The 61,980-nt window shown below is 49.7% G+C and overlaps 3 protein-coding genes and 1 non-coding gene across 5 annotated transcripts in view; 2 read left to right on the forward strand and 2 right to left on the reverse strand.

Moving 5' to 3' along the window:
- Copz1 (COPI coat complex subunit zeta 1) overlaps nucleotides 1–16,463 on the forward strand; it is a 24,522-nt gene extending 8,059 nt beyond the window's left edge. Inside the window, exons 2-10 of one of the 2 annotated variants that reach the window (XR_003481461.2) lie at nucleotides 6,309–6,377; nucleotides 8,054–8,135; nucleotides 8,725–8,816; nucleotides 11,358–11,413; nucleotides 13,064–13,141; nucleotides 13,297–13,348; nucleotides 14,504–14,542; nucleotides 15,096–15,242; nucleotides 15,325–16,463. Coding sequence is in view for 1 of the 2 variants with exons in the window: in XM_027396777.2 (XP_027252578.1) it covers nucleotides 6,309–6,377; nucleotides 8,054–8,135; nucleotides 8,725–8,816; nucleotides 11,358–11,413; nucleotides 13,064–13,141; nucleotides 13,297–13,348; nucleotides 14,504–14,542; nucleotides 15,325–15,372 (516 nt within the window). In the remaining variant the exon portion in view is untranslated. The remainder of the gene's footprint in view (nucleotides 1–6,308; nucleotides 6,378–8,053; nucleotides 8,136–8,724; nucleotides 8,817–11,357; nucleotides 11,414–13,063; nucleotides 13,142–13,296; nucleotides 13,349–14,503; nucleotides 14,543–15,095; nucleotides 15,243–15,324) is intronic. The other variant, XM_027396777.2, reaches the window with a different exon arrangement.
- On the forward strand, nucleotides 2,267–2,344 carry Mir148b (microRNA mir-148b). Its single transcript, NR_105127.1, has one exon. It is a non-coding gene; the product is annotated as a microRNA mir-148b (primary transcript).
- Nucleotides 16,464–24,396: 7,933 nt separating the features above from the next.
- On the reverse strand, nucleotides 24,397–27,114 carry Gpr84 (G protein-coupled receptor 84). Its single transcript, XM_027396778.2, has 2 exons — nucleotides 26,542–27,114; nucleotides 24,397–25,748 (listed from the first exon to the last, which is right to left on the reverse strand). Exon 2 carries the CDS (start codon nucleotides 25,738–25,740, stop codon nucleotides 24,550–24,552), a length of 1,191 nt encoding a protein of 396 aa, XP_027252579.1. The 5' UTR covers nucleotides 25,741–25,748; nucleotides 26,542–27,114; the 3' UTR covers nucleotides 24,397–24,549.
- A 3,255-nt stretch (nucleotides 27,115–30,369) lies between these two features.
- On the reverse strand, nucleotides 30,370–52,079 carry Znf385a (zinc finger protein 385A). The gene is made up of 8 exons (XM_027396780.2): nucleotides 51,998–52,079; nucleotides 50,861–50,997; nucleotides 37,278–37,388; nucleotides 34,711–34,873; nucleotides 32,640–32,882; nucleotides 32,139–32,308; nucleotides 31,867–31,962; nucleotides 30,370–31,729 (listed from the first exon to the last, which is right to left on the reverse strand). Exons 2-8 carry the CDS (start codon nucleotides 50,945–50,947, stop codon nucleotides 31,499–31,501), a joined length of 1,101 nt encoding a protein of 366 aa, XP_027252581.1. The 5' UTR covers nucleotides 50,948–50,997; nucleotides 51,998–52,079; the 3' UTR covers nucleotides 30,370–31,498.
- Between the last annotated feature and the right edge of the window lie 9,901 nt (nucleotides 52,080–61,980).

A 61,980-nucleotide genomic window follows, 5' to 3' on the forward strand; every position in this document is an offset into this window, starting at 1 on the left:
CTTACCTGGTTATTGTTGTTTACCTTTTTGATTTGGATAGGCTGGCTGGCTAGTGAACCCAAGGGATCTTGTCATCTTTGTCACCCCAGTGCTGGGATTGACAATGCATATGATTAAATATACTTGAGTTTTTTATGCAGTTCCTAGAGCTCAAACTCATGTCCTCATGCTTGCATGACAAATGTTTGAAGATGGAGGTTTCTGTTCCCCCAGGTCCCGCTGCCCTTCAGCCCAAAATAAACACATGGACGCTATATTAATTATAAAGCTGTTGGCCAGTGGCTAGGCTTCCTACTGACGAGCTCTGTCTTAATTATTAACCCATAACTACTACTAATCTATGTATTTCTGTATGGCTTTATCTTACCAGAGAATGCCTGGTATGTCCTATCTTCCAGTCTCTACATGGTGTATCTCTGTAGCCTCTCTCTGCCTTCTTACTCCTTCCTCTCATAGCCCTACCTATTCTTCCTGTCTGGCTATTGGCCAAACAGTGTTTATTCATCAACCAATAAGAGGCCATATATACAGAAGGACATCCCCCCATCAAGTATTTTCACCAACTGAGCTATCACCCCAGATCTGTATTTCAATATTTTATTTTATTATTATTATTTTTTTTTTAGGCAGAGGCTTGTGAACTTGTTATATAGCTGATGATCTTGAACTTGTAATGTGATCTTCCTAACTCTACCTCTTGATTGGCACTAGGATTTCAGATATGATACCATGTCTGGTTTTATTTAATACTGGGGATTGAACCCAAGCTTCATACATGCTAGGCAAGCACTACAACTGAGCTACAGTCTCAGTTCCTAAGAATCATCATCATCATCATCTTCCTCCTCCTCCTCTTCTTGTTTCTGTTTTTGTTTTTTGAGACAGGATTTCTCTGTGAAGCCTTGGATATCCTGGAACTAAGTAGACCAGGCTGGCTTTGAACTCAACAGAGATCTGCTTGCCTCTACCTCCTGAGTGCTGGGACTGAAGGTGTGCTCCACCACTGCCCAGCTTTGTTACAGTTTTTAATTGGTCAGATCCATTACTAAGCCAAGGCACCCCCCCCCTTACTATGGCCCCAAGAATATCTTTGTAACTAGAGAATGAAGAACTTTCCAGGAATCTCACCAGATTTTTTTTTTTCCAAATTTTATTTTATATGTATAAGTGTTGTCTTCACACATATATGGAAACCATGTGCATGCAGTACCTTCAGAGGCCAGAAACACACACACACACACCACACACACACACACACCACGGAGCTGAGACACAGAAGATGGTGTCACACACACACACACACACAACACACACACGGGAGCTGAGACACAGAAGATGGTGTCACACACACACACACACACACACACACACACACACACACACACACACACACACACACACGGGAGCTGAGACCTGAACCTGGGTTCCCTGCAGGAGCAGCAAATGCTCGTAGCCTCTGAGCCATCCCTTCTGATTCTTGGGCCTTTGGTTTTGTCACCTAAATGAATCAAATAGTCATAGTCTAAAATATTCTCTGCTCTACACATTGTTCCTCTAAGCTTTTTGGTGTCATACAAAGATCTTACCCAAGTATTCCCTTACTATTACTGTATATATTGTCAATAGACTCAATCCTATAGTTTGTTGTTGTTTGTACTTGTTTTGAGACAAGATCATTTGCCTTGAACTTCTGATCCCCCTGTTTCTGCCACCTGCCTTTTAGGCTATAGGCATTGCCACTGCTATCAGCTTTCTATGTTTTCTTTTCTGAACCTATTTCTTTTACTTAAAATACAAAGTGCACACGAATAGAGTTTAATAGGGGTTCTTTGGTTGTTGATTTTTTTTTCTTTATTTTGATTTGTGTGTATGGTTGAACACAAAGTCTCACACCTTAGGCAAGCAATCTGCCCAAATAGCCTGGGCCCTAAAACACTGGCTTTCCAGCACCAATTGCTTAGGCTTACAAGTCAGCAAGAAGGCCCACAGAGGGCAGCACTGGAAAGGACTCCTCCTTCTAGCCCTCCCAGTATGTGTTGTGGGCCTCCCAGACATGATTTTTCAGCCAGGCTTCAGGAGTCCCTGATTGAGATCAGAGAGCTATTTGCAGCAGCCTCGTTGCTTGTTGGATGGCATTTCAGCTGTCCTGAGGATGAGGACAGCTTTCTAGTTTTCTTGATAATAAAAGCAGACATGAAAATCTATCCTTGCTACTCTTCCTCCCACAAGCCAGTCTGCCTATCCATCATTTCCAGGTACTGTTAGCATTTGAGGTGAAGTTCTGTTATACACTCAGGCTGTGGCTCTGAAAGTCAGTGCATCACAGAACTTTGTCTCGAAAGCTTTCTAGCAGCTGCCCATTTGGGAAGTTAGAGGGAAGAATAGATCTTTTCAGTCTTTTGAGTATGGTCCTAAGATTGTAGGGTCTTTTTCAAGAGTCAGCATTTAATGTATTATAAGGTCAAAGCCAAATACATTGTCCAGGAAGCTCATTCTCAGTATCTGGGAGTTATTTATAAATGTGCCCTTTGCAAAACTTGGAGTGAAATTACATTATCAGTAATGGCTTCTGGAGCCTTTAAACTGGCTGGTTTTATGATATGAAGGGAACTCTCAGGCTTCCCCACTCCTGAGAGATGAAAGCCATAGGGTGAAGAGGGCCCAGCCAGAGTTAGGAGGTAGCAGGAGAAGGAGAGCTGACTCTACTAGAGCAGAGTGATGCCTTCAAGTGGCAGTCCTTCCCCGGCATAATTAAGCCCCCAGCTTTCCTTGTGGGAGCTTTTCCTTTGCAAATCTGAAATGATCAGATCTTTGTCCTGCCTTCCCTCCATTCCCAGAACCTTAGTGCCTGAAAGCTGGTCTCTCCTCCTGTCTTTTTTCCTGCCTAAGAAGACTCTGTTGTTTCTGTTTTGAGGTTTCTTTGATCTTATCTTTTAGGAAGCCAGTGAATAGAGCCAAGAGCAGAACTCTGAGCTGTTTCTCGGTTGTCAGCATGGCTGTTTAGGTGCTTAGACAGTGTTGCCCACAAGAATGTTGGCTCTCCTACTTGGCAGGTGGCCATTAGGGATTTTGGCCTGTGCTGGGGTGGGGGTGTGTGCTCCCATTTCTTCCTGGAATGCCAGAATCTGGCTGTAAGAACAGTCACAAATGCCAGATTAAGGTCCAGTTTCAATTTGTGGGCAGCAAGCCCTCTAAGGTTGCCGTGAGTGTGGATGGAGGGGCATAACCATTTCCTTCTCTTGGCATGTTTTGTCCATTAAGGAAACTCATTCCCATTGAGGGCTGGATTTTGGTACTTGAGCAGCCAAGTTACTATAGAACAGAGCCTGCTGTGTGTGGTGATCTTTCTGTGTGGAGCTAGGACTTAGAAGAACAACTTCTGTTTGTGGCTTTTTAGACTAGACTCAGAAGACTTCCCTCTGCCAGACAGCACAGTTCCCCGGCTGCAGAGGAGGTGCTCCTGTCCATTGTTCTGGAGAGCAGTGTGTCTGGGGTGTTTTTTTGTTTTTGTTTTTTTTTTAAATATTTATTTATTTATTATGTATACAGTATTCTGTCTGCATGTATCCCTGCAGACCAGATCTCATTACAGATGGTTATGAGCCACCATGTGGTTGCTGGGAATTGTACTCAGGACCTCTGGAAGAGCAGCCAGTGCTCTTAACCTCTGAGCCATCTCTTCAGCTCCCTGGGGTGGGCAGTTTTAAGTGTGTCAGAGGAGAGGGTGGGTTGGTGATAATATCACTCCAAAATGGTCTCACTACAAAATCCACTTAGCTGTAAAAATCCAGTTCTAGTACACTGTCACAAGAGATTTCTTTTTAAACTTTATTCTCAATTTTGAACAAATATTGAGAGTTCAGAATGAATGTTCAGATTTCTTAGGTCATTTTCTTTTTTAAGACAGGGTTTTTCTGTGTAACAGCCCTGGCTGTCCTGAAACTCTGTAGAGCAGGCTGGCCTCAGACTCAGAGATCTGCCTCCCAAGTTCTGGGACTAAAGGTGTGCGCCACCGTTGCCTGGCTTTTATTGAATTTTCTTTTTCTTCTTTTATTTTTCAGTGCATTGGTGTTTTGCTTGCATGTGTCTGTGTGAGTATGTCAGATCCGGTGGAACTGGATTACAGGCAGTTGTTAGCTGCCGAGTGGATGCTGGGAATTGAACCCAGGTCTTCTGGAAGAGCAGTCAATGTTCTTAACTGCTTGAGCCATCGCTCCAGCCCTCTTATCCCATTTTCAAAAGACTGGGTTAGTGATCTGGAGAGAGAGGTCAGCAGTTAAGAGTACTGGCTTCTGCTGGGCAGAGGTAGCACCTATCTTTAATCACAGCAATTCAGAGGCAGAGACAGGTGGATCTCTGAGTTTGAGATCAGTCTGATCTACATAGAGAGTACCAGAACAGCTGGGACTACACAGAGAAACAGCACACTGGCTTTTAAACTGGGTGGTATAGTGGTGTGCACCTTTAATTCCAACACTAGGGAGGCAAAAGCAGGTGGATCTCTGTGAGTTTAAGGACAGCCTGGTCTAGAGTTTCAGGACAGCCAGAGCTACATAGTGAGACACTGTCTCAAAAAAAAATAATAAAATAAAAAAATTGTTGGCTTCTCTAATATGGAACTGGGTTTCAATTCATAGCACCCACATGGCATCTGTAATCCTACTTTTAGGGATGTCCTCTTCTGACCTCCAAGGGCACCAACCGTATAAATAGTGCACAAGCATACATGTAGACAAAACAGCCATGCACATCAAATAATAATATAAGTGATGGCATTTAGGAGGCAGAGGCAGATGGATCTTGTGAGTTTTCGGCCAGCCTGAACTACATATTGAGAGACCCTATCTCAAATAATAAATGAATAAATAAATAAATGAAGGTTAGAGAAACCTGGGTTAGGATCTCTGTGAGTTCGAGACCAGCCTGGTTTATATGAGCTAGTAGCTCCAGGACAGCCTCCAAAGCCACAGAGAAACCCTGTCTTGAAAACTAAAAAAAAAAAAAAAAGAAAAAAAGAAGAAGAGGAGGAGAAAAACCTTGGTTAATCCCCATTTCTCTTGAGCTAGGGTTGCTTTTCTACATGGAGCCCCACCCCTCCCCTCCTGGAGCCTCACTTTACCTCTATAGGGTTGCAATTTCTGGATCCTTGCAGTGATTCTTTCTTTTGCCTTGTGTCTTTGTTAAACACATGTTTAGAAGATGGGTGAGTTTCCTAAGACCAGAAAAGCAAAGCAGACAGTCTTGCCTTGGCACAAGAAGTAGCAGAAAGTATTTATTGGTGAGGTCATCAAATAATGTGAGCGACAGAGGCCTTCTGTACACAATGCCAGCTCTTCTCACTTTTCGCTTCTGAAAGTTATGAGGATAGAGGAGAGAACACCAGACTTAGTAAAACAGCTTTTCCTAAGTCATCTGTTTTCAGTTGAGGAAAGGTGTTAAGTATAACTGTCAGAGCTGAGGCTGTAGTGCCTCTGCTCCAATGTCAGCAATTCTGTTTCATTCTGGGATTTTGTTCTGCTTATAGGGGAATGGCTGGGGATTAAACTAAGTGCCCCATGCACGCTAAACGTGCACTGTAACACCCCTAAGCCTTAGTTCCATTCTTTATAGTGAAAGAAAACTCCCCTCCTGTTATCTACCTCCTGGACCCTAGGCTTCTCAAATATTTTCTTTTTACCACACTTAAGATTCAGGTTGATTTTTATTCTAGCAGACTAAGTGATAATGGTTCCTATATAGCAGAGGAAGAGTTTCATTCGTGAATTTTTGGTTGGTGTCTATTTCGGGGAACTGGTGTGTGTATGTGTGCACATGCGTTCACATGTGTGTACACAGTGCTTTTCTTCTGCTGTGTTTGGATGGTTTAGAGTGGCTTGCTTTAAGCCTCTGTTTTGGGACGGCAGTGACTTCTAAGTGCACAACCTTCTTTCATATGAGTAGCGCTCATTCATTAACATGGTCACATTCCATGCTCACCTGTGTCCAGGAGGCCAGGGAGGATGGGTGATTTGGAAAATGACTGGCCGTAGGACCTGGAAATAACAGTGTGACCTACCTTGATGGAGGCCTGTGAGTCAGACTGTTTTCTCTGAGTCTGCTTTGGAGCCCTCCCTCAGTTCAGTTCATCCTCCACTTGGTCATCCTCAGGGGGAGGTATTAGGCCTGACCATGCTGCAGTAGGGGACACACACAGACCCCTGTGTGACCCTTTGTAGCCCAGTGGGACCATGGAAGGAAGGAAGGAAGGTATTAGGCTTGCTAGTAGTGGTGGAGCCCTCAAAACTGAAGGTGTGTTCATGTTTCTTCAGGAGCCCTCCCTGTACACTGTCAAGGCCATCCTGATTCTGGACAATGATGGAGATCGACTCTTTGCTAAGGTGAGATTTCCTTTCTTATTAATTTAGGAGCAGGACAGAGACATTGGAGATTTAAGTGTTGGGATTGGCCCTACTAACTCAAATTCTTCAGGAGTATGATGATTTTGAGAGTTCTTCCACTTACCTTGCCCACTCCAGATAAATCCAATCTTCTGTCCCTTAGAGTGCTTTCTTCCTGCTGTGCTCAGACCTTTAGCTTCCTCTGTCACCCTATTCAGAGCAGGGAAGAACTTTAGAACCTTAGCTCCAAAACAAAACACTGTCTCAATGTTAGAAATGCCTGTCTATGTCTGTCCCATCTGTCCTGACTGTCCCATCTGCCCCTTCTCCTTTTGCCCCCTCCTCTTACCTTGTCACTCAGCCTGAGTTTGTCCAGGGAGTCTTCCAGTTTCTTACTTGTAGCCCTAGGTTTGTAGTCCTCACCATGCTGCATGCCCCATGAGGTGTTGTAACTTTGGATGCATTGAGCAGAGAAAGGACACCCCTCTCTTCTGTTCTCCCCCCCTGTAGAAATGTCTTCTGTCCCTGGTGTATTAACTCTGGGCGAGCAGAGCATAAATCAATCAGCAGGTGGAGATTAGTTAGAATTCACCAGCTGTTCCTCCCTGTAATTGGATGTAACTATGCAGGACACCTTTGGAAACAGTTATCCAGTTACTAAATGCCAGACCTGTCATAGGTCTTCAGCTGACTGCAACGGATTAGCCCCTAAAGAGCAGGCGCTTTAGCAGCCTGCATCTCCAGCCCCTTGCTAGGAGTGCTTGGGAGTGGGCTCAGTGCTCGACTGCCCCCTTCTCTCAGCAGGCAGAAAGAGCCAAGATGTGCAGGAGAACAGGGCATGGACTTACCTTGCTGTGAAAGAGATTTGTATGGCCTTTCTCCACTGCTCAGTAAAAGATTGGTCTTCCAGCCAGTGGGTGGTGGCCCACACCTTTAATCCTAGCATTTGGACACTCAAGAGGCAGAGGCTGGCAGATCTCTGAGTTCAAGGCCCTTAGGGCCTACAAAGCAAGTTCCAGGACAGCTAGAGCTACACAGGGAAATCCTGTCTTGAAAAACAACGCCCCCCCCCCCCAGGACTGGTCTTCCTCTAGTGAGGGAGAGTCTGAGGAAACATCCCTGCATTTAGTTTGGTTATTTCTCCAGCGCTGACCCTGACAAGGGCAGCTCCCAGGAAGCATGTGGTGGAGTCTCCTTAGGAGAGCTGGCAGGTGTCTGCCCTGAGTCTTAGAAATGACACGTGGGACTGTAGGATTGATGATAGCACAGTCCTTTCCTTTCCTTTCCTTTTTTTTTTTTTTTCTTTTTTCTCAGATTTATTGTGTGTGCTTCTTATAGAAGGCCAGAGAACAACTTTTGGAAGTTGGCTCTCTCCTTCTACCTTGTGGGTTCTGGAGATCAAACTCTGGTTGTGAGGCTTGGCAGCAAGCACTTTTTTCTTTCCCTTCTTTTCTTCCTTTTTCCTTTTTTTCCCCTCCCTCTCTCCCTCCCTCCCTCCTTCCCTCCCTCCCTTCCTGCCATTCCCTGCCTCTGTAGTCCTTTCTTGCCTATCTTAGTATTCCTCTCCCACCCCATGCCTTGAAGGAGAGACATACAAGATGCCAGAGTAGAACAGTCACTAATCATCTGGTCTCACAGCTATGATGACCCAACCCTGTCTCCTTTTCCTCCACTAGTACTATGACGACACCTACCCTAGTGTCAAGGAGCAAAAGGCCTTTGAGAAGAACATTTTCAACAAGACCCATCGGACAGATAGTAGGTCATTCTCCTTCACTATTCCCTGTGTTGGGGGGAACTATGGGAAGAGAGTGTCAGCAGGACTGCAGAAAAAGATAAAATGACTCGGCCTCCTCTTTCTTTTTTCCTCCTCCCCTCATATAATAAACTCTTCAGAAATGTAATGGGGAGGTGAGTGTACCTCACGCGGGAATACTGTGCTAGAAGCTTGGCTGTTAGCTACCTGTCTAGTCCCAGGATTTATGAGCCTCACTTGACAAATTTAACTGCAGCCCTGCTTATTGTACCGCATCCATTAGGGCAGGTAAATGGAAGCCTGTAAAGGTGACCGCTCTGCATTTTTACGTCCGAAGGATCGCTGGTATCCTGCCTCATACATAGGGAGGGAAGTAGGTGCAATGGGGGAGGGAGGGCTAGAGAACATCCATTTAAACTCCCTGAGTTTCTGTGTCCCTTCCGCTAACCCTAAACAATAAGATAGCTTCAGGGCTTGCAGGTTATTGCAGTTGGCCTTTCTTTAGCCCACGCAGCTGTCCCCAGGAATTCTCAGGGACTCCTGTTTTGTCTCCTCTTCTCCCACCATTCAGTATCTGCTTTCTTCCCCAAGGTGAAATTGCCCTGTTGGAAGGGCTGACAGTGGTCTATAAAAGTAGCATCGATCTCTATTTCTATGTGATTGGCAGCTCCTATGAAAACGAGGTGAGAATCTCTGCCCATTTGCTACCTCTGATGTCACTTCTGAAGCCATGGATGGGACACAGCCAGCCATTGGTTTTGAGCTTTGGAGAGCCACATTCCTCTGATATCTGGCAAGGTCATAAAGAAGTCGGTTAGAGATCCCTGTCAGTCTTACAGAATGGCCTAGCCAAAGAATCAGTCAAAGAGGAAGTTTTCCCAGGTCTTTTTTTTTTTAAGGGGCAGGATCTTACTGTTAACATAGGCTGTTTTCAGATCACATCTATTTTCCAGGTGCTGGAATTACAGGCCTGAGTCACCAAATCCAATTAGAATGTTTTTAGTGTCCTTTACTACACAGTGTTGTTGTAAATTTTGTTTGTTTGGTTTTGAGACAAGTGTCACACTGAAGCTCAGACTGGCTTCAAACTCACAGCAGTCCTCTTGTCTTAGCCTCTCCGAGGCTGAGATTACAGGTGTGAGCCAGTACACCAAGTTCCCACAGTGTTGTTAAGAGGGACTTGTGAGTGTAGTCCTGTTTGTTTCAGGTGGCAGCAACTTCTGGGAGAGTAGACAGGTAAATAAGCCACCAGATTATTTCCCATCACAGTTAAGAGTTTGAGAGACCAGATCCCACTGAGCTCTCACTGCTACGCATGTCTGTGAAGTACATTGTTTAAGCTTGGCAGCACTTCTGTGGGTTGGAGGTATTACTGTTTTTGTTTTGCCAACAAGGAAACGAAACTATAAAGAACCATATAAAATTACTTGTATTTGGCTTTTGTCAAATTACAAAAGTAGCTGTTTCATGAGATTCGGCCCATTTTCTCTCTCAGGATAACACATGTAGAATCAGCAGAGATTTAAACCTAGTTCTGACTCAAGAGCCCAAGCTGGGGCTGGAAATTAAGCTTAATAGTGAAGTGTATGCTTAGCAAATTTGAAGCCTTGGCTTTGATCCCTAATACCATTTTTAAAAAGGGCCTCGGTGGGGGGTGGGGGGGCTGGAGAAATGGCTCAACAGTGAAGAGCGCTGGCTGCTCTTCCAGAGGTTCTGAGTTCAATTCCCAGCAACCACATGGTGGTTCGTAACCATCTATACTAGGATCTAATGCCCTCTTCTGGCATGCAGGTATACATATAGAGCAGCACTCATACATAAAATATGAATAAATAAACAAATTTTTAAAAAGGACCTTCTGCCACTTTCCTCTAGCCTCAGCTTTTGCTTGGTTAATGATGTCTGTCTTTACTAATCCATCAGGTAGCTTGGTAAAGACAGAAATAGGGGCTGAAGATGGCTCAGCTGTTAAGAGCACTGGCTGTTCTTCCAGAGGACTTGGTTTGATTCCCATGTGGCTCACAACTGTCTATGACTCCAATCCCAGGAGATCCAGTGCTTTCGTCTGGCCTCTTTGGGAACTACACATATGTGATACACAGCTATACATGCAGACAAACATACCCATAACATTAAATAAACTAACTTTTAAAGAAACATAAAAGCAGAGAGGCATGACAGTGTACACCTATGATCCTAGCACTTGGGAAGTATAGTAAGGAAGTCAGGATCATCTTCAGTTATATAGCTAGTTGAAGACCAACCTAAGCAATGTGAGACACTACGACAAAAAAACAAACACAGTTGGAGAGATTGCTTAGTGTTAGATTGCTTACTGTTCTTTCAGAGGACTTGAGTTTGGTTCCTAGCATCCATGTTGGGCAGCTCACAACCATCTGTAATGCCTGCTCCAGGGGGATCCAATGCCCTCTTCTGGCCTCTGTGGGCACCTGTACACATGTGGCTCTCACACACACACACACACACACACACACACACACACACACACACACACACACACACACACACACACACACACACACGTAGATAAGTAAATAAGTAAATAAATCTTTAATTAGTAAAAAGCAGATAGAAGCTGGGTGGTGGTGGTGCATGCCTGTAATCCCAGCACTCGGGAGGCAGAGGCAGGCGGATCTCTGTGAGTTCAGGACCAGCCTGGTCTACCTACAAGAGCTAGTTTCAGGTCAGCCTCCAAAGCCACAGAGAAACCCTGCCTCAAAAAAACAAAAATAAGTAATAAACAAAAAGCAAACAGAGAAGACTAAGATACATTAGGACTATGTCAGCAAAGTTCTGTTTGAACTTCTGCCTTAAAGAAATCTCCACTTAGCTGGGTGGCGCATTTATTCCCAGCAGGCAGGCAGATCTCTGACTTTGAGGCCAGCTTAGTCTACAAAGCAAGTTCCAGGACAGCCAGGGCTATACAAAAAAACAGTGTCAAAAAGAGATAGAGAGAGAGGGAGAGAGGGGGAGAGAGAGAGAAAGAGAGAGAGAGGAAGAGAGGGAGAAGAACCCTTCGCTTGTGGAACTGTTCAGCAAAATTAACTTCTATGAGAAACCAGAGTCCTCTTGCTGTTGTTTTGCACTGCACATTATCTGGTCATTTGTGAAAGCCTGTTCATTTTGCTGAGGAATAAAGTGGAGAGTTTTGCTTTGGGGTAGCAGTTTTAGGGCCTTGAACCTTCTGTCTCCTTTCTCAACAGTTGATGCTTATGGCTGTTCTGAATTGCCTCTTTGACTCCTTGAGCCAGATGCTGAGGTGAGCAGCCATTCTCCGTTTAAATTTGGAAGAGAAAGTACCTATCCCTCAGGCCCAAGAAATTGTGAGAAATCAGAGCCACATGGGAGAATTAGTTCAGTGTAAGATATTGGGCTTGTGGGCTAGAGAGATGGCTCAGCCATTAAAGGCTAGGCTCACAACCAAAGATATAAGAAATTGGGCTTGCTATTTGTGGGTAACTCACTGAGTGGGTAGTGGAGAGGATTGTCCTCGTATGGAATAATTTTACTAAAAAACTGAGAGTTCTTTACTAAGAGAGAATCCTCTGTCCCTTTCCTGCCTCTCCGTTGGCAGTACTAATGACTGAAGCCAAGGGTAGGCAACTGTTCTACCACCAAGCTACTCACCTAAACCTTTTATTGTGTTTTTCTTTTAATTTAAAACAAGGTCTTACTGTGCTGTCTTAGAACTCTGTAATCCAGGCAGCCCTTGAGCATGTAATTCCCTGCTTCAGCCTCTGGAGTAGCTAGGAGTACAGGCATGCACCACAGTGGCCTGTGTCTACTCTTGTCATGTCCAGTGATTCTGACAGTGTTCTGAGCCCCTGGGTGTTTTCCTAGGTTTTGTCCTCTGCTGTTGAAGGTGGAGAAGGACAAGGGGAATGTCCCAGGTGAAGCATCCCTACCTTGGGAACTGAGGAAACATTACCAGTTTTCCATTACCAGCCTTTATAGTCTTCCCCTGTACATAGAATGAGCCCACTGTGTTCTTTGCCCTTTATACCTCCTCAGTAGCCCTCTGTTCCCATGCACACAAGCAAGAGAAAATATAAGATACTTTCTCTGAAAACATTCTAGGCTCTGAACTTAACCCACAGCAGCTCCTAAGTGAACGCATTTTAGAAATCCATCAGGAGTAGAACAGCAGGCGCTCTCAGCCCACAAACCAGCAGGCCAAAGGCTCAGGTTTCCTCAGGAAGGGGGATGATTTATTTCCCAGCCAGGTGAATGAATAGACTTCATTTCGGGTAACCTAGAGAAAAGAGTCGTACTGACGGATGTGACAGGCCACATGCACAAACCACCGGATCTGTGGCTGGTGGGTGCAGTCCCTGACTGTTTCTAGTCCCTCCTTGGCCTTTGTTTTAGGGCTTGAACAGACATGGGGGGGAGGAGAGAGGCAGAGAGACTTGGGAAGTTTGTCAGAGCCTGAGTGCAGATCAGATGTGCATTCCACCCCCTCCCACCTTCCACCAGCACCAATTCCAGATTGTGAGCTGTGGAGTTTTTTGTTTGTTTGTTTGTTTGTTTGTTTTACATGCAGCTTCACTAGCGGCAGCGACTGGATAACCAGCTAGGAGTTAGAAATTGGCTGTTTGGAATCCTTTTCTTGGCTTTTTTTTTTTTCTTTTGGTTTTTTGAGACAATTTTTTGGAGCCTATCCTGGCACTCACTCTGGAGACCAGGCTGGCCTCGAACTCACAGAGATTAAAGGCATGTGCCACCAACGCCTGGTGTTTCTTGACATTCTTATTACTATAGCTCAAGAGCTCTTTACCTTACTCACTTCTTGGTGTGGGTAATGGAGACAGTTACTGGTCTAGTTTAGGATCCCCTATAAAATAGGCAGAGAGAGGCCCAGTGTTCCTTTCACACACAACCTGACTTTTCTCTTCTTTTGGGGATTCAGGAAAAATGTAGAAAAGCGAGCTCTGTTGGAGAATATGGAGGGGCTCTTCTTGGCTGTGGATGAAATTGTAGATGGAGGGTGAGTTCTCTGTCCTGCCTGGATTTGGAGTGGGGAAGGGAGGTGGCTGCCCCTGTTCTAAGTCAAGTGGGCTGACCGGCCAGTGATCCTGACCTCACAGTAAGTTGGACCTTTGGGGCAGGACAAGTGATCAATGTTCTTCTTTGTGTTTGTAGGGTGATCCTAGAGAGTGACCCCCAGCAAGTGGTGCACCGGGTGGCTTTGAGGGTAAGCAGGAATGTGCAACCCCCATGTCTCCACACTTCCTCCCAAGCCAGGCCTGCTGAGTATAGCTGAGGGTCTGACTCATAAATACATCCTGTCCTCTCAGGTGTATGGATCCTTCTCTTGGCCTTTCCATGTCAGTGTACCAGAGAAGCAGAGGAACTTGTTTATGTTTCTAATGTGGCACCTATCATTTTATATGGTCTTTGCAAAAAAAATGGGCACTTTAAACATATTGAATGAACAAAGAAATAAAAGAAACCTTAATATTCATGGTTCTGAAACTACAATGGAAACCTTGAGGTTGGCTTCTTGTTTCTTTGAGAATGGATCCAGTCATCAGAGGCATTGGAGTATCTTTCCTGTCTTAGTCCAGTGGAACCCTCCATAAGTGCTTATTTGCCAGCACCTCAGTCCTCCCTGGTGCTAGTGACACCAGAAAGGGGGTCTTTGAGTTAATGGTAGGAAGCTTCGTGTCTGCTCAGTGGGCTGATAGTGAGTAGAGAATCCACCTGTAAATTGCATGGTGCAGAGATGTCTGAGCAGAGCAGGGCTTCCAGTTCCCAGAATGTCCCAGCTCTGACCTCCACAGAGTGAAGGCTGCCAGTGCTGGGTAATGGGAAGTCTTCTCCCTTAACTGCTGTGGGCTCTATTTGCATAGTTTAATCTTCTCCTCTAACATATGTCTCTATGTGGCAAGAGAGAGAGTCCCCCCACTGGCTCCCCCCTTCCCCTTCTCAGGCTGCTGTTGCAGCAGTTTATTTCTTCAAATTAACATGCCGTCGTTACCCATCAGGCCTTGCAGGATCCATTAAGCTACCCCTGGCTCCCTCTACCACCCCCTCCATATTGATATTCAGGGAAGGTTTTCTCTGACTAGGGAATCAGGTCCCCCACCCCAGAGTTGAGAGAGGTAAGGATCAGATATCCTGCTGATTACTTGGAATGAAATAAATCTTTTAAGAAGTCATCCTGCCTTTAGGTGGAGGATGGATAAAATGACCCTTTTGTGTTCACAGTCCCTCTGGCCAAATAAAATTGTTGCTCAGTCTTTGGAAGAAGGGTCTGAGAAGTTTAGGGCATTTGCCTTTGCTTTAGTTTAAAGGAACACTTTTTCCTCTACCAGGCTCCAGTCTAAGTGCTTATCTCTGTATACAGGGTGAAGATGTCCCCCTTACAGAGCAGACCGTGTCTCAGGTATGACTCTCTTCATTCCTCTTCTCCACATGGACAGGATTATTTTACTACAGAGACTAACAGGAACCCCCAACTGCCTAGTCTGAATTGAGACCTGATACTCAGTGAAGTTCCCTGGCTCCCTCTTATTCTAGAGCACTGGGACTCATTGAACAGTGTCCTCAACCCCCACTCGTCTCCTTTCACTGTGATCATGATTGTCAACCTTGCTCTCTGTACCCTTCAAACCTTCCCTGCCAGATACCTCAGTCCGTGATTTATTCCCCAGCAGAGGCTTGCCTTAAACAGATGGTCTGTGTGCATGTGAGCACACACTCCTCTTTCTCTTATTATTCAAATGAGGGCTGAGCTGGAAATGCATATTCTGGAATGTGCAGGCTTTGCAGATCCACCCTTCTACCTTGACTGCCGATGGACTGTCTGCCTAATTTGGGGGCCTGCAAGGGAGTGGTTCTTGGTTTGCTCAGTAGGAATCCTCACCATCTGGATGTGTGATCCTCTCTTTATAACTGTGTCCAATAACCCCCAGCTTTTTTTTTTTCTTTCCTCCCAGGTATACCTCTTCTCTCTTCATCCCCCCAGTGGATTTGAATTCGGGGGGAATTTCCCAAACTGACAATCCTCTAGGGCCTTAGAGAGCTTCCTCCTATTCTTCCACCCTTGGGATTTTCTATCCCCAGTTCTTCTAAGGAGAGGGAAGGCAAGTGTGGGGAAGGAGAGCCTCAGCCTGCTCACACCCTGTGGCGTGCAAACCCCCCTCAGTGCTGCCTTTGTCTCTGCAGGTGCTACAGTCAGCAAAAGAACAGATCAAGTGGTCCCTCCTTCGGTGAAGATGCTCTGTGCCCAGTTCCTTGCCCCTCAAAACCCCACATCTGCTGTGACTTCCTATCCAGGCCCCCAACAGATGCTCTTAGGGTCATCTTGGAATCACAGTGGACCCTTGCACCTCCATCCTTCCTAGGGTCCCCTCCCCTTCCTTCCCTCTCAAGGGCAGATTGGAAAGAGGCAGGGGAAACACCCTCTTCCTACTACACTGGTCCTCCTACCCCCACATTGTCTCCTGGTTCCTTGGCCCTTTTCTATGGCTTACTTAAGATCAAAGCAGGAGAAAGAATGTGCTGAGTGTTTTCCTCCCTGTGCCTTAAGGGCTCTCATCCCAGCAGCCCATATGTCCAGCAAAGGGGAGGACTCCTTCCTTCAGCACAAGTGGGTGTGGAGTGGCAGGGGCTGTGCATCTTTGCCTCGCAGCAGCGTCTCTCCTTCCTGCTGCCCTGTCCTCTGCCTTTGGAAGAGGAACAGCTCATAGGAGGGGGACAGATCTGCAGAGGAACAGTGACTTAAATGCTGTCAGAGCTTATGCAGTGCAGTCTCTACCATGATCTGGCCCTTCAGCTTCAAAGCTGCTGTGCCTGCACATGAGAACATCCTACTCTAGGTCTGTACCACACCTCTGCCTGCATCACCTGTGAGGTCTTTGGTACTCTGGAGCAAAGCCAGACCTTGGAACTAAAACTACAGTAGTCTCCAGAAGAGTTTTCTAGAAACTCAGAACCTGGGAAGGGGCCTTAATGACTTGGGCCTCGCCGTGTTCCTTCTCAGCTCTTCCACTCACATTCCACTGCCTTGGTTCTGCAATCTGCTGTTGAGGTCCCCCGTCGTCCCCACCCCCACCTCCCCTTCCCTGGAAGCGGGGGTCTGGTGCAGCCCCTTTCCTCCAGGGCTTGGATTCCCGTTCTTGGGTGTAATGTTGCCCCTTGACCCTACATCTCTGTGAAAATATCTTAGAAAAAACGCTCCAGAGCAAGAATTCTGCCTTCTGCGTTGGCTGAAGTGGGCAGCCTCTGCAAGAAATGGAGTCAGACGAAGTCCACCTTGTACGTTGCTGTGCGTCAGACGAATAAAGTGCATCTCTTCCAAACTGCCTTTGTGTGATGGTTCTGTTCCTCCCTGTTTTGGCAGCTATTCCTGTTCCTCCAGCCCCCACCCCATCTCTTATAATATTTCTTCCTTCCTACCTCAGAGACTCCCCAGCACTCCCCCCTACCCCTAATTTACGGGGCTGTTTGCCTCCTTGGCATCTCTCGGTCCCCTCGCCTGGAAATTGGCGCCAGGGGTGGGGTGGGGATGGTATTTTCTCAGTGGGAGACTCAGGGAACTGAGTTCTCCCCCACACACACCCAAAGCCAGCTGCCTGCTCCCGCCTCAGCCATTAGTAACCCGGAGACGCGCACCTGCGTGGGGGCTTTCCTCCAGCCCCTACTCCCTTCCCGCACCTCCCATTCCTCTGAAACGGCGCTGAGCGGGTTATTTATCGGAGCCAGCGCTGCTCCAGAAGGTCAGGACGGTGGTGTAAATAACCTCTTCTCGCCATTTCCCCGTCCCTCCAGAGCCCGCTCCCCTCCCCCTCCTCCACCTTTATTCGCACAAATGAATGTGGCTGGGCTGGCGTAGAGCCTGGCCCTGCATCTTAATGGGGCGGTGAGCTCACAAGATGGATTTAGCTGGGGGTTTTATGGTTGCTGCGGCGACAGGAGAATGCTTTGGTTTTCTTTTCCCCCTTCCTCTGCAGGATTTTAAGGAGGGGGCAGTGTGGGGACTCCTCCTCTCCACTGAGATTTGAAGGGTCTCCTCAGTCACCTCTACTGGTCTGACGTGGGCCTGCAAATCCTGGGCCGACAAGGGTATGGGAAGGAGGAAGGAGGCAGAATGGGAAGAGCCTCTGCAGGGCATGAAGCCTATGGTTCTAACAGTCTTTCCTCCTCTGTGAAAACCTGGAACTTGGCTCAGCAGCTGTGAAGCACCTGGGCCCAAGATCTCCTTAAGCAAATAGAAAGCTATGTATTGGACCATCCCTGCTTGGTCCCTGCGCTGGAAGCTGGAGGATCCGTGGGAGAAGAACTATGATGCCCTCTATCTTTGTCTGATCTGTGAGAAGCAATGTCCAGCTTTAGCCCCTAACCTGCTTCTCATGGCCCTGTGCAGCCTTTGGCTAAGGAGAGCAGGATAATTAAGGAGGTGAGGGCTGGTGAGCGGATAGGCATGAGAACGTAGTTCTTCCCGTTCAGTTCTCAAATCCTGAACTCTGAGCTTGTTTCTCCAGCCTTCTGTTTCCCAGAAAAACTGAAATGTTGGTGCCCCTGCCTACCCAGTCCTCTGGCCAGCAACTTTCTTTTGGACTCTGCAAACTCATCCTTAGCACTGACTAAAACAGACACAGTAGGGGCTTAGACTGTCTGGTTTGCCTCCCCTCCTGTTTGTGAACCTTTCCCCCTTCCCCAGGGGATTCTAGGAGGCCCTCCTCCCTTTTTCCCCTTTGGCTGGGAAAGAGACTGCCGTCTGAACAGTGCCAGACACCTGCCTGCCAGATGTGGCGATTCCCCATGCTGCCCCTACCCCACTGTCTCTCTTTTCCCCACCCCACTGAGCACAGGCAGAGGGAGCCCCCACAGAGTGATTTACTGCTGCAGTCTCCTCCTCAAGTGCCCCCTTCAGGCTGCTCTCTCTCTCTCTCTCTCTCTCTCTCTCTCTCTCTCTCCTCCCCCCATGCTCCCCTCTTTTCCCACCAAGGCCAGGAAAGCCTCCTCCCACTTGGACGGCAGGGCCCTGGGCTGGGGGAGCTCTGGCTCCCTTTCTGACTGAAGAAGAAATGGGTGGGTGAAGGGCGACACCCTTGCTGTGCCTCTGGGAGAGAAATCAACAGCAGGACTGAGGACAGTGGCAGCCAGAGCTGATGTCATTCTCAACAGGGGAGGATGGGAGTGGAGTAAGCTAGCAGAATGGGACCAGCATTCCAGAATTAGATGCAGAGGGCTGGGGCCTCTGAGAAGTTCCTAGGTAGAGAAGAAGCTGTGACTAGGGCTGTGGACATCTCTGGCTGGGTCCCTGAGCCTTGTGTCTCCATCTGTGTTTCATATAACCCCACAGGTGCCCCTTCAGCCTGACCCCAAACACTCAGGAACTCCAAGTCCTTGCCCTTCTTTCTTTGGTGTTTGCCCTTTGGTGTCCTCTCCCTGTCTTCCTGGGTCTCCCGAGATCCTTTTCAACTCTCCTCCTTTAGTGGCTCTTCTCTCTCTGCTCACCTTCCACACACCCTGTCCTCTACTTCCCGGCCATAGCAGAAACCACTAAAGAAGGGACCTATTTAGAACCTGTTTTCCTCCCATCCATCCTTGTAACCTGCCACCCAAAGATCTGCTGGGTTGCAACAGGGTTCATGGTGGAACTGAGGCAGGAGGATGACAGTGTCAGAGGGTGGACACATGGAGAGTCAAGGAAGTAAGGGAAGGGGAGGAGGGGCATAAGAAAGAGAAGCAGTGAACCACAGAGGCAGAGGCAAGTGAAATTGACAACCTGGGAGAGAAACCTATACAAAGAAAGCAAGCAGGGCTAGAGCAGAGAAGCAGAATGGAGATGGAGGCAGGAAAAGACCAGCAAGAAAAGGCTGCTGGGGAGGGGCCAGAAGAGGGCAGGCCGGCTCTCCTGGGCTGCTTTATGCTGACAGGTCATAAATCACGTGTGTGCACATGTGCATATGACACATGTATGTAGAGGCCTGAGGTGCTGAAAAGGATGATGTCCACAATATTATCCTTTTAGCGGCCTCTTTGAGGCACCTCACACCATGTCCCAGGATTCTTGATGCTCCAGAGGCCATTCTGAAGGTACCTCCACATCTTCTCAGGAACTCTGGCTTTCTCACTTGGAATCCAAGCCTGCTGAAATGTTCAGGATCCACCGAATAATCAAAAGGCCCCATCCCCTCACTGCACACCTCATGGCTGTCCACCAGCTGCTCCTGTCCATCTCCTCCTCCACTCTTCTTGTCTGTCCCCCTCCTCTGCAGCAACCCCTCCCCCAGACTCTGACCCTCAGCCTGCCTGGGGCCTGGGTCAGAGGGGAGACAAAGACAGAATTTATTACCAGTGTAGAGAAGCAGCCAGAGAGCAGGGCTGAAGGCAAGGGCTGACCTCCCTGAGATGAGAGGGGACACTGGAAGGCTGGGCTTTCCTGGCTCCTGACCATAACCCCCAGAGTTCCTACTCAGCCTTGCTCTCTTCCTCTCCTCTGAAAACAGAGAAGATGCCCCTGAGGCAATTTTTGTTTCTAAAGGAAAATCTGAGAGGAAAACAGATGAGACTCATGTCACACGGTCATTCTCATGGATTTTGAGAAGGACTGGAAACCAGAGGCAACCAGGCCTCCAGTTGTTTCTTGGGTTAGGACAGAGGACTGCTTTCTAATATAGAGAGGGGCCTCAGGTGGCAGGCCCAGCAGCTCACCAGCAGGAAGGGAAATAGGGGGCTTGAAAGACAGGAGACACAGTCCTACCTGAAGATAAAGCAGCAGGGGTTTACCAGCTCTGACTCCTGGGTTTCCCCCCTGAGATGGCACTCAAGGGGCAGGGAAAGCTGCCTTTGAAGCAAACCCAGTTGGCCTGAGATTGCCTTCTCAGCAGACAGGATGTGCTGGAGGACAGTCTGGTATGAACCGGGGTGGTGGTGGGGGGGGGGGTTCCGAGAAACCAGACTGTGTCTTCTGTGGGTGGATCCGAACTTCCCCTACTAGCTACACTAGCTACCCTTGAAGGCCCCTCCAAAATCTTGGTGCCCCTGGAATCCAACACCCTGCTTCCTGCCTTAACCTGCTGTTTGCAGAGAAGGACAGGCACTAGAGTAAACACTATGCAAGAGCAAGGTAGAAGAACCACTGAGCCTTCATCTCAGACCCAGCAACCCATTCCTACCCAGGGCTGATGAGGGAAAAGTTTGGGTTTACTCTCAGACTCCTCTACAAGGAGCAATCATTGTCTCGGTTTCTGATGAAATGCTAGAAGGTGGAAATTTTACTGGGAAGGGTAATGGATTGGGAGAAAACAAAAGAATTGGGAGGGGGGCAGGAAAAGAGAGGAGATCCTGTCTTTTTTCCTTACTCCCCCTTCCCTCGATTGAGGAGGCAGATTTACAGCCTTGGTGTTGGGGGGAGGTGAGCATAAGGAAGACAGATCTGCAGTTTTGCCCTCTGAGTGTCTGGGTACTTAGCTTTAACTCCCCCATTAGCATCAATCCCCATCTTGCTGCCCATCCGTCTTCTGACATCAGCTCCTTCCTCTCTCTGCAGGCCAGGCTTTCTGACCCTAAGTGGCTCTTAAAGGGCCAGTCTAGACCCTTCTCTTTCCCTCCTCTCATTGGGGGAGGTGAGGGCAGCAAGTTGGTGCCTGTGTATATGTATGCTGTGGCCATCCTTGCTGAGGCCAGTGTCACCCAGGGCATGGGTGGGGCCAGGGTGACTTCCCCAGTTCTCTGTAGACCTCCCTTATGTCCTGGCCTTTGTCTGCTACCTCTTCAAGCCTATAGCAAAGACACTGCTGCCCAGGAGTTGAGGGCTGGAGAAAACACGTGGATCCTTAAACACCCCCTCCCCCTTTTCCTGGAGGCCCAGGACAAGGAGTGTTTTTAATTCTCAGCTAGCAGTGGGGGTGGAAAGGTCGGTATCAGGGGCTCCTAGGAGATACGTTGGGTGCTACATTCCTAGCCTCCTTTCCCAAGGATCCAGGCTGTGGTGTGGGCTCGGTGGGAGATTTCAAATCCCTTCTCTGTGAGGGAGATGTCAACCCCGAAAAACCTGCTTGCTAGCTCCTCTCCCCCATTCTTTCTTCAGCAACTGAGTTTAGAGACATAGAAGCAGACTTCTCCCAGACCTCTGCAGAGAGGCTGTAACTGCCCTCCAGGGTCTCCAGGAACGACAGAATGCTCACAAAGTTCCTCCCTGATCTGCCTTCCATCCTATCTGCTGCAAAACTCCGCAGGCGTCGGAGGGGGCTCGTAAGGGCCGAACCATTCTAACTCTCTTACTGCTATGGGAGGCCCACCACCCACAGCCCCGGAGCTCCCTCTGGCTTGAGATTAGAGGGAGCCGCTGGTGGGGTCCTTGGGAAAGTGGCCGTGTCCGAAATAGGAGCCCCCACCGCACCCCAGCGGCCCCTTATTTATCACCCTCCAAACCTCACTCTCAAAGAAGCATAAATATTCCTAATTCCTGAAGGCCGAGCCTGAGCTCGTAAATCTAAGCGGGGCTGGGGGGTGGGAGGGGTCCCGCGCAACAAACACGACAGAGCTCCCACGGGCCGCGCGCCGCCGGCCTCGGGCCCGCCAGTCTCCTGCGGGTCTCAGCCCATGGCTCGCGGAGCCGCTCCCGACGTGGCGCGGCGGGTGCGCGCGGCGAGCACGCGAGGACGCGGGGAGGGGCTCCCGGCCTCGCTCCCAGCCGCGCCCCACTCCCCTCGGCGCCCACCAAGCCGTAAATCAGGGCCGAGGCCGCTGGGCCAATGGCGACCCGACTCGTAAATCGGTCTGTCAAGAGCAGCCAATGAGAGGTGGCGTTAAATCAAGTCCTGTCAGCGCTCGGCCAATGAGAGTCTCTGGGCTGACCATAAATCTGTCTGCGAGAGACAGCGAAAGAGAGAGAGAGTGTGCGCACGAGCGAGAGCTGGCGGGCGGGGCCGTGGGGGAGGCGCGAGGCGGGGACAGTCGGGCCGGCGCGGGCGGGCGCAGGCGGGCGCGGCGCGGGCGCGGGCGGGCGCGGCGGGCGTGAGACTGCAGTCTGCCCGAGAGACGCCCAGATGGAGAGGGACAAAGAGAGGCCAGGACAGTGCGCGGGCTCGCGCAGGAGGTTGACAGATAGAAGTGGGGATACAGGCTCTGAATTCTCATTCTGACAGAGCGCCCCAAGAGAAAACTCTCAGGAAACACTTGTTTTCCGTTCTCTTTTTCCTAACCCAGCCTTTATTGAAATTGGGAACCGAGATGGGTGCCCAAGGGGGCCCCCCCAAGGGTGAAAAACCAACTTCCTTGATAAATTCCTGTCCTTTCATCTTGGGACTCTTTGTGTCCTCTGAATTTTTTCCCCCCCAGCAATCGGAGATTAAGAAGTCACTCTGATGTCTAACTGCAATCCCTATCGTTGTTCCATTCTACTTTGAGGAAGCTTTTGAATTGCCTTCAAGGAATGTGAAAAGTGAACCCTTTTATGAGCCTTTAGAGAGTTGCCAACCTTCTGAATCTTGGAAGGACTGAGCAGGAAGGACTTTTAGGGTTCGCCTGGTCACCACGATCTGCCTTCAGCAAAGCAGCTGTTCTGTAGCGGTTAGTCCTTTATGCTGGCAACAGCTCTGGTTACACTTTGCCCTCAAACCACAGTCTATCATTTACTAGCCCTTTGACTTTGAACAAATTAACCTGTTGGTGTTTGTTTTCCCATTTGTAAGAAAGTATAATAGATCGTCATGGGAATTTTATGCTTACATGAAATATCTTTGCATGGTTTAGCACTACACAAAGAGTGTCCCCCCTACCCTCATCTTTCTACAGATCATGAAACCTGAAGCCTAGAGTGGCCCAGAGGTCTCAAGTTCATGGAGCTGTCACTCAGGTCCTTGGCCAGATCTCAGCTCCACAATCCCAAGCAGCTGTCTGCACCGTGTCTCAGTAGCCTCAGCTTGCTTTTGTTTGTTGGCTGTGGAGAACACCTTGAAATACATGCTTTTGGTTAGTCCCTGACTGGTAGGGGGTGGAATGTGGGACGTGGGAGGAGACTGTCTTTCTATTCTTACTTCAATACTTATTTCAATACTTCCTCTTGTTTCAAAACAGGCATTTGAAGCAGGGGCATCTTGTCAACCCAACTCACATTTCATCCCCAAGTACTCTCATGATGTTCACCCAGTACCTCACCCTGTCCAACCTTAGATAAGGATGGAGGCTCCAGTGACTGAGCATGGTGATTCATACATGAAATTCCCACTTTCTGAGCCCGAGGCAGGAGAATCAGGTATTCAAGGCCAGCCTCAGCTACACAGTGACACATTGTTTCCAAAGAAAGAAAAGGAAAGAATGGTCTTAGCAAGGATGACATAACTGTAATGTTTGCACTCTAGAGTGGAGGACAATGAGGTGGTGAGACACTTTATTAAAAAACAAAAACATGCCTGGCAGGGGTGGCACACGCCTTTAATCCGAGCACTGGGGAGGCAGACGCAGGCGGATCTCTGTGAGTTTGAGGTCCTGCAAATCCTGGGCCTCCACCCTTGGTCACGGATCCTGCTGGCACTTTCAATACTCAACCGGAAGTCAGAAAGAAAACACAGAGAACCAGCGCCATCTGGTGGACATTATACTTTCAGGCGGTAGTTACAGAATGATGATGCTTGGGAAGGCAGGGGTGTGCCCTCCAACATTTCTGTGGGGCTTTCTTCAACCTGGGGGTGGGGGTGAGGTGGGGAGATCGGAGGAAGAGAGCCTCCCATTACAGCTGCCACCCGCTAATCTCGGTTCCATTTTCTAAGAGCACAATCTCCACTTTGACTGTCCCCTTGGCTGGGGCACAATGGGTAGGATTCACTGCAGGGGTATAACCTGTAGAGTTGAATAAACCTCCTGACCTGGGTGGGCATTCTGGCAGCAGTGGTGAGCAGTATGGGCCGTTTTAGTAAGGAAAAACACACTGTGGCTGTGGCTAGTGCAGGCCAGTCTCCAGTTTGAGAGTAACTTGGGCTGCACAGCAAGACTGTCTCAAAGGAAAACATAAAAAGGGAGAGAGAAGGCTAATTCTCTCCAAATACCATACATGTCCTGCATCCTGGGACCCTATCAGTCACAGGTTGTGTCTGTCTGTCCCTGGATAGCTGCTCTCTACCCTACTCTAAAACAGGGCATCCCAAAGCTTGCTGGCCAGCCAATCGAGTCAAATTTCTGAACTCATACACACACACACACACACACACACACACACACACAGAGAGAGAGAGAGAGAGAGAGAGAGAGAGAGAGAGAGAGAGAGAGAGAGGCATTTATTAATAATTGACCTTGGTTCACACAGGGCTGACACATTGATTCCTGGATGGGGAAACGGTGTATCCCAACACCACTGAGGTGGTCTGTGAAAATGTCTCCTGTCCTGCCCACGCGGGCCACTCCTGATGCTGGCCTGGGCTGGTGAATGAACTACCAGCTCTAACGGAACCGACGGAAACTCTGTGGACCGCGTTTCAGAATGAAGCCATATGCGTGGCGGAACTGGCGGTTCATGGCTGCATAGAGCACGGGGTTGATGCAGCTGTTGAGCCAGGTGAGGTTGGCAGCCACCATGTGCACTACCCGCGGAGCGCGGCCCCTGGCGTCCAAAATGTTGAGCAGCATGAAGGGGATGTAACTGAGGACGAAGCAGAGGAACACCGCGAAGCACATGCGCGTCACCTTCCCGAAGTCCGATGGGGCATCCGGGGCTCTGCGCGCTCCTGCAGCTTCCCGGCCCCTGCAATGCGCTTCAGGAAGGCCTCTCTCTGCAATATGCTGGGCTGTCTTTTTAGTGTCCTGGACCCGCGCTTCTGAGGAGTCCCCTTCCAGGGTCTGCGTGGTCGAAGCACTGGCTGGCTCAGATGAAATCCCCTCGCTGGGCCCTCTTGAGGCAAGCCCGCTGTCTAGCTCCTGGAAGTGGCCAGGCATGGCCTCATTTGTCCCGGCCACCTGATGAGAGCGGATGTTGGCCCGCTGCAGCCCGTACTGGTCTAGCGCTCGAGCCGCACGCTTCACTTGGCGGTGGATGAGGCAGTAGAAGACACCCACACTGCTGAGTCCGAGCACAAAGAAGATGCCCATGAGGATGGTGGTGTAAGGCCGGCCTCGTATGCGGTCAAAGCTACAGGTGCAGACCACCGGCACCAAGACAAACACACGCCAGAGTGGGGCAAAGCTTGCCACCCCCACAATCCAGCTGCCCACCAGTGCCAGCACAATTCCTTTGGCACTGAAAACCCGGGGAAAGAGCTTAGGGTGGGCAATGAGGAGGTAGCGTCCTAGAGCAATGAGACAGAGGGTGAGAATGGAGACAGAATTGGAAGTAAAGAGGAGGAGCCCAAATATTCTGCAGAAGATGGCGCCTGTGCGCCAGTGGAGGTGGAGGTATGTGTCCACGGAGAAAGGCTGCAGGAGCGTGCAATAGAGTAGATCAGCCAGGGTGAGGTTGGCAATGAGCAGGTTGAAGCGGGTTCGGAGCTTAGGACGGATGACCAATGCCAGCAGGGTGAGCACATTGCCCACGGTGCCTGTCACAGCCACTACCACGCCCCAGATAACTGCAAAGTAACGATAGCCCAACACGGACTCATGGTAACAGGAGAAGTTGACATCCGAGGTGTTCCACATGATGGAGACTGAAGGGAAAGAAGAGGGAGATGGAGTGAGAACTCGCTCTTCATCTTGCCCTATTTGAACAGCTTTGTCCCCTCACACCTGTTCTGCACCTAGGACTCACTTTAATTCACAGCCCTGGAAAGCCACTCACACCATTTCATCTCAAATTTCCCAACTCACTCCTTAGGCTCTTCTGTCCTTTCCTTTCACGTTCTTAGTTTTCTTTCTTAAATTCTTTTTTTTTTTTCTTTCAAGACAGGGTTTCTTTGTGTAGCTTTGGAGCCTATCCTGGCACTCCCTCTGTAGACCAGGCTGGCCTCGAACTCACAGAGATCCTCCTGCCTCTGCCTCCCGGGTGCTGGAATTAAAGGCATGTGCCACCAACGCCCAGCTTTCTTTCTTAAATTCTTATCAAATGTCTCTTTTCTGTTGCCCCAAACCCTAGACCCCTTCATCAATATGTGTGGGATGCTCCCCATAACCCTGGCAACCTCCACCATAATTCCTTCCCGGTTCCTGAAGACAACCAGGAGTCCCTTGTCCTCTGCTCCTCCATCCATCTTTCTTTCTTTCTTTCTTTCTTTCTTTCTTTCTTTCTTTCTTTGTTCCTTAATAGTGTCTTGTTATGGAGCTCAGGCTGGCCTTAAGTCATGTGGACTCTCTGGCCTCAGACCTGCACCACTATTCTCCTGACCCCAAATGTTCTGATGGTAACTACCTGGAAAATGAGAGGACTAAGACTGTGCACCACACACACACATACACACACACACACACACACACACACACACACACACGACATGCTCAGCTCACCTGAGGTTCCCAGTTTTCACACTTGTCTTCAGTAAACAAAAAGTCCAGTTCACCTAAAGAACAGGCCTTCCTTGGGGCAGTCAGGCTTTCTGGGGAGCAGCCAGGCTTCCAGCTGGGCATATAATGCCTCCTACCATGTTAGACTGAAAGAATAAGAAACTCCCTAGTTACCCAACGTTAGCCACTTCCTTCCTCACCTCCAGCCAGTCCACTAATTTTATCTTGGCTATTAAAGTCCGAGCTTCTCTGTTGAAATTCCCCTGCAGCTTACTCCAGAGTTGTCTCACTCTTCCCTTTATCTTTCCTGAAACCCAAGTCATGTTTCCTTCCGTACTGTGAGGGAGGACCTCCCTAAGGTCATTGCTGAGAACTGTTGAGCAGGGAGACAATGTCTGATCCTCCAGGCCACTTCTGTTTTTGTTTGTTTGAGAAAGGGTATGACTCAATATCCCAGTCTGCCCTAGAACTCACAGAAATTCCCCTGCCTCAGTCACTTGAGCACTGTGAGTATAAGCATGAGCTACCACACCTGACTGAGCCACTTCTGAAGAGATCAGACACCAAGGCCAGATTTTAGAAGCAGTGGTGGAATCGATGAGCTTAAAACCCACAGAGTTTATGTTTGTTTTGCAATAGCACTTCCTGTCTTCTCTTCAGAGTCTGGAGATGGTTTACATCAGAGGGTCCCAATGACACTTCAGCACATCTGAGAAGTGGAGTCAGATAAAAAGATATGGGTTTGGGACTGGCAAGATGGCTCAGCTTGTAAAGGTACTTGCCATGGCCTGAGTTGTATTCTAGAACCTACATGATAGAAATAGAGAATTAACGTCTGCAAATTGTTCTCCAACTTTCATACAAATTCTGTGGGACATGTGCATCTATAAACACACACATACATGCAATAAAAAGTTTTTTTGAGGCAGGGTCTCATTATGTAGCTTTGGCTGACCTAGAGCTCACTTTGTAGATCATGCTGGCTTTGAACTCATGGATATCCACTTGCCTTCCAAGAGCTGAAATTAAAGGTGTGAACAGGGGCTGGTGGTACAGGCTGATAGTTACTCAAGAAAATCACAGTTCTTAAGATTTGCCAGTGTTACATAGTGAGTTCTAGGTCAGCCTTGGTAATTTTAGTGAATGAGAATTTATCTCCAAATAAAAAGTAAATTTGGCTGGCTATGGTGGCACACATGTTTAATCCCAGCACTTGAGGGCCATAGACAAGTGGATCTCAATGAGTTCAAGGCCATCCTGATCTACAGAGCAAGTTCCAGGAAGCCACAGATGTTACATACAGAAACACTGTCTCAAAAACAACAACAACAACAACAAACAAATAACAAAAAGAAAGAAACAAAAAAGTAAATCTGGCTGAGGATATAAGTCAGTGGTAGAGTGCTTGTCCAGAATGTACAAGGTCCTGGGTTCAAGTCCCAGAACTGTATAAACCACGTATTCTGGTACACACCTGTAATCCCAGCACTCAGGAGGTGGAAAAATCAGAAATTCAAGGTCATCCTCAGCTACAAAGTAATTTTGAGGCTAGCCCATGCTATAGGAGGTCTTAAATTAATTGAGACACAGCACTAGAGAGGTAGAGGCAGGTGGATGTCTGAGTTCGAGGATAACCTTGTCTATGTAGTGAGTTTCAGGACAACCAGAGCTACATAAGGAAGCCCTGTCTCATAAAGCAATACCAAAAACAAAACCACAGATGCTTAAGCGATACCAGGCTACTGACTCCCGCTTGCAATCCCAGCTCTTAGGAGTCAGAAGCAGTGGGCATCCTGGCGTTTTGAGGTCAGGCTGGGAACAAAGTGTGACTCTGTTTCAAAAACAAACAAACGATGACTCCCTGTTTTGTGGTGGCTTGATGGGGATGCTAATCAATGAAACAGAAGATCTAGGGTGTGACTCAAAGACAGAATACCTAGGGTTCAGTTCCTAGCACCAAAAGGAAAGATAAGAACATGGGAGGAGGAACAAGCTTAGGGAGAGGAGTGAATGATATATTCCATTTTGAAACATCAAGTTTGGTGTTATATCAGTTTCCCAGCCTCTCCAACTCATTTTTTCTAGTCCCTCCTTGCCATCCATCCTCCCTACATCAGGCCCAGCCATTGTTCTCTGCACATTAGATTTTTTCTTTTCATATTTATTTATTATTGCATGGGAATCAAGATTCACTAAACTCAGTACAGGTTAAGTTTATTTGGGGAGAGTGCACTTACAAAAGAGGGAGGTGACCGCCGCAGGTTCCAGCTCCAAGGATCCTCCCAAGCTGTTCCCTGTGACCCAAAGGAAAGCAAGAGAGAGCTCTGGGGTTCGGGACCCCAGATCTAGTCTGCCCTCTAACAGGTCCTCACCTGTGACCACGCCCAAACGGGTGTGGTCAGTGCTACAGATATGGGCGGGGTGGATATCTCACTACAATTTATTTCTTCGTTTATTTATTTATTTACTTATTTTGTGTGTGTGTGTGGCAGGGGAGTGAGGAATGTACATGCCATAGTGCAGATGGACAACTTGAGGGAACTGGGTCCTAAGATCAAGGACTGAAGTCCTTAGTGTTGGTAGCAAGCCCCCTTACTCTCTGAGCCTCTCATTCCTCCATTCCTTTCTCTAAAGGACCACCTTTGCCCTCATACTTTAGAACCTCTCATCTCTGTCTTTAATATAATTTATTTCTGTGTATGGGTGTTTTGTCTGCATGTATGTCTGTGCACCATGTGTATGCCTCGTGCCCAGGGAGCCCAGAAGAGGATTTCAGGTATTCTGGGACTGGAGTTACTCAGTTACCATGTGGGAGCTAAGAATTGAACACAGTCAGTGCTCTTAACCAGTGAGGCATCTCTGTAGCCCTAGTCTCTGCTCTTTTTGAACTGTGAAGTAAAAAAAAAAAAAAAAAAAAAAAACTATTTGCTGGGGCCCCATTTTTTTCAGTTGAAAAACCCAGGGGGCCCTATTCCCCTCTCCTTCCTCTTTCAATCAACATCCTAGCCTTCCTCCTCGGTCTTCTGCAAGCCTGGGAAGTGGGGAAAGAAGTGAGAAAGACAACCAACCAGGGGGCCAGTGTAGCAGCCTCTGGGATTGCGTCTGGTTTTTGTTGTTTTCTTGTCCACCACCCAGTAGAGCTGGATGGCATGAGAGGATGGGGTGGAGAGGAACGCACAGTTCTTGGGGTTATGTGTTTGGGCTGGATTCTGCAGTTGACGAGGCACCCTCTGAGGCACCAAGAGTCCCAAGACACAGGCCACTTGGGATCTGATGAGAGAGTATTGTAGCAGATCTGTAGATGGCACAGCGTGGGTGGGCTTGGATACGGGATCTCGAAGGATCCTTAAAACTCAAGCATGTTTGCTAGTAGAAAACTGAGGTTCATACTGACAAAGACGGACACTAGGGTCAGTATATGAGGCCCATGCCTGCTTCCTCTGTCTGTTCTGCTGGTGTGAGTTCCCAATACAGACACAAAAGCCTGGGTTCTTTCCTTTGTCTGGGTTTAGGCCCCTTTCCCTAGAATTGCAAGAAACACTAACGGAACGAATACTCCGTTTTCTTCGTTTTTAGCGCCTCCTAGTGGAATTGTAGCGAATTCTCAACAGCCTCAGCTGCAGTCCCCGAGACGAACTCGAAAGGAATCCCTCTAGCCAAATTTACACAAGCCAGGTAGGGACTGAGACTCCCAGTTTCTCTCTGCTGGCTTTACACAACCTCTTCCCAATCTCGTTTTCCCGTTCCCCTCCTTGAGTGTCGGGCTTCCTCACCGTAAGACACACATTCCAAGCGAATTGCGCATCAAACAGCAAGCAAAGACAGTTTGAGTCTTGGGCGCGGAGGGCAGAACGAATCCAGACTTTATTGTCAAGGAGGAAAGAGGGAGGGCGAAGGTGGAGGGCAGGGGTTGCTACATTGTCAAGCAGAAAGAGTCCATGGGGAGGGGAGGGCCAGTGGGGGCCGGTCCCCATCCCGGGTCGGCGCTGGAAGGGCTGACCACACAGAAACCACAGAAGGGACAGGTTGGGGGTCACGCCCCCGCCCGAGTTGTGCAGTGGAGGTGTCACGGGAGGGGGCAGCCATGAGGTCTAGGGATTGGGACGGGGAGGCTACAGACGGCAAATCCTGCGGAAAGGGGTGGGGCGGGGCTGGGCGGGGCGGGGGCGAGGCTTCTATTGCTTTTTGCTCACAGTTTTGCGGAAGGCGAGGCGGGGGTGGGCTTGGACCGGACACCCCTTGCCCCCCTTGGTACCCCTTGGGCGATGGGTGCTGGTGAAAAGAATGGAACCCGGACCGGGGAGGAAGAAGGCAAGGGAAGGGTCTATGAGGGCATCTCCTTGGTCCCACCCAAGTGCCTGAGATGCCCCCGAGTGCTGCCCCCTGCGATGGGCCCGACTGGACCTAGGGATGGGGCATGGTGCGGGGCGGGCACAGTGAGGTTGCAGGCGGTAAAACCAAAGTGCTTACGAGGGACCCAGGATCCCGCCTGCTCCCCTCCCCCTGCGGAGGACGGGTTTGTTCACGGAAGCGCTTTAGTTTGGGGTAGGGGGGCCGGAGTCCCAGAGTCCGCTTATTGCCAAGAAAATCCATGTTCTCCCCCCGGGCCCCGACCATGGCTTGTGAACCCCGTTTTGTGCTAGGTTTGGAGGGGAAGGGTTGGATGGACATGGCTTTTGGGAGGGGGTGTCTCCGAGGGGGCTCGGGGGTGAGACGGCCCCCCTCTTTTCTAGGGGAGAGGGAAGGACAGGGGGCGGGGTTCCCTGAGATCTGGGGTGTTCCCCCCCTTCTTAAGCCCCCCTCCCCCGCTACCCCTCCCCTTTCCTGGAACCCCGTACCTCGGGGTGGGGGGAAGGAGAGACCATTCAGGGAGCGCCGGGAGGAGGAGCGGGCTGGGAGCCCGGAGACCTGGGTCCCGGCTGGAGGTGGGGGATTCAATGGGAGGGATTCAGGGTTGAGGTCAGTAGGGGGAGAAGAGGATGGGTCCGTGCGCAGTTCGGATAGGTCCTGGGGCCGGGTGGAGTAGAGGATGTGTGATCGGTGGTCCCTGCAGAAGAGGTGCGGCTGGAGCTGGGCGCAGGGACAGCGGGGAGCCTGCTGCAGCGGCCATCACCGCAGCCACCGCCAGGGGGCTGGGGAGCAGGCCACCTGCCAGGGACTTGGGCAGCTCCTTGGAGAAAGTCAGTGTGCCCTGCAGCAGGCAGAGAGAGAGGGGCACAGAGGTCGGGCCAGTGGTCCAGCAAGCCCAACCTCTGCCGGCTTGTCCAGATCCCTTTCCAACTCTCCTGGGTCCTCCCATAGCCCAATTCCCCAGTATCCAGGCCTCACCGCCAGCTCCGCAGCGCCCCTAGGCTTCTTGTGACGGCTCAGTAGAGGGTTGGGCTTCCCAGCCACGCCATCTCGGTGCCTCCTACTGGAGATGTGCTGCGGTGCATTGGGTAGTAGGGCTGTGAGCTTTTAGCAAAAAGTAACCCCCAGAGGCAGGACCACAGATAAACACCCACCCATACTTCCTTTTGAGTGGCCCTTACCTAAGCTCCCTTCCCTTCAATAGGTCAAATTCCTCAAACACCCTGGCCTGGGATGGGTGTAGGACTCACCTGTTTCAGCTGGACCTCCGAATTGACCTTGACGTTGCAAATCTCACAGTGGAAGGTTCGGTCCTGGGAAGGGGCCTCTGGTTCCCCAGGAGTGGGAGGCCCCAGCCGAGGGTAAGCTTTGATGGGCCCCAGCCCGCTTCGGGCCTCCAAAATTGTCTTGTGCTTAGTACCTGGCCCACGGAGGCAGGAGATGAGCACAGATGAAAAATCCTCCAGGCCTACCAGGCCTCAAATGCCCACATTCCCAGTTATAATGTGTGAGTGATAACTATGGATTTATTTGGAGCCCTTTGGGCCCCTCCCCAAAACAAAGGGGTCTGGGGGAAGGTGAAGGTGAATGAGGAAGCAAGAGACAAAGGATTAGAGGAGATGGTTGGGAAAGGAGACAGGCTGGTAGGTCATAGAGGACCCAGCTATGCCAGAAGGCAAGGGAGGTCGGTAGCAGAGTGGGGTGGGAGTGGCATGAGGACAGGAGGCTGGTGGGTAGCAGAGGACTCATACCTTTGTTATGTGCCTCAAGCTGGGACAGGGAGTTCACAGCCACCTTGCACAGTGCACAGTAGAGCAGACGCTTAGCCTTCTCCTCTTCTTCCTTGCTACCCCCAGGCAGGGAAGCTGGGGCTGGAGTTCCCCCTTCACCCTTGGTTACACCCTGTCCAGACTCTGAAACACTGGGAGGGGATGGGGAGCCAGGCTGTTTCTCTGGGGATCCTGGAGCTGGACCCAGGCCATTCTCCATGGAAACTGTTGGGGAAGAAACATGGGGTCATCCCAAGTGGCTCTTCATGTGCAGACCCACCCCCATTTCCTTGAGGGTAAGGGCCCAGGAGCCAGTCCCCGCCCTGTTACAACATGCATGTTCTCATGCCCTGGGCCACAGCCAAATTCCGTTCAGCTGCCACTGGCTGGGTGTGTGATTGCGATGCTTGGCTTACTCCCCCAAAGCTAAGGATAGCCAAGGAGTAACCAGGCTACCTTTAGGGTAAAGCTGGCAGCCTGCACAGCCAGGGGGAAAGGCAGAAACCAAGGACTCATCCCACAATGGCCTACTGGCCAGGCTGGGCTTCCTGCCAGGACAACCCCTTCACAAATCCCTCCTGGCCCTCAAGGAGGACACTGAGGAACAACAGAATGGTGCAGAACCAGGAGGAGGGAAAGTCAGGAAAGACAGATGTAAGCATAGCAGAGGGAAACAGAAACAAGAACCGAAGAGGGAGGAAGCAGGGATCCAGGCTGCTCTATAATTCATGGCTCCATTAAAGATGCACAGGCCCCAGGTCTCTGCACTGGGTTCTTGCTTCTGCAGGGGAAACTCTAGCACTCCCACTCTTGCTCCAACAGCTGATCCAGTTTCCGGGTCATGGGGAGGGTTTTGGTGGGAGTAGAAGGTGGAAGAATTCCTAACCCCTGTAGGTATGTGCTTGTCCATCCTAGGATCCATCCTTTATGTCTCCTACTCATTCATGACATCCTTCATCTTCATTCCAAACCAGACAGCACATCCTCATCCCAAACTGGACAGGACGTCATGGTTTATAAAAGCGGTGTGTGTACAATATCTACCCCATGTCCTCAGAAAGTGTGCAGGGACTGAAGGAAGTGATGTGTGTCGAGCATCTACAACAGTAGTAGTCAATAAATGTTAACTAGCACCATCACCAGCTCTGGCCATCCTTACTTTACAGAGGTGTTAATACACTAAACCAAGATGATCAGACTCAGAAGCAGCCAGAGCACAATTAGAAATCAGGCCTGGCCCCTACATCTTTGAATGCCTGTGTGTGTGTGTGTGTGTGTGTGTGTGTGTGTGTGTCCACAGTGGAGACCTGAATCCTAAACTGGTGCTATAGAGTCTGTTTCTCATTATTTTTAGGGTGGGGCAAGAAGGACAGGCCAGAATAAGAGGAAATGAGGACAAGGGGAATGTTAGGTCTCTCTGGAGTTGGCCATGACTGATATCTGTGGTAATCCCAGGGTGGGGGTGGCTGATATCTTTCGGTCCCTGTATTCCCTCAGTCCCAGTTCCTTGGAAGTATGGTTGAGGATGGCCATCATCCATGAGGGGCAAAGAAATATGCAGTTGCTCTTGGTAGCTGAAAAAGACCCTAAAGATTTTCAAGTTTTTCTTTCTTAACTTGGCTCCAAGGAGTCCACATACCCATCTAAGACCGTTTAGGGAGTCTTGTAGCACATGGACTCAGTTTCCAGGGAAGCTGGTAGGGTTCTGATGTCCCTATCCCCTTTGGCTAGCATAGAGGGGCTTCATCTGGATCAAATGGATGCCTCCCTGTTCCTGGGGAAGCTTGCCAGGTGGCCTCACCCTAGCCCCTCGCTGAGTCACTGGGCAGTGGAGAGGACAGACAGTAGGGACTCTGTTGAAAAGAGCTGAGGCAGGGGTGGGTGGGGTGACAGGATGGAATTTTGACATCATTATGTCTGGCTCCAGGACTCACCTTGGGTGTCAGTGGGAGTGGGGATTGAGCAGGGAGAGGAACAGATGGGAGTTCTGGGAATTGGGAAAGAACAGAAAGACAGAGATCAGTTGAGAAGTGTGAAGGGGATTCAGACACACCTGGCCGAGGGGCTACACCATCCCCACTTGGGGGGGTGCTGCCTGCTGGAGCTGGGTCTGCTGATTCCCGGACACTAGGCTCCCTGCCTCGGGTCTTGGCAGCCTCGATGCCTTTGACTCTTCGGGCATGGCGATTACCCTTGTAGTGTGCCTCTGCCTGGCTCTTCAAGGATGGAGGAAGAACACAGAGTCTGAGATCACCTTTCATCTACTACATCCTCCAGAGCTCCCCCAGGTCTCAGGGTGGACTCAGCAGGCTGCAGTGTGCTCTGCTTACACCCCTGCTGTGTAGAGCCTATGCTGACACGTCTGCTTATTGCTGTGATGAGCTTCTCAAGCTTGAGTCCCTGAGAATCTGGATCCTGACCTAGTCCAGACTACACTCCATCACCACACCCAGGACTTGGCTAGTGACTAGTCCTGAGTAGAGGGAGGGGATCCTCAAGTCTTCAAGAGGATGCTGAACTGGGGGAGGTGGAACAGGCAACTAGTTGGCATCTCAGACACTAGGCCTAAGAGCCTAAGTTCTTCTGCCCACGATTCTGGCCTGCTGTTTTCACTAGTGCTGTCCTGATACTCCTCTTAGGCCTTGTTTTCCCTGGAGCCTCTGTGGACACCTCTGAGGACCCTGGACTCAAGCCCAACTCTGGAGACAGGAGACAGCAGCAGAGACAGCTGTCAAAACAGAGACACTTTATGGGGGAGGTAAAGGGGAGGCAAAAAGACGAGAGAGCTGCCTGTTATTGGCTTTCAATCCCTCCAGTCTTGTTCCTCCACCAGCAAATGGAGTCAGGGTTGGAGGAAAGGATGCCTAGAGTCTGAGCAGTGAGGCCTGATTCTAGTTTGCTTCTGGCTCCATCTACCCACCACCTGTCCATAGCCTCCTCTCCCATTTGTGCCATAGCTAAGAATGTATAATGTTGGAGTCAAAAGGTCACCTAGACGGGGATAGAAATAAAGGTGTACATGGGCAGGAAAGCAAAATTGATAGTAGAGCCTTGGTGTATAGGGCCCAGCAGTGGATACCAGACTGTGGATGTGTGTATCAGCCTGTGGATGTGTGTGTCAGCCTGTGGATGTGTGTATCAGCCTGTGGGTGTGTGTGTCAGCCTGTGATGTGTGTGTCAGCCTGTGATGTGTGTCAGCCTGTGGATGTGTGTGTCAGCCTGTGGATGTGTGTGTCAGCCTGTGGATGTGTGTGTCAGCCTGTGATGTGTGTGTCAGCCTGTGGATGTGTGTAGCAGCCTGTGGATGTGTGTGTCAGCCTGTGGATGTGTGTGTCAGCCTGTGATGTGTGTGTCAGCCTGTGATGTGTGTGTCAGCCTGTGCCTGTGATGTGTGTCAGCCTGTGGATGTGTGTGTCAGCCTGTGGATGTGTGTGTCAGCCTGTGATGTGTGTGTAGCATGCAGCCTGTGGATGTGTGTGTCAGCCTGTGGATGTATGTGTCAGCCTGTGGATGTGTGTGTCAGCCTGTGGATGTGTGTGTAGCAGCCTGTGGATGTGTGTGTCAGCCTGTGGATGTGTGTATCAGCCTATAGGATTCCCCTACTCAGCAGAATAAGGTTCTGCCGTTTTTAGGGCCCACACCCTACAAAGTCTGGACCTAAATAGAAGTCCTAATGGGGCTTTAGAGGGAGGGAATCTGGGGGATTCTCCTCATGGGCAAAGTCAAAGGAAGGTGCATAGACCAGTTTCAATATGATTTGGAGGGAGGTTAGCAATGGGGTGGAGAAAGGGGCTATGTGGGAGGTAGGAGGGAAATGGGAAGGGCAGTTTAGCAGATGCCAAAGGGGGCCTGGGCTTTGTGGAGAGCCAAGGAGACCAAACTCAGCATTTCAGTGTGGAAGGCTACAGGCCACACACCTTCTCTGATTCTTATCTTTCCAGGCATTCTGAATAGGGAATGCTGCAGCCCCAAGGACAAAGGGGCCAGCTGGCCTTAGAGGATTTGTCTACTTTCCTCTACAAAGGGGCCGGAACACACATGGATATCCAGGTCTGGTGGCATAGGTTTGTAACCAGAGCCATTTATGAGGTTGAGCCAGGAGGGTTGAAAGTTCAAGGACTCTCCAGGCCCAAGTAAGCTAGAGGCCACCCTGGGAAACTTCTAAGGCCATGTCTCAAAATAAAAAATATAAAAGAGCCAGACTCAAAAAAAAAAAAAAAAAAAGGTTGGACGGTGGTGGCACACACCTTTAATCCCAGTACTTGGGAGGCAGAGGTAGGCGGATCTCTGTGAGTTCGAGGCCAGCCTGGTCTACAGAGTGAATTCCAAGACTGCACAAAGGAACCTTGTATCCAAAAAGAAAGAAAAGAAAAAGGGTTGAGGACATAGCCCAGAGGTAATAGCACTTGCCTGCTGTGTGCAAGGCCCTAAATCTCCACCAACACACACACATACACACACAAAGCAACCAAAACATAGCGACCACTTGTCTCAAGTGTCTTCCACTAACTCCTGCCCCACCACAGGGTTCCCACTCTTTGTTCTTTCTCAACACCCCTTAGTTGAGCCCCCACGGCCACCCCACCCTCCTCACCAGTAGGTAGCAGCTGGCCTTCTTACCTGAGAATTGAATCGGATTTGACAGACATTACAGGAAATGACTGGCCGTTTGGTCTTGAGCAAGGGTCCTCCAAATGTGTGTGAGAGCACAGCCTTCTGTACAGGGTCCATCTGTGAATGTTGGGTAGAGTAAGCTAGGAAGCTGCACAAACTCATCTATCACCCCCACTTCCCCACACCAGCTGAGCTGAGGTGAGCCAAGGTTCTTAAGCCCTCTGCCTCAGGCTTCAACATGCTTAAAGGCTTTGAGCCTCAACTTTCTAGTTCTCTCCAGACCAATCTTCACAGTCCTGGGAAGGAACTGAAGGACGCACTGGCCCTACTGGCCCCATTGCTCCCATTTCACAGGAAGTAGAAGTGGTCTGTCTAAGGCCACACCATGAATTAACAGCAGAGCTGGAAGTTGGACGTGCACTTTTACTCTGGTTCAACATACCATGAGGGTTCAACTCTGTCTGTTACCTTAGCCTATCTCCTACTGACAATAGCCACTGACAGACATTCCCAAAGCATCAGAGGTTCTGGGACTCCTGAGTCCTTTTGGCCCCACTCTGGGGTACAACTGTCTGCCAAGTTCAACTTTTGGTCCCAGGAGACAGATGTTTCCGGCTTCCTGTCTCTGGGCCCTACTGCACCGTAACACACTTTGGTTCTGGATATCCCCCAATACCTCTTTTTTGTTTTTTTCCAGATAGGGTTTCTGTAGCCCTGGCTATCCTGAAATTTGTTCTGTAGACCAGGCTAACCTCCAACTCATAGAGATCTGCCTGCCTCTGCCTCCTGAGAGCTGGGATTAAAGGCGTGTGATGATGACACCACCACCACCACCACCACCACCACAACCTGGAGGTTCTGAATCTCTCTCTCTCAATCTCTCTCTCTCTCTCTCTCTCTCTCTCTCTCTCTCTCTCTCTTTGTTTCTCTTTTTTTTTTTTTTCGAGACAGGGTTTCTCTGTGGCTTTGGAGGCTGTCCTAGAACTAGCTCTTGTAGACCAGGCTGGGCTCGAACTCACAGAGATCCGCCTGCTTCTGCCTCCTGAGTACTGGGATTAAAAGTGCTCGCCACCTGCCTGGCTGGTTCTGAATCTCTTTAAGTCAGTAGCTTCTAACAGGCATATAAGAACTTGGGAGAGAACTGGTGGTTCAGTTAAGACAGGGAAGAGGAGAGTGGGAATAGCTCTGGTCTGAGTGTGCCCAGGACCTTCAGGGCCTTCTCTCCCTATCATCATCAGCAGGACTTCAGAGAAGAGCTGATGGGCTCGTAGGGGTTGGGAACCCTCTCTGCTCACCCTGGGTCAGCAGATGTCTTTGCAGTCTCCAGTCAAGAGTTCACATGAGGTGTGTAGCTGGGGGAGGACAGGAGCTTCCCTGAGGCCTTTTGCTATCAAGGGATACAGCTAGGGGCCCAGGAGCACAGAGCAACCTCTCTGAGCACTCCTCTCCCTCCACCCTCATGGCCAAGGAGGGAAGAGACAGGAATGCAGCCAGGGCTGAAGAAATTAGGAATAGCTGGGACCTCTCAGAACAATTTAGGACCGGAACCCTATTTTTCATAGGGCAGGCATTAAGACATAGTTGCTGGTGACGCAGGAATCCTTATCAACTCTCTCTGTGTGCTCAAGTTTTAGGGTTTTCCATGAGACAATATGAGGGATAGAATAGGAATCTTCTCTCTGCCTCCCTCAGGAGTTTCTTCAGGTGCTTGGAGTTACTATCAGGAAGGGGGCTTCAGGGTCCCAGTTGAACTGAGTGCTGACCTATGTCTGTCCCATTTTGGTTATAATGGATGCTGGAGCCATAACTGAGTGAGCCATCACTCCAGACAACCAGTGTGACAACTGTCAGTCTCTTGCCTGCTCCTGACCATAAGAAGCCCCTCTTAGTGGCTGTCTTCACCTTCCATAAACTTCTTGAAAGCTCTAGTCACATACAGGGAAAAGTCAAAGAGCAAAAGAGTGTGTGTACATGCATGAGTCCTAGACAGGCTCCCATCAGTTTGTGCACGGGTCGGTTGTGAATGAGTGTCATTTACTGTGTGTATCACTTGAAGATCAACATTTATGCTTTGGGGGCTTTGCTGACACTGTGGATAGTCAGGTTGTGTAATCTTCAGCTGTGTGTTTATCTGTACAAATGTATGATGTGTTTGGCAGAAAGAAAGACAGACGGAGTTGGAGGCAGGCTTTAATCAGAGAGGGGAGACAGATTGCTGCTCTCAGCTTCTAGTCTCCACGCCTCAGTCCTTCCTTTTCAGAGACACCCCCACCCAACTCTGCCCCAGGGTTCTCATGAGCCCTGGGCTTCCTCACATGCTGGGTGGGGAATGGGAATTCTGCCCAAATAGAAACCTAATCTGGGCCAGGAAACCTAAGTCGTATGAAAACAGTACGGACAGAATAGGATGGAGAGGCGAGAGCAGTCTGTACCATCACCCCAGCCAGTTCCCAGGAAGGTCTGAGGGCCCAGGATCCCAAGGATTGAGTTTTGGACTGACTCTCCCAGTCTCCATCCCCTAATAGTCTAGGTTCCAGCCAGGTTCCTCTTAATGGGTGAGAAGCTTGGGGAGGGGAACAAGGAATCCAGCCTGCCCCACCCTCTCTTCTAGGGACGGAGGAGACTGCTGGCTGAAGGTGAGGGCTCAGGGCCCAATCCCCAAGTAAGTGGAATGTGAGCCACTGAGGTGCTCCTCTATACCAAGGTCAGGAGGCCCCGGTGACCTAGATGAAGGCTCCCTAGGGAAGGGTGGAGGCCAGCATCTCCCAAGGCCCGTTTCATTATAGAGACCCTTCCCTGGGATGCTGCCCTAGACACAGCCTGGCAAACTCTCCAAAGCAGTCCTCTCCCACCTGCCCTCCAACAGTGGTGAAGGGGAATGGCTCCCTGAAGCTGGGGCAAGACGAAATCAGGCAAGGAGGGAAGGGCAAGGAGGAGCGAAACAAGATCGGGAGCAGGAGGGGGCCTGCTATGATTAGGTTTCCTCTCACTGTTCTTTATCGGATAGAACCCACTACCCCTTGTTCAACCACCCACTTCCCTACCCCACCCACCCCTCAAAATAAGGCGACAAGGGAAATAAATGGGTGGAATGGCAAGGGGTGGGAAGACCTGAGCAGACAGGACTGACAGGGAAAAGAGGGAGGGGAGGGTGTCCAAAGGGCAGGTGGGGAAGGGCTGCAGGGAGAGGGCAAAAGAGGGGTCTGGGCAGCGTAGTGATCTGAGGGTGGGTGTAGGACCGATGGCAAGTCTGAGATTTGGGGGATTCTGAGGACCTGGGAAGCAGAGGCTAGCGTGTCCAGCAAGGTGGTAGTAGTCGGGGGCGCCAGTTGGGCTCCAGAGATCGGTGAGGGCCGCGCCGCGTGGGGGATGGGCGACAGCCGAGGACTGGGCGAGAGAAGAGGTGGCCGGCCCCGCAGGGCGGGCGGGGATGGGGTGGGGGGCGCTGCGGCAGCCGCGGAGGCGGGAGGGGAGGAGGGGACCGGGTGGCTTACCCTGCGGGCCCTGGCGGCCGCGGCTCCATGGCCCGGGGTGGCAGACCCAGGCAGGGGCCGAGCCTGGCCGGCCAGGCGGGCCGGGGACGCGGCGCTCGTTGCCCGGGCGGCTCGGGGCTGTGAGGCCCGGCTGGTGGGGAGGAGGGGAGGCGGCGCCGGTCGGTCCGGAGCCCGCCCCGGAGGCGGGGCCGAGGGCGGGCCGGGACCGGGGGCGGGGACAGGGCACAGGAGAGGAAGGCCAGGGGGCTCCGGCAGAGAAAGCTGGGGACCGCGACCAGACACTGCTACCAGGAAAGGCCTTGTTCCGCCTCGGGGCCTCTCGGCCAAGCGGCAGGGGCATTGACCTAATGACCTCGGCTACCAGCACTTGGGTTCCTTCCTGGGTCCAGTGACCGTCCCGGTCCTGTGCATGCATGACCGTGTTTGCCTAGTTCAGACATCTGTCTGTCCTTTCTTTCACCCCTTCTGCCCTGCTCCGTTCTCCTCTGCTGACAGCTTTTGCTAAACAACCCTTTCCCAGCTTTCCCGGCGCACAGTCCCTGTGACCCCGCCTTTAACAAGTCACTTAGCTCACATGGGTGGGAAACCAAGCCCGGGTACCCAAGATTCTCAGCGACTTCTCTGGTTGGTGGAGCCGGGGGCTGCCTGTGCAGAAGCGACCTCAAGAGTGTGGACGTCGCCCCTTAACCTCTTCCCACCTCTTCTGGATTCTCCACCTGCCCTAGCACCAGGTTCCCAGAACTACGCTTCGTGCACTTGCTGCCCTCTGGTGGCCAAGTGCGACAGCACCGAGAAGGCCAAAGAATCCCCACTGCCAGGACACCTCATTTTCCTTGGACAAGGCCTCTGTCTCTGGGTCTCATAGCTCCCATCTTACCCAGAGCAAGCGACCAGAGAGATAAGTGAAGCTGGGTACTGGTTTGAGAAGGACCGACTTTGGGAAACAGTGACGGATGTCCAAGAGCAAAGGCAAACAGTGGACTGAGCAGGGGGAGAATGAGGGAAGATAATAAAAGTATCTGAGGGGCAGAACTACTCATGTAGGAGAGAGAGATGGGGGGGTACTAATACACACACACACACACACACACACACACACACACACACACACACACACACACACTTCCATAATTCCACCAATACCACCTACTGTCGATTGAGCCCTTGGAATGTGCCAGCTCTGCACTGGGCTCTTTGCTTGGATTATCTAATTTAATCATCACAACCGCGATTTGAAGTAAGTACTGTTATTATCGTTACTTTGTAGATGAAGGAACTGAGGTTTAGAGAGGTTAGATAATTTGCCCAAGGTCATGAGCTAGTAAGTGGCTGAACTGGGATTTGAATTTAAACCTGGGCAGCCTGACTCGAAAGCCACGGACTTAGCTGCTGCACAGTCCTTCCGAAGGCGCGTGTGCAGCTTTTCTGCAGTCCTTCCTCTGCAGAATCTGAGCCGTCATGCAGCCTGACTTTCTTCCCTGTCCTCTCCACCTCTACACAACAGACTCAGCTTCCCAGCCCTCCAGCTGCTGGCTCCTGTTCCCACTGCAATTCTGCTTATTTTCTTGGTCATCCCATCTTCCCCTTTCTTCTTTCCCTTAAGTAACAGTAGCAGTAACTAGGGACTAGGCAGCAAAGCTTTGATTGAGCACTAACTGTGCTAGGCATTATGATTTTGTAATACAATTCACACTCACGGCCTTGCAAATTAGTACTATTACCGCTCCCCACCCATGTTGATTTTTTGGACAGTTTTATTATGTAGTGAAAATCTGTCCTTGAACTTGTTATCCTCCTTAGGTAGACCAGGCTGGCCTGGAACTCACAGAGATCCATCTACTGTTGGAGCACTGGAACTAAAGGCGTGTGCCACCACTGCCTGCCTCAGCCTTTTAAGTGTTGGGATTAAAGGTATGTGCTGTCATGCCTCACCAATATTTCATTTTATAGTTGGTAAATTTAAGGTTTGGGATGGTTAAATGGTTTGCCTAAGGGTGTAAAGCCAAGAGTTTGCAACGTTAATTTATATCCTGAAAGTCAGATGCTAAGGAGGGTGCCACTTGCCACCCTGCTGCACTCCCAGGCTTTTCACACTGGTGGCTTTATTAACTATAATTTATATCTGCTAACTCCTTCTGAGGTATTGGGGCTTGATCTCTTGCATATCAGTGCCCTACCACTGACCTATATCCTCTGTCTTCTCTCTTTCTTTGCTTATGACAAAGTTTTACTTTAGTTCGGGGTGGTCTGGAACTCACCGTGTATCCTAGGCCGGCTTGAAATTCATAGTGATCCTCTCACCTCAGCATTCTGAGTGCTAAATCACCAAACCTGGTTCTAAACATATGCTGACTAGTTCTCTATTTTGTACTTAAAAGTGTGTGTGTGTGTGTGTGTGTGTGTGTGTGTGTGTGTGTGTGTGTTTGAGTAAATGCCCCTGCTGCTGAGCCTAATGACCCAAGTTCAATTCCCAGGACTTATACAGTAGAGGGAGAAAACTCAGTGGAAGGAAGAAAACTAATTCCCACAAGTTATTCTCTGGCTCCCACATATGTGCACAGCACAATAAAAAATAAATAAAACGTAAGTTTGTTATGGTAGTGTTCACTTTTAATCCTAGTACTCAGGAGGGTTTACACAGTGAGTTCCTGATCTACACAGTGAGTTCCAGACCAGTTAGGCCTATAGAGTGAGATCTGTCTAGATCGATAAAGCAGTAGACAGACAGATGGATAATTTAATAGAAGGAAGAAAGCCTGCTGATACAGTAGTTCATGCCTGGAATCCCAGAACTCAGAAGCCTGAAGTGTAAGGATCTTTGTGAGTTAGAGGTCAGTCTGGGCTACATAGTAAGAACTTGTCTCAAAAAACAAAAACAAAAAGGCTCCAAAGCCTTTTTAAAGTGATCTTTCAAATTACTTGGGAAGTAGAGACATGAGGATCACCACAAATTAGAGGTTAGCCTGATCTACAATAGTAATTTCCAGGCTAGCTACTAGCCTGGACTACATAGTGAGACACTGTCTCAAAAAGCCAAAAACAGCTGAGTGGTGGCGGCATGTACCTTTAATCCCAGCACCAGTGAGGCAGAAGCAGGCCGCTCTCTGAGTTGGAGCCCAAGCTGGTCTACAGAGTGAGTTCCAAGACAGCCAGGGCTGTTACACAGAGAAACCTTGTCTGAAAACAAAAACAAAAACAAAAACAAAACAAAAGCTAAAAACAAAGGGGCTGAGGTGAGCAATGAGACAGCTTAGCTGGTATGTGCACTTGTTATGCAAGTCTGAGGGTCTGAGTTCTGGCCTCCACCACATGCTGTAGTATGTGTGTATACATGTACACAATAATAAGACATTTTAAATGCCAAACATCAACAAAATAAGCTTGATAAAACAAAACCATTCAAAATACAAAAGAGTATAAAGTTGGCTCTCCATATTCTGAGGTCAAATCCTCATCAGGATTCACCTGATGGTATGCTGAAAATATTTGAAAAAAAAATCATACCTGTATTGAACATGTACAAATTTTTCCTTAATAGTTTTTAAGTTTTATTTATTTGTTTATTCTCATGTATTACATCCTGACTTCAGGCTTTGGTATTTTTTTATTACATGTATTTATTTGTGTGTATGGAAGAGTTCTTGTGCACATGTTCATGCCATAGTGTGCTTGTTCGGGTCACAGGGCAGCCTGCAAGAATTGGTTCTCTTCTTTTAGATGTGGGTCCGAGAGGTCAAACTCAAGTCCTCATACTTGGTAGTAAGCACCTTCACCCATGGAGCCATCTTGCCATCCCCAGACTTTTTTTCTCCTGTCATTATTCCCTAAACAATACATTTGTAGTGTGTACTATAAATAACCAAATGCAATTCACTGTACAGCAGATATGTAGGTTATCTGCAGGTATTGGATTAGTTTATACAAGGGACTTGAATATCTACACGCTTATCACTCATGGAGTCCTGGATCCATTGCTCATGAATGACAAAAGATGATTATATAACAAAGAGTACATCTAGGATTTGGAGCATTGGTGGCACATGCCTTTAATGCCAGCACTCAGGAAGCAGAGGCAGGTGGACCTCTGTGAATTCAAGGCTAACCTGGTCTACAGATCAATCGAGTTCCAGGACAGCCAGGACTGTTACACAGAGAAACCCTGTTTCTGGAAGGTGCCCTCTTGCCAGCAGGCCTGACCACCCGAGTTTGATCCCTGTATCCCACAAGGTGTCAGGAGAGAATGAACCCCTGGTTTTTCTTTTGACTCCCACACCTGCACCTGCACTCCCATACACAAATAAAATAATAAATATTATCAAAATAGTTTTAAATATTTTCATTTGATGTGTTACAAATGTTTTGTCTGCATGTGTGTCTGGGCACTGTGTGTATGCCTGGTGCCCATGGAGGAGGTGAGAAGAGGGCATCAAATTCCCTGGACCTGGAGTTACGGATGGTTATGCGCAGGGAACCAAATGGGTCCTCTACAAGAACAAGTGCTCTTAACCAATGAGCCATCTCCCTGAATAAATATTTAAGAAACAAAACAACAGCAAAAACCACCTCAGAACCAGGTGAGATGGTACATGCCTTTAACCTCAGCACTTGGGAAGCAGAAGTAGATGGATCTCTGTGAGCTCTACACCAGCCTAGTCTGTATAATGAATTCCAGGCATGTTGGGGCTATATAGTTAGACCTTGTCTCAAGCAAATAAGCAAAGCAAACAAAAAACAACCCTACATCTCAGGCTGGTTGAGAAGACTCAACGTTAGGAGTATGTGGGGCTCTTTCAGAATACCCGAGGACTGATTCCAGCACCTTCATCAAATTGAGTGGTTCACAACAGCTTGTAAGCCCAGTTCCAGGAGCATCTGATGCCTCTGGCTTGCCTCCTCAGGCACCTGCACTCATGCACATGCCCACATACTGACACATATGTAAATATAATTTAAAATAATAAAAATAGGGGCTGGAGAGATGGCTCAGTGGTTAAGAGCACTGCCTGCTCTTCCAAAGGTCCTGAGTTCAATTCCCAGCAACCACATGTTGGCTCACAACCATCTGCAATGAGATCTGGTGTCTTCTTCTGGCCTGCAGGCAGACATGCAGGCAGAACACTGTATCCATAATAAATAAATCTTAAAAAAAGATATTTCTAAAAAAAATAATAAAAATAAGTCTTTAAAAAACCCGTATCTCTGTTCCTAACTGTAAACTCTCCTTCCCTCACAGAGTGGCATCCATCCTGTGAACATCCCAGCACCCACATATAAACATCCCCCTCTTTTAGTTTTATAAATAGTACCTACTATTTTATTACTTACTCTTTTTTTTAAATTACATTTTAATTTGAATTACCTGTGGATGTGTGTGTACTGGAATCAGTTCTCTCCTTCCACCATGTGGGTCCTTGGGGTAAAACTCAGGTCGTAGGCTTCATGAAAAGCAGCTTCACCCACTAAGCCATCTTACTCCCATTCTCCGCTCACTTTCTCTCAACAGTCTCACTCGGTGGCCCAGGCTGGCCTTGAACTTGTGATCCTTCTTAGTTTTTGTTGTTGTTGTTGTTTCCTTGGTTGGTCTGTTTTTCCCTTCCTTCCTTTCTTCCTTCCTTCCTTCCTTCCTTCCTTCCTTCCTTCCTTCCTTCCTTCCTTTTTGATGACTCCAGTCCCATACCTCAGCTTCTTGAATACAATGCTACCAAGCCAATCAGGCCTGACTTGAAGCTTTTTATTTATTTTATTATCTCATGTGGGGGTGGGGGAGGGGGTGCATATGTGTTGGTCAAAGAATAACTTTGTGGAATTGGTTCTCTCTTTCCACCTTTATGTAGGATCCAGGCTTTGAACTCAGGTCAGGTCACCATGTTTGCATGGCAAGTGCCTCAGGCCCACTGAGCAGTCTCACCCATTTCTGCCAGTTCTTTTTTTGTTTTGTTTTGTTTTTTGTTTTGTTTTGAGACCATCTTGCTAGGTAGCTCAGGTGTGCCTGGAACATACTACCTTCTTGTTCTGTCTCCTGAGTTCTACAGTTACAGGTGTAGCCACCATGCCCAACTCATTTATTATTATTTGTTTTTCTTTTATTTTTGTTTTTGTTTTTGAGACAGGGTTTCTTTGTGTCATATCCCTAACTGTCCTGGAACTAGCTCTGTAGACCAGGCTGGCTTCAAACTTACAGAGGTCCGCCTGCTTCTGTCTCCTGAGTGCTGGGATTAAGGGCGTGCGCCACCACCGACTGCCGGGTTTAGTCTCTCTCTCTCTCTCTCTCTCTCTCTCTCTCTCTCTCTCTCTTTATACAACATTCTGCTTCCATGTATATCTGCACACCAGTAGAGGGCACCAGATCTCATAAGGGATGGTTGTGAGCCACCATGTGGTTGCTGGGAATTGAACTCAGGACCTCTGGAAGAGCAGTCGGTGCTCTTAACCTTTGAGCCATCTCTCCAGCCCCTAGTTTCTCTTTTTAATGTAGTGCTGAGCATTGGAACCAGGACCTCATATATCACGGGTAGAAGCTGTACTTCTAAGGGACCTGGAGAGATGGTTTAGCAGTTAAGAGTACCTGGTGCTTTTCCTGAGGCCCCACCTGAGTTCCTGAGTCCCATTCCCAGCACCCATTTGAGGTAATATCAGCTCCAGGGATCAACATCTTTAGTCACCACAAGCACCTGCATTCATGCACACATGCACATAACTAAAGATAATAAAAATGTTTCTAAAAGAGTTCTACTTCTGAGCTATAGTCTCAGCATGCTATGGTCACAGCTTTAACTAGCTCTTCTAGAAGCAGTGGCATCATGGAACTGTTGGGAGTCGGAAGTTCCATTATAGGGAAAGCAAAACAGCTGAATGAATGGAAGTGCTTGCCATCAAGCCTAAGAACTCGGGTTAGAATTCCAGCCTCGAAACCCACAGTGGAGGGAGAGAACTACTTCCTGAAGTTGCTCTCCAACCTCCCCACTCATGGGGCAAGAGTATCAGCACACACAGACACTAGAAATAAATACAAGAAAGAGAAAGAAACCCCAGGTTATAGCTGGATGGAGTGGCAGGCATATACCTGTAACCCCAACCCTAGAGAGGCAGAGGCAAAAGTCCAAAGAGCAAACAAGCTAACAAACAAAAAAACATTTGCACGAATGGATAAGGCTGAGTCTCAGATGCGTCATTTAGCTTCTGTGTTTCTTCATCTACAGATTGGGACAATACTAGGACTGCTGAGATGGACAAGAATTCAGTGTTAGATAGAGGATGTCATTCCTGGTCCTCAAGCTCTAGTGACACCATCTCACTTGTACTTTCCCAAAATGTTCTGGAATGCTCTCTATGGCTTGTAGGGGAAGCTGTAGCCACACCTTCTTACCTGACTCTGTATTGGTAATTTCTTACTATAATGGCTACCTCCCTTTGTTTTATCTTTTGTTATATTTTATGTGTATGAAGTGTTTTCCTTGGGATATTCTGTTTTTGTTTTTGTTTTTCTTTGTTTTGTGAGACAGGGTCTCTCTATGTAGGCCTGGCTGTCCTAGAACTCACTCTGTAGAACAGGTTGGCTTTGAACTCACAGAGATCTGCCTGCTTCTACCTCTCCATTGCTGGGATTAAAGGTGTGTGCTGCCAAGCCTGGCTTTGTATGAAATATTTTGTCCCCATGTTTGTAAGTGCACCACATTCATGCCTGGTGCCCTCAGAAGCCAGATCTCCTATGACTGGAGTTGCAGACGGTTGGAGCTGCTGTGAGGGTGCTGGGAATCAAACCCAAGTACTTTGGAAGAGTAGCTGAGCTCTCCAGCTCTTCTCTAAGGCCACTTTCACAATCCTATGAATATACTTTGTGTTGGTGAAACTTGTCTGAAATCCCAGTACTTGGGAAGCTGAGACAGGAGAATCCCCAAGAGTTTGGAGCCAGTCTGGGCTACATCGTAAGACCTTATTTCAAAAAAAAAAAGCAAACACAATACAAAATAAAAACTACTAATGATTCTTCAGAGCCCAAATCCTGAGTCCTTGTTCCAGCTAGGTTAAGTCTTTTTCTTCTCCTTTCCTTTATCCTGCTTGGCTCCAGTTGGCCCCTTAGGTTCTCCTATACCCAGCAAGCTTTTCTTGATACCCCTTGTGCTCCCATGCAAACCAAATGCTTTGAACATGGCTCTTCATCAGGTTATAGTTCACTTGCTATTATTTCTACTAAACCATGGGCTCCCTGAGGGCAGTGACCAACTGATTCCTATGCCTCAACACTGGGTTAGGAGAATATAGTAGATATTCAATGCTGTGGGGTTTTTGTTTGTTGTTTGTTTGTTTTCTGAGACAGGATTTCCCTGTAACTTTGGAGCCTGTCCTGGAACTTGATCTGTAGACGAGGCTGGCTTCGAACTCACAGAGATCCGCCTGCCTCTGCCTCCTGAGTATTGGGACTAAAGGTGTGCACCACCACCTGGCTCAATGCTGTTTTTATTAAGTTGCTTTAATTTTTTTCTTTTTCTGTTCTTAGAATTGAAGGTAGGGCCTCACTCATATTAGGCAAGTTCTTTACCATTGAGCTGTATTTTAAGCCCCTTCACCCACTGTTTTTTGAGACTGAGTCTCATGAAATTCAGGCTGGCTTCAAACTTGCTGTGTGACTGAAAATAACCTTAAATTCCTGATCTTTTGCCTCTAACTTCTGTGTGCTGGAGTTACAGGTGTGCACCACCACACCCAGCAGAAATCACATCCCTGTTAGTGTTTCTGTGACAATATTTATGACCTTCCTTCTGCTTTGGTGCATACATGCCTCTCTCACTAACATAGACTGTCTTCAGTTTACCCTCCTGTTAGCTTGGGTCTAGGACAATGCCACTTTTACAGTCAATGCTAGGTTCCCTCGTCTGTAAAACGAGGCTAATAACAACAGCCACCCTAAAGCATTCTGTAAAGGTTAAGATATGACAAACACTTTGTAAAAGTCAGAGTGCAATGCAAATGCTGGTTTAGGTTTCTGGAAGGAGTTTGGGGGTTGCAGCTAGGACTAAACAGAACTCTATCTCCTTTTAAAAGACAGGGTCTCATGTATAATAGGTTGAGGATGATCTTGAATTTCTCAATCTCCTGAGTGCAGGTACACCTCACCACACCTCATTTATGCAACCATCACATTCAGGGCTTATCTGAATTACATTTTGGGCACATACTGTGTCAACCAGTGTCTATCAGTTACTAAACCCTTCTGAGCCCCAGCTTCTGCCACCCCATTTGTCAAATAGAAATACTAGTGTCAGCCGGGCAGTGGTGGCGCACGCCTTTAATCCCAGCACTCTGGAGGCAGAGGCAGGTGGATCTCTGTGAGTTTGAGACCAGCCTGGTCTACGAGAGCTAGTTCCAGGACAGCCTCCAAAGCTACAGAGAAACACTGTCTCGAAAAACCGAAAGAAAAAACAAAAACAAAAACAAAAAACAAAAAACAAAACAAAACAAAAAAACCAAAAACAGTAGCTGTGTAAGCCTGATGATTTGAGCTGGATCCCTAGGACCTGCATAAAAAGCTAGATGCCATGGTGTGCATCTACTACTCCAGCACTCCTATAGTGAGATGGGAAGAGAGGAGAATAAGCTGAAAGCTCACTGGCTAACTAGCTTGGAGTACACAGCGTGGCAGAAACACTGTCCTCCACACTTGTGCCGTGTGTACCTGCACACAGGCTTACAAACTTTCAGGACATGCGCACACACGCGAAGGAAAAACCCCACAGCTGTGCTAGCCTTCTTGTTCCTTCCCTCTTCCCCAACCCAGTATCCTCAGCTCTTTTACTCCCTACAGCATAACCACTTAGGCTTCCTTATTCTCCGTATGGCTGAGCACTTCACAGAGGGATGAGTGGGACAGAGCAGTGCCTGGGTGACAGGGAGAGCTCAGCAAATACTCTGTTGTTATTGCAGTTACTATAGCACCAAAGAGCCAGCAAGTGCTTGCCACCCAGTGACTAGACATGAGGAACACAGGGTCACAGGAAGTCAGGATGAGTTAGGCTTACAAGGAAGGCGCAATGGCTGACTGAGAGTGAGGGGGTTCAGGGCCAGGGGGCGGAGAAGAGGCAAATGGACCATACTCACTGTGCTATAGTTGCTGAAGAGGCCCAGGGTTGGGGCTGGCTCCAGTGGAAAGGGCAGGATCTGCTTGAGGTCCATTGGGGGCTGCATGATGGGGGGCTGCCGGAGCAGAGGGAGGGGCCCTGCCCGGCTCAGGCTGCCTGAAGGGCAGAGAAAACATTCTGTGGGGTAGGAAGACTGGAGCTTGTCAACCCCACCCAAGTTCATAGCACTACTCCCTAGATGAGGCTCCTACACTCACAAGTGTGCCCCCAGAGTGTGAACCATATACATACTTCCCCTGCTGCTCAAGGAGCAGACCCACTGTGGGCCTGGGGACACAGGCTGGTCTTCCCTTCTGGGTGGTTTTCACTTCCCCCTTCTACTGCCTCCTTCCCCAAGCCCTTTAGGCTTTTTACAGACCCAGGAAAAGCCTAGACCTTCTCTGTAGACAGCCTGCCCCTGGACCGACTCTGAATCCTTAAGTCCCACCTCTGGTCTGGAGTTCCCTGGGTATCTGAAGGTTTGTTGGATACCAAGAAACATAATCAAGTAGGTGACTTAACTCACTGTCCAGAAGGGGACATTGAGGAGGCTGCTGCATCTGGCTCCCTAAGTTATGATGCTGTTCAGGTCATAATTCTTGAGTAATTGTCACCATCTCCGGGTGCCATTTGCTCCAAGTCCCTTCTGTAGCCCCTCAGTCCTATCAGACCCATTAGTCTCACCCACCGGGTGGGTTCAGTTCCAGCTCTGCAAGAGGAACCTTAGCCAAAGCCTCTGGGGAGAGGAGGGCCTGCATGTGACCCCAAGGGGAAATGAAAGTCCAGCTAGCCATTCAGTAGCACCTCTGAAACCTTCTCTTCCCTCTAGAGTCCTTAAGGAGGCTCTACCAGGTTCCTAAGGACCCAGCTCAAAAGTACTCAGGACCCTCTGGGTTTCTGCTGGCCCAGCTTCCTTCTGAAGAGGCTTTTGTCCACCAGCTGGGCAGTTCCTGCTGCCCTCCACTACTCCTGCACTCTCTGCCAGCAGCAGGGGTTTCTGGAACAAAGACTAGACCAAGAGACTGCATGCCTGGCCCTGGACCTCCCTTGACCTTCTTAGGGTAGTGGGTCCCCAGGATCCTCTCTTGTTCCCTCCACAGAGACACCCCTGTCATACCTTCAGTAGCTGGTACTTGCTGCCCCCAGGCAGTGGCCTGGCCCTGGCCCCCTAGGGGCCTGGGCCTGACAGTGTCCCCTTCCCTTGGTTCTGCCCTCTGCCCCCTTCCTTTACCATCCCCCTCCCCCAGCCCAGTCAGTAGAATCAGCCAATCAGAGGCCCGGAAAAGTGGGGCAGAGGGGAGGGCGGGGGAGCAGGGATTAGGGGAATCTGAAGCGAGAGGGAGGGGGTGGGGAGGGCTCAGGCACAGCTGGGGGTGGAGAATGAGGTCCAGAAAGGTCTGGAGGGGTCTGTCTCTTCCACCCAGTGCCAAGACTGGAGGCCGGTGTGCCTGAGGCAGACAGGGGTCAAAGCTGCTGGGAGCTTGGTTTCCAAATTCTAAGGCCTGAAGAAGATGATAGGATGTTTGCTTTTGGCCTTTGAACTATTGGGGGTCTGAATGCCTCCTGTCCATGTCCTCTTCTGATACTTTACATTTGGAATGGTGTGTGTGTGTGTGTGTGTGTGTGTGTGTGTGTGTGTGTGTGTAGGAGAGAGGTGAAGGAGAGAGAGGGAGGGGGAATATACAAGAGAGAGAGTGGCAGAAGCAGGAAAAGGTGACTAGAAAAGGGACACAGAAAAGTCCAAGGTTGGAAAGTGGGAAGGGAGTTTAACACCAGCAGGACACAGCTGACAGGCAGGATGCAGAGCTAGATGAGGACAGGGAGACCCCAGGGCAGAGACACAAGGTGAGAAAGATGAAGGTGAAGACAGGGACAGACAGACTGATCTCTTCTTCCTGGTCTGTCCTCTCAGGCCTCTCCCCTGTGCCCCACCCCTCCTCACTGCCTGGCACACCAGGTCAACTTTAACGAGCCTCAGGAATGGTGAGAGAAACCCGAGTGCTCACAGTGTCCCCTGCTCCCACTCCCAGCAGCTGGTTTGGGGCTGGCACTTCCACACCAGGGCACCACGTACTACAGCTTGGCTCCTTGACCTTGTCCCTGGCTGTCAACTCTCTAGGATCCCACTCCCAAAATCCAATTTAGAGGAGACAGATGAGTTCCAGAAAAAGCCACAGAGAAGCATTCAAAGAACCACTAAGTACCAGGCAATGAGCAGGAGTCTTATCACATGTAAGCCTGGAGATAGTTTGGGAGATGGCTGTGATTCTATGAAGTAACCAGTATTATTTTTTTTCCATTCAGCATGTGAGGAGACTGGGACTCAGAGAGGTTAAAGAACTTGGCTGATGTCACACAGTCTTAAGTATCGGGGCTGAGAGTCAAATCAAGACCTGTCGCACTCTAGCAAATTCTTCCTCTGCTACATTGCTCCCAGAGGGCTCTCATTTAATGCTGAATCGGAGAACTGAGCACAGGCTTGCATCTGGTTTAAGCAGAGAATGGGCAAAGCGATTCCTTGCTTTTCCTGGGTGTGGAGTCCTCATTTAGCTTTAGAGGAGGAGAGATGGAGGAGAACAGACAGAAGCCACTCAGTTCCCTGGAACTGACGTGGAGCAGGCTGGGGTGAGGAGAGAAGTGGGGCAAAGGAGTGAGATGAGGGCAGAGTGAAGGAAGGGAGAGGGGTGGGAACCAGGGGAGGCTTGTCCCCAGACTCCCATGGCTCCGCCACTCTGAAATCTGAGGCGGGAGAGGGATTGGGTGAGCAGAAACAGGGCTCTTCCCAGCTGAGACTCGGTGGTAGAGCATTTGCTTAGCATGTGGGAGGCTCTGGGTTCAATTTCTGGTGCCTCACTGCTCTCCCACTCTAAAAAAGCTCCAGGGTTCTTGGTCTCGAGCATCGTGCACATCCACCCTTTTCTGAGAAAAACAATTGCCACTTTTTGAAGCTTATTCCTTTCTTTCTTTCTTTCTTTCTTTCTTTCTTTCTTTCTTTCTTTCTTTCTTTCTCTGTCCTGACATCCACTATACAGACACACAGACCAGGCTGGCCCTCAAACTCACAGAAATCTGCCTGCCTCTGTCTTCACAGTGCTGGGATTTAAGGTGTACACTACCACAACTGGCATTTAAAAAATTACTAATTTTTATTTTTATGTGTATGAGTGGGGTTTTGCCTGCATGTATCAAAGTGCAGCGTGTGTGCCGGGTATCCTCAGAGGCCAGGAGAGGGTGTTGGATCACCTGGACCTGGAGTTAACTGTTGGCTGTGAGCCACCATATGGGTACTAAACTCAAGTCCTCTGCAAGAGCAGCAAGTGCTGTTAACTGCTGAGCCATCTCTCCAGCCTCCTGAGGCTTATTCATTGACTGGGCATTATATATACATAGTCTCCCACGAGATGGTTTTACTGTGCTAACTGGGTGAGTAGTAGCTGGTTTCTCTGACTTGCTCACTCTCATTTCTCATCTGTCAAACTGGAACAACAGTACCTGCCTCCTAGAGTTGATGACAAGATTGAACGAGTCTGTGTAAAGTGCTGGCACGACACACTGAGCACTCAATAAATGTTTGCTGAATAAATGAATTCTTTTATGATCAATGATGACAGTTGGTTCAGATAGGGGGCGTTAGTAGACCAAGGTCACACAGCAAGTGGGGAATTTGAATGGGTCTCTCTCCTAAGTAAGGTTTTCAAACATTATGCTTTTCTGGTTAGGCTGGAGAAGAAAAGGAAGACAAAAAAGAGGAGGAGGAAAAGGAACAAATCCAACACTTTTGATATGTGGGAGGTGAGGGCTTCAGGAAGGTTGGAGGAAGAGAAGGAGAGCAAATTTCGAGCTTGTGTATGCCTGTGTGGCACCCAGGTGAGGTAGGGTTGGGAGGAGTTAGGGTCGGGCTGGGGCAGGCCACTCTAGAGGGAAGCTCATTAGTGTAATTACCTCCAGCAGACAGCCCCACCCTGCTCCATGGGGGATTGTTACATGCTCTATTCAAGACAACTTCCAAGGCACTATGGAGGGGTGAGCTTGCAGACCGTTGGGCGGCATCCACCTGTCCATTCCGAAAACCCTGTTTAGCTCTGGGTACTTTGCTTGCATTCTGTATTCCACAGTCAAACCATACTAGCCTCCTACGTCTCAGTGAGGGCTGCTCTTTTCCTTCCTCCCCTAAAAAGTCTGGCCAGGTCCTGAGCCGTGGCTCCTGGGCTTTCTTAGGTGGGCTGGGCAGGTCTGGTGTAGAGAATGGGAACAGTCCGGGCGAGTCTGCCATGAACTGAGCTGTCTCTGGGAGTGGCCCATCTGGGCAGGGCAGGATCAGGGAAGGTTTTAGGGTAGGGCTGTGATTTAGTAGTGACTGTCTCACAAGGGTGACACTGAAATCAGAGGTTTTGGGCTTAGGGCTGTGGGTGATTAGGGCCCCATGGTGGTGAAAGGAACACCATGGGGCTAAGTTGGGAATCAGCCTCTGAAGCCAAAGAAGAGATTGAGATTTCATCTTTTCTCCTTCAGGCCTTTTAGTTTCTTTCCCAGAAATGTCTAAAATCAGGGTCAGGCTAGTGGGGGAAGCACTGTCTTATCCTTTTGGTCAAGTCCAATGAATCTGTCCCCTCTGCCTCAATTCCTTCAGCCTGGCAGAAGGCAGGCAGAGGACTGGAAAGGCTTTGAAGTTAAAGATGAAAGAGACAAGGGGATGATTATGCACAACTAAAAACACCAGCCCTAATAACCTCGGGGTATATGTGGGTGGGGGTGGGGCCTCGAGGGAGGTGGTGCCTAGGATGGGAGGGGCTGACTGTAGACCTTTGAGAAATCTTACCCACCTGAATGAAAGGGCCCACCCTCTCCAGGCTCACTAAACCAGGGACTTAGTTGCAAAGGACGGTGACAACCTAGGGAATCTGAACTCAGAAATGTCATCTTGAACCTTGAAGCCTTGCTTTTTTTTTTTTTTTTCCTTTGAGACAGGGTTTCTCTGTGTAGCTTTGGCTGTCCTGGAACTCACTCTGAAGACTAGGCTAGCCTCAAACATACAGAAATCCTCTCGTCCACCCCACCAGTGCCCTGCCAAGGCCCTGATTCTTATGTGTCTTTTAATTTTGTTTGGAGGCAGGTTCTCACTCTGTAGGCCAGGTTGGCCTTGAACTCACTCTTTATCCCAGGCTGGCCTCAATTCCCAATAAGCTCTCTCCTCCCTCAGCCTGCTGAGGCACAAGCCACCATGTTCAGCTGAGCTGGGTAGGGCTGCCTTGTAAAGGACTCAGTGACCTTACCATCCAGACCCAAATACCCTAGTATGGTTCTAAGGTGGGTCTTGAGTCCTGGTAGACAGTTCCCTCTTCTTCCCTCTTAAAGAGGGTTGGGATGTAAGAGGGGGGAGGCTGAGGTGTATGGGGCACTACTGGGCTCCCACTCCTCTGTGGACTTGGCACCAGGAAGGAGTTAATTATAGTGTCCTCCAGGGAGATGGTGGAAGCCAGTTGGTGGCAGGGTCCAATGTCAGAGAATTTGGATTCAGTCTTCTTGTGGCTGAGTGTTGGCAGGGCTCTTGCAGGTCTCTGACACCTAGTTCTCTGGGCCCTCCTGACTAGGGCAAACAAAGCTTAACCTCGCCTGTTCTGGGCAAGCAGGACGCCAGCCACCTCTTCAGCTGGCCCAGGGTAGAGCTAGAGCATAGGGGTCACACAGGCTGGCAGAATGTGGAGCTTGTGTGTTGGGGTCCTGAGTCTGGACTGTGTTTGGGGTGTCCCCTGGAGTTGGGACAGTATTCACAGAAGGGCAGATGACCTGCTAGAGACAGCCTTGGGGAGGAGGTGGGTAACAGACATTCATGCCTTGGTTCTCATTCATTTAAATAGCTGTGATGGATGGCCAGCTGGAGGGGGTAAGGCATAAAAGTCGTGAGAGAGGCTGAGACCATACAGCAGCTATATGAAGGAAGGAGGGTAGAGTGGAGAAAGGCTCCAGTGAAGTTGGGGGAGGGTGTGCATAGTCAATGGAAAGAAAAAAAGACAGAGGGTCTTGGGAGAGGGATGAGAGCCTCCGGCATAAGCGGCATAAGCGTAGGACCAGGTGTCCTCAGTGGGGGCAGGGAGACCACAGGTGTCTGAGAGTGGTAGGGGGCTCCACCATAAACAGGGGCCTGGAACCGGCCTAGCCAGGGTGGAGGTCAGGGGTCAGAGCAGGCCCTGCACTGCTGTGGCAGCAGGGTTGTGGGCAGGGGCTGCTGCAGAGCCCTGAGTACAGCTAGGCCCTCTCCTCCCCCATCCCTGGGGCTCCCTTCCCGATGTAGGTCATGAAGATGGGGTGGCCAAGGCTGACGGGCTGGCTGTCAGAGCCCAGCGGGACTTCCCTTCCCCCACTCTGACTATCCTTCGCCCCCTCTGTCTCCAGTTGCCCCGACCCAGGTCTGGGATGGAAGGGAAGAAGGAAGAGGGGAAGAAGGGCCCAGGCAGCCGGTGCAGGGAGAGAGGGGCAGGTCCCGGCGTGTCGGGGCAGGATGGCTGCGGAGACAGATCTAAGCCGCAAGAGCCTGGGATGGACAGTTTCCCACCCGCTCTTTTACCCAGCCCCCTTATCTTCACCCTTCAGGTTCCCACCTCCCACCACACTCACCTCGAAGCTACACCCAGCATCTTCTCCCTCCGCCCCCCACTTCCTCCTTTCCTTCTTATCCTGGGCCCAGAAGGCTCTTGGAGTGCCGAAGCCAAGGGTGGGGGAAGGCACTAGGGGTGACGGGTCAGAACCTTCACCTCAACTCCACCAGGCCAGGACCAGCCCCTTGCCCCAGTCTCTCGTACACTGTCTTATAATATTCATGAGCCTCATGAATACGCAATGTTCTCATTATGGGGCGGGGGTCTCACTCTCTCGTCCTTCCTTTTGCCCCTCCCTAGATTACTAGGAGAAGCCGCAGCTAGGGGAGGAGGGGAAAAGGGGACCCCAGATGTGCAGCCAGATGAGGGGGGAGGGGGAGCGGGTGGCAGACCGGCGGCCGCAGTCACCGCGGTGCCGAGGTGGGGGGGGGCGGGGAAGGTGACCCAGTGAGAGGGAACCAGATACCCGGAGCCCAGAGTCGCGGAGACCACTCACCGAGGATCATGCTGGGGACCCAGGCGCCCGGGGTTCCGCGTCGTTCTGTCCCGGGGGCCGTTCTGGCCGGACTGGGGGTACGGGAGGAGGAGTCGGGGAGGAGCAGGGCGGGCCGAGGCGGAGCGGGGGCGGGGCCCACAGCAGGTGAAGACCGGAGGGGGCACCCTGGCACCCGGGGCTCCGCGAGGGGGCGTCCTGGCCGCCTCCCACTTCCTCCAGCCTTTCAGTTGCCGCCCCCAATCTCTGGGCTTTACGATGTCGCTTTAGCTGGGGCTGGGGAACAAGATGGTGTGAGACGCTGGAAACTAAAATGCCTAGGTTCCCTAGGGGCTCAGTCTGAGGGGGGGAGACGCATTCTCGGCTATTAGGGGGCCAGGATTCTAAGTGTTCCGGGGAGGGTCAGAGCGGGTTGAGTGGGAAAGTGATGTCCCACTGGGCCCAGGGGGTGCAGTGAGGATGCCTGGGTTACCTAGTTTGTTCTTCCGCTTTGGAGCAGGATGTATCAGAGGTAAGTTGGGGGGTCTGTGATGGATCCAGGGTTGATCTCTGACATGGTTCTTATGGAAACTGAGTGAACAGACTGTAAGCAGTGGTCCTGAGGAGGTAGAAATAGGAGTTTGCAGTGGCGATCGCTAGGGCATTTGGAAGACAACGATAGAAGGTCAGAATCAGCAAGATACACGTTCTAGAGATGTCCTGGACAGAGCTGGGGAGGAGGAGTTATCTATCCCGGGCTTAGATGCAGGACATTCTCCACCAAGGAGAGCTTTGATTCAGGTGGCAGGGGTTAGACGGCTGGGGAGAACGTCTGAGGATGGGGTGTTCTTAAGGCAAACAGAAGGAGGCTGTAGTGTGAGAGTCGGGGAGGTATCTGGGGAAGATGCAGCTGCTGCAGCCTGAACCTGTCTGTACCTGCCACAAGAGGGAGGGCAGCAGGCAGAGTTCCCAGAAGGCCAAGCAGCCAGCTTTAGGCCAACCCCAGCCCTCTAGAGGAAAGGGGGATGAGACTGGGAATCGGAACAGTCAGGTTTTAGGCAGGGTGAGGGCAAGGGTGAAGACCAGGGTCAAGAGTGATAGGATTGGATCCAGAAAATATTCAGGAAAGGAGGGCATTTCTAGTTTCTGGAGGGAAGTTGGGGCTTGATGGCCAATTTAGGTGCCGGAAGTTTGGGTTCCTCTCTGAGCCCCAGCAATGTCTGCCTTCCTTGTGTGAAAAGTTGTTTGCAACTGCCCAGATGCTCCAGCTCAAGTCTAAGTGAATGATGGATGCCAGTACCTTGGTCCTTGGGTCTTGTGACCCTGTTTTGAGGAAGGGTGTGGGACCTCTGGGTCCACCAGAGACAATCCTCTTGCTTTGAATCTAACCTGGCAGAGTCCCACTGCACTTCTATAACAGAAACCCTGCTTCTTAGATTCAGCCGCTCCTCTCCTCTTCCAGGTTTCTCCCCTCCGGAAGAGGCAAACTAAACAAAGGCCTTGGTTGGTCTGAGAGCACCCTTTGCCCTTCAGGCTTCGTCCACCTGCCCACATTGTCCTAGGGTATCTGAGTTAGGCAGAATTCAGAGGAGGGGTTGCTTAGCTTACTATGGAAGGCAGCTGTCTGGAGGGTGGGGTGACCTTGTAGGCAGCTGGGAGGGGGAACATTGTGTGGGGTGAATTCATTATTGATGAGTCCTGCACCCCAGGCTACTAATGAGTCCAGGCTGACTGCCCTAATTGATGTCAAGAAACTTGAGACCCCCGATCATCTTCCCGCCTGCCAGCTGCCTCTTCTGAGCCCCTCCCCCTCCCATATCTCCAGCTGCTCTGTTCACTTCCTTCCCTCCTGTTTTCCACCTTCACCAACACAGACAAGGAGAGGGTTCAGACAGCTGATCTCCACAGCCACCATGCTTCTCTGGATTGCTTAGACTGAAGGGTCAGGAGGTTGAGGAGAGGCAGCTCAACTCAAAGGAGAGAGTCAAAGACATAAGCTCAGGGCTGATGCTGGTACTAGATCACATCTGTGGCATGCTTGAGTCCAGAGAATTTCTTAATTAGAGGGCGGTCTTGCCACCTTCAGAAGCAAAGGCACCATACATTGACACACCCACGACACCAGCCCGTAGTCCCAGCCCTCTTCCCTTCTTCATTTCTTCCTCATTACAGTGGGAGACATTTCAGATCCAGTCCCTAGAGCTGGTGTCAACCTTCCCAAGTAGGGTCTCCTCCTTGAGAATTCTGGCTGCCCTTGGACATACTGGGTGCTTCTCTGCCTCTTTGTGTCTCTGCTGCCTCAGTCCTCTTCCTTTGTAGGCTCTGGAAAGACACTCTGAAGTATAGAATTCCAAGACCTTAGAGTGGAGTGTGGTTCAGGTAGCTTACCTGGAGGAATATTTAAAGGTATCCTGAGAGTCTCAGTTAATAATAGCCCTGCTGAGGGGACAGTTGGGTCTCATACCTCCTTGCTACAAATTCCCAGAAATTTGTGGCTATGCTGCCCTCTGGTGGTAAAATCCTGGTCTAGTACGGCATAACCATCTTTGCCCTATTCACCTTTTTGCACATCAGACCTTGGGAAAGAGGACTCTCAGCCTCTCTTATGTTGCATGCTTTCTCTTTGAAGACATGAGCTCTCCAGGATGTTGGTTAAGAATAAGGGCTTTCGAAGACTGGCAACACTGAATGTGACTTTTTCTGCTATGCAGTGTGACCTTGGGCAAGTTACATAAGCTCTGGGCCTCAGTGTCTCCTAGAATAAATTGGGGGGGGGCGGTTAATGGTACCATCACAGGATTGATGGAGGTTAGATGTGGGTGAAATGCTTATCATGCCTGACAACTTGGACTCAGATCCTCCAGAACTCACATAAAAGCCTGACTTGTGGAACAGCATGTGTCTGAAATCTCATCATCGCACCCCGGAGACAGAACTGCCAGAAGCTCCAAGGCCAGCTAGCCTGTGGTATCCAACAGTAAACAAAAGACTGCCTCAAGCAAGGTGGAAGGCAAGGACCAACATTCAAGTTCAAGATTGTCTCCTGACCTCCTCAAGTGTGTGGTAAACTCACATGCCCGGTTACAAGTGCACAAACATGCATAGGAAGAAATTATGCATGTGAACTATTTAATGCCCCTCACCTTGCCCTTGTACTGGCACTCCAATACATAACCCCCAAAGCAGGCTGGTGATCGAAGGTCCTTGTCACCAAGTCTTTTTTCTTTTCCCCGAGACAGGGTTTTTCTGAGTAACAGCTCTGGCTGTTCTGGAACTTGCTCTGAGTAACAGCTCTGGCTGTTCTGGAACTTGCTCTGTAGACCAAGCTGGCCTTGAACTCATAGATCCTCCTGCCTCTGCCTCCCAAGTGCTGGGATCAAAGGTGTGTGCCACTACTGCCCAGCCTGAGTTTGGTCCTTTTTGAAAAAAAATATTTATTTTCATTTTATGTGCATTGGTGTTTTGCCTGCATGCATGTCTGTGTGAAGGTGTCAGATTTTGGAGTTACAGTTGTAAGCTGCCATGTGGTTGCTTGGACTTGAACCCTGGATCCTCTGGAAGAGCAGACAGTGCTCTCAATCTCTGAGCCATCTTTCCAACTCCTGAGTTTGATTCTTAAACTCGCTTGGAAGAAAACCAAGACCTGCAAATTGTCTTCTGACCTCCATTATTTGTGCTGTGGAATGTGGCCCCTCCCACATATTCACACAAAACGTGCAAAACAAACAGAAAAAAACTAATGGGCTTTCCTTTCATTTTATTTTTTCTGATTTAAGGGAAGCCCAGGTAAGTGTTTTGTAGTCTTTCCTCACCTTTCATCGGGACCTCTCTGCATTCTTCTATAATTCTCAACACCAAAGAGGAGAGATTTCTTTCTTTGCTCCTTGGTGGTAGGGAAGTCCAGATCTAGTGGGGGCTGGATAAGGAGCAGAGACAGGCTTCCCACCTTTTTTTTTTTTTTTTTTTTTTTTTTTTTTTTTTTTTTGAGTCAGGGTTTCTCTGGATAGCCCTGGCTGTCCTGGAATTTGCTCT

The sequence above is a fragment of the Cricetulus griseus genome, chromosome 2, assembly GCF_003668045.3.
Source record: "Cricetulus griseus strain 17A/GY chromosome 2, alternate assembly CriGri-PICRH-1.0, whole genome shotgun sequence".
In the NCBI taxonomy this organism is placed as follows: domain Eukaryota; kingdom Metazoa; phylum Chordata; class Mammalia; order Rodentia; family Cricetidae; genus Cricetulus; species Cricetulus griseus.

Excerpts from the sequence above, each read along its gene's own strand:
- Gpr84 (XM_027396778.2), bottom strand. The coding sequence starts at position 25,740 with ATGTGGAACACCTCGGATGTCAACTTCTCCTGTTACCATGAGTCCGTG.
- Znf385a (XM_027396780.2), bottom strand. The coding sequence starts at position 50,947 with ATGCAGCCCCCAATGGACCTCAAGCAGATCCTGCCCTTTCCACTGGAG. Across the intron at positions 32,883-34,710 it reads TGGTGTAGCCCCTCGGCCAG|TTTCCATGGAGAATGGCCTG; the intron begins GTGTGTCTGAAT and ends CTTCCCCAACAG. Across the intron at positions 32,309-32,639 it reads GCTTGAGGCACATAACAAAG|GTACTAAGCACAAGACAATT; the intron begins GTATGAGTCCTC and ends TCCGTGGGCCAG.